Below are 72,089 nucleotides of genomic sequence, written 5' to 3'. Positions count from 1 at the left end.
CCAGAAGCCATCGGGTCTACTACAATAATCGTCAATCCTGAAATGGAAATAGGAACAGATAACCATGTACTTTATAAGGAAGTTGCCAATAACTTCAAACGGTTATGACTGATGGGTTTTGAGCATAACAAACAATCCTATGTGTGCATACAACCCTAAATAAGATCTACGTTTTCTCTAATTGAACATACAATATGAGCAACAATGTATAAACCCTATATCTCTATTACATAATCAAAAATACACAATTAGGGTTATGAAACATACCTTTGATTGATATATAGCAATAACAATCCAAATCCTTAGTATTGTAGAAGCTTTGAGGCAAGCGTCCCAATTGTCACTCCTCTAATGGCTTACACCCAATACTAGCTATGAAGAACGATTAAGGAGAAGGAATGAGACTTCAATTTTTGGTTGACTCTCTCTCTCTCTCTGTTGGAACAAGTGGCCGAAAATTGTAGGGTTGTGTCCTTATTTATAGTGTAGATAAGAAACCCCGGATAAGCCCAAGTCCAAGATTATCTTAAACCGGGTAATTATCTACTTCCCTAAATATCCATTAGGTATTATTCTAGAACCCTTAATCCCCAAGAAACCGTCCATGACTCTATGGAGGGTTCTAGATTGCCTCTTGCTTAACTATTGAACTATTACAATTTAGCCTTGCACTTTTAATTAATTATTTTAATCCCAAAATTAATTCTAATTAAATACTGATTAAATATTAATTAAATATTACTATTTCAAATTAATATATTATTCTCATACTATATTAACAAACTATTTATTTCAATTTATTAATCAAATAATAAATTAACCTCCTTTCTCCAAAATCATCCTTTCCAGTTGCTAGCCTTGAGGGCAACCCAAAAGGAGTGTGTTGCTATCAATTCAAGTACATACCAATTATAGTTATGGACTTAGACACCTAATCCAACAGTCTCCCACTCGGATAAGTCTAATAACTATAGTTGCCAGTATATCCTTCAAGAATTGATTAGCAAATTGTAGCTCTCAAAGCCGTTATTGAACTCTGGCCTACTTAGTTGTGTGTCCTAAGATAAGTGATCATATAATCCTCCATTCTACAAGATATCATGTAGACAAACAACATGGAGCAAAATCAATTTCATTGTCCAATATTTTGTTTCTCGATTTTCGATTTGTAATGAAAAAGAACTACTAATCGAACACATCAATTTAGACCTGGATGGGCCTGTCACTTTAAGTCAATACCATATCATCGAGGTGCCCAAGATATCACTTTTCCCGTTAGGGCAAAAGGAACAGATAAACTTTGACTTATATTCTTGTACTATTTACTCATCAAATCACGCACAACAATTTGTTTTATAACATCAAGTTACTGATGTGTTTACGTATCGTCAATGCATAACCAACTTGTAAACAACAAGTCTTATATCCCCATTTAAAGATTATAAGATATTATCATCTCATAATTTCTCATGATAAATTCCATGAAGTAGTTCTCTGAGCGTGGGTTAATCCAATACTTAAATTCTCCATTTCAAAAGTACTCGTGAATATTGTAGCAAACTTTTGCTATGTCTAAACCCTTAGACAATCTACAGTTTGATTCATGACAGTCTTAATTCACTACTTACTTCCAAAAGTATGATCGACTGTGGATGTTTGAATGGTCCAATCATTCGGTAAATAAAATATGCAAAATGAAACACAATAAAAAAAAATCGATAAAATATAGTAAACAATACTCATAAATAAATCTCCATTATTTAATCATCAAATGCCAATTACATTTACTTTGTTACAAGTTTCTAAATATCTATCTAACTACTAAAACAAACATCATCTTTCACGCCAATGCTCCTCGCATTTTGAACATGCTTAACCCTACTCAGACCCTTTGTGAAGGGATCTATAGGATTCTCTTCAGATGATACGCTCTTTACGACGAGGTATCCTTCTTCTACTCTATGTTTGATAAAATGGTATTTTCTGTCGATATGTCTCGATCTGCTATGATCTCTTAGTTCCTTTGTCAAGGCAACCACTCTTTCATTATCACAAAAAATCTTCATTGGCTCCTTTATGGCTGGCACAACTCCAAGATCTCCGATGAAGTTCTTCAACCATGTAGCCTCTTTTGTGCTTTGCTTGCCGCTATGTACTCTGATTCACAGGTAGAATCAGCCACCATTTCCTATTTGGAACTTTTCCAAGTTATCGCTCCTCCATTAAGGGTAAACACCCAGCCATATTGAGAATGGAAGTTGTCTTTGTCTGTCTGAAAGTTGGCGTCACTATACCCTATTACTCTCAAGTCATCATTACCACCAAGCACAAGGACCCAGTCCTTAGTCCTTCGTAGATACTTAAGAATATTCTTGACCACTATCTAATGAGCTCTACCTAGATTTCCATGCTCAAATCAAAAGCCACATCAGGGAGAGTACATGTCATAGCATACATGATCGATACAATGGCGGAAACATATGGAACTCGAGTCATTTCTACTATCTCTGCATCAGTACTCGGACTATGAATCTTACTCAATTTGGTATTACTTTGGATAGGTAACTCTCCTTTCTTGGAATTCGCCATGCTAAAACATTTTAACATTTTATCCAAATATGTACCTTGACTAACTCCAATTAGTCTTTTGCTCCTATTTCTTAAAATCCTTATCCATAGAATATAAGCAGCCTCTCCCAGATCCTTCATAGCAAAACACCTTCCAAGCCAAGATTTAACTTCTTGCAAGGTTGCAATGTTGTTTCCTATAAGAAGTATTTCATCAACATACAATACCAGGAAGTTCACTATACTCCCACTAGCTTTGACATATATAAAAGATTCATCTTCACTTCTAGAAAAGCCAAACTCTTTAACTTTCTCGTCAAAGCAAAGATTCCATCTGTGAGAAGCTTGTCTCAATCCATAGATTGATTTCTCAAGCTTACACACCCTATTATGGTACTTAGCATCCACAAAACCCTCTGACTGACTCATGTAAACATATTCAACTAACTTCCCATTAAGGAAAGTGGTTTTAACATCCATCTGCCAGATTTCATAGACATGAAACGCAGCTATGGCTAGCATTACCCTAGTAGATTTAATCTTAGCTACTGGTGAGAAGGTCTCGTCATAACTAGCTAGAAGTTATCGCTTCAGGTCAAAGCACTAAAAGAAAAGGACCGAGAAAGGCGGCGGCATAGGAACCACGGGAGCCTTACTAGTCAAGGGAAAACGAAAGTGCACTACTGCACACCAGCTGAAAAAGCCCTTTCTCTTTTTAATAAAAAGAAGGTAAGCTTAATAGCTCCAATCTAGTAAAGGGGCTTTGATGGATGCCCTCAACCCCTGAGATTTGAGTAAACCCCTTTGCAACCATTCGAACTTTGAAGGTGTGTACCTTTCCATCCACGTTAGTCCTCTTTTTAAAGATCCATTTGCACCCAACTATCTTACGACCTGATACATTTTCAACCAAATTCCAAACTTAGTTGTCATACATGGACTTGATCTCGCTGTTCATTGCCTCTTTCCACTTGGTAGACTCCGGGCCCGCCATTGCTTCCCGGTAGTTAGAAGGCTCATCCAAATTTACCAGTGTACTATCACTGATAAATGTATCATCATCTGTAGTAATATGGAAACAATAAAACATACGTGGCATTCAAATTCTACTGGAACGCCTAAGAGGTACTGACTCGTCAATTGGTTCAACTGGAATTTCTTCCACAGGTTAAGTCCTAGCATTTTCATAGGTTCCTTTTTCATTTGACACTTGAATTTCTTCAAGATCAATTGTACTCCCACTATCCTCTTTGAATATGAGCTCTCTCTCGTAAAAGACTCCTCTTTGTGCTACGAAGGCCACGTTCTTACTAGATCTATTGAACAAATATCCAAAGGACTTCTGTGGATAGCCGATGAAAATACATCTCTCACTTCGTGGTTCAAGCTTGTCAAGATTCTCTCGTCTAACAAAAGCTTCACAACCCCAAACCTTGATATGTGCTAACGAGGGAACCTTACTTGTCCACATCTCGTGAGGTGTTTTGGCGACCTTCTTAGTTGGGATAAGATTAAGAATGTGGGTGGCAGTCTCTAGAGCATACCCCCAAAATGAGATTGGAAGTGAAGCTCGACTCATCATGGAGCGAACCATGTTTAACAAGGTTTGATTACGCCTCTCAACCATACCATTAACTTGTGGTGTCATAGGAGGTGTTAATTGTGAATCTATTCCACATTCCTTGAGGTAGTCATGGAATTAGATACTAAGATACTCATCACCTCTATCATTTCTGAGCATCTTTATCTTCCTACCCAATTTATTCTCGACTTCTTGTTTGAACTCTTTAAACTTTTCAGAGGTTTCTGACTTATGCTTGATTAAGTAGATATATCCACATCTGATATAATCATTAGTAAAAGTCACATTGAATCGATTTGCATCCCGTGTGGTGGATCTGAAGGGCCCACACACATATATGTGTATAAGATCCAACAAACCTTCACCTCTTTCATAATAACCAGGGAAAGGTGATTTTGTCATCTTTCCAGGTAAACAAGCCTCGCACGTATCATCTGACCTTAAGTCAAATGATTCCAATACTCCATCATTTTGGAGTTGGGCGATGCGTTTCTTGTTAACATGCCCAAGATGACAATCCCACAAGCATGCTTTGTCTAAACCATTAGACGAATCAATTTGTAAAACAATATTACCTAAATTGTCTACAACCATCATAGTTTCATACTCGCCATCACAAGGTAAAGCTTCAAAATAAAATACACCATTTTTAAAAGTAGAAATAGATCCATCCATATTATCAAAAGAATATCTAAAAATTTGTTTATATAAAGTATGAAATGAAATGATGTTTCGTGTCATCTCTAACGAGTAGCAACAATTATTCAAATCCAAACACAACCCACTACTAAGCATTAAGTTATAAACTCCAATCTTGGTAACAGATGACGATCTCCAATTGCCCATGATCAAGTTCATTATCTCATGCTCCACACCCTCACTTCTTCTTAGCCCCTACAAATCAGAACAAATGTGAAAACCACATCATGTATCAAGGACCCAAGAATGAGAATATGATGAGTTTTTAGATAAGATAGTGTAAATACCTGTCTAGGTTGGCTTCACTTTTCCATCCTTTATGTCTTGCAAGTACTTTGGGAAACTTTGTTTCCAATGCCCTTTCTCGTGGTAGTAACAGCATGTAGCCTCTTTCGGATCAGAGGCGGGGGGGACTTCAGAACTGGCTTTTCCTTTGGATCCATTGCTTAAGGACCCAACTTGGGACTTTCCCTTCCAATTCTGTTTAGGAGGACCTTTCTTCTTCTTCCCTTTTCCTTGCACAATGTCCAAGACAGGAGCAACAGCAGTGGTGGAGGCAATACTTTTTCCCTTCATTCCTGCTTCAGCAGTTGGCGAGTGGTTCTGAAGTTAAGCCAATGTGATCTCTTGGTTGTTCATCTGATAAGTTAAGACAAACTGGTCATAACAACCAGGCAATGAGTGCAAGACTATGCCAATAGCCAATTCCTCATCAAAGTTCACATTTAGCTTTAGCATGCGCTCCATGTATTATTGCATTCTTTGCTTGTGGCTACTGACAGACTCTCCATCTTTCATCCTGCTAGTGATGAGGGACTTTACTACATCATATTACTCTTGATGAGCTCGTTGATGGTAGTTTTCCATCAAGTTCATCTTGTATGGCCAGTAATCCTCGTAGAACCTTTGGAGCTCAGGGGTCATAGTAGCCACCACGATGCATGTAACTTTAGTTGCATTATTACAGTGTTTGTTATACTCAGCTAGTTCTGCTACAGTCGCTTTAGTTTCATCAATCTCGAGAAGTTTCTTTCCGAGCACATACTCTTTGTCCTCGAAACGTAGAGCCATTTTGATGTTATGTATCCAATCATTATAATTGGTTCCATAAAAAGTAACTCTTGAGCTGATGTTCAAGAGCGAGAAGTTTTTGTTGGAGGAGGAGGAACCAGAAGCATCGTTGGGAGTTGACATTTGAAAGAGAAGAAAGACAAGATTTAGGTTAGATAGAAGTAGTCCTCAATACAAAACCCAATTGAAATATTAAGGATATAATCCAACTATATAATTCACAACTTAGAAAAGGGATGTCGTAATCTAATTGTGAAATAAATAAAGGTAGGTAAATTACGATTTACCAATTTCACCACGAAAAACAAAATTTTAACGAATTAGGTTTTTTTAATGAAATTCCTAGATCTTTTGAGATTCATTGTGAAACATCCCAAAAACACGACCCAAAAAAAATTTACATATAATAAAAGTCATAACACTAAATGTCATATAAAAAAACCGTACGTAGGGTATCCCAAAAGACATACTAAAAATGTCATATCAAAAACTGTATCAAATCATGTCTAAGTATCTGAACAAAACTCCTAGGAATAAAGTTGAATTGTGGTATGTGCGATGCCATCATCCCGAGCTCTTCCCTTTACTTGCGGAAGTACCTGAAACCAAAACTAAAACTGTAAGCACAAAGCTTAGTGGGCTCCCCCAAACTACCTCATACCAAACAAACATATAAACAACTACTAGGCCCCCGCCCACTGCATCGGACCGAAGCTCGAAACTGCATCGGACCAAAGTCCGGAACCAACCAGGGCCCTGCCCTCTACATCGGAACGAAGTCCAGAACTAACTGCCTCGGACCGAAGTCCGAAACTAACTGCATCGGACCGAAGTCCGAAACTAACTGCATCAGGCCTAAGCCCGGAACTGACTGCATCGAACCCGAAACACATAACACGCAAAACTTGTCTGAGCCACGAAGGCATCAAACATTCTAACTACTGCATCGGACTGAAGTCCGAAAACTACTACTAATTAAGCGGGCCGGCATTGTGGCCTTAGACCCGTTCCTACTTGAACGAAACTCACCTCGTAGCCTAGCTGCTGAAGGAACTGCTCCGGAATCTGTCTGTTGCGGCTCCGGCTTCACCCCGGCTACAATTCCCATGAGTACCCTCAATCAAATACTGATAATAATACTGAGGGTAAAAAGACTATCTTACCCTTGGTCAAAGTCAACCTATCGGTCAAAGTCAACATTCAGTTGAGCTGACTCGTCGAGTTGGGTCACCAAATCGTCGAGTCCTTACTCTCACTTTCTTGCTTCAGCCCGTTACTACTCGTCGAGTTTGGCATAGACTCGACGAGTTCCTCTTCAAAACTAACACTCAGTCAATCTGCATCCGACTCACCGAGTTGTATGAACAACTCGTCGAATTCTCCTTCAACATATGAACACTCTGACTGTGACTCGCCGAGTTATATGAACAACTCGTTGAGTCTGTTCTTGAGGCATGAAGATTGCCTTGGACTCGCCGAGTCAGGGCATTGACTCGCCGAGTTCTTCCACAAATAAGTCTAACCTCTAGCTCACTGAGTCCATCTGTCACTCACTGGTTCCACTCGGCATAAAGCGAAAAGGGGAAAACAAGGGACTCGCGACTCGACTCGTCGAGTCTGAAGAACGACTCGCCGATTCGTATACATGCAATCACTATATACTCAATTCTGCTTGAAACCAGTTCATTCCATTCATAGATCTGGGTTCTTGCTTGATTAACATGTAAAGTTTCCAACTTTATGTGTAAATAATATAAAATGAAGGTTTTAAGGCCCAAAGCACACTATAAGAGTAGATCTAGAGATTTCATGCAAAATGGCTCCATAAAGGTACCAGATCTAAGCTTCTGGAACTCAATCCTAGTTAGATCTGAAGGCTATTCATCTCAATGAGTCCCCTATGCTACTACCAAGCCAAGAAATGGTTCAAGAATAGCTTTAATGGCTTTCCAAAGGGGATTAAAGCATAGAAACAGAAAAGAGTCGAGTTATACCTCACTATATTCTAAAATACCACAAAGATCTTGGATCTCCTTCTTCTCCTCTTGATCTACCTTCCTTCTTCTCTCAAGATCTTCAAAGAATCACACCAAAACACACAAAAAGCTAAGAGAGTTCTAGGGTTTCGAGAAGGATGCTCTGGGGGTGATGGGGGCTAACTTGGGGTCCCAAAAAGCTGTTTAAACAGGGTGCAAACCCTTGAAATTAGGGTTTCATCCAGACCGGCGGAATCGCCGAGTCTAGAATATGGACTCGCCGAGTAGCCAACTTAAACGTGCTCAAAATCCCGACTCTACTCGACGAGTCTGGCTACTGACTCGTCGAGTTCCTCTTGGAACTTGAAAAATAAATATTTAAATAACATACCAAAATTTGGGGTGTTACAACTCTCCCCCACTTGACTTAGACTTCATCCTCGAAGTCTGTTGTCGCTGAATCTGGAAACAACTCTGGGTAATGCCCCTGCGTCTCCTCCTCGGACTCCCATGTCCACTCTGAACCCTTCCGGTGCTGCCACTGCACCTTCACTAACTGAATTATCTTGTTCCTCAAGGTTTTTACCTTCCGATGTAAGATCGCAACTGGTCTCTCGACATAATTCAGGCTGCTATCAACCTGAATATCCTCCATGGGTACTACTGCCGACTCGTCCACCAAACACTTCCTCAACTGAGAAACATGGAAAGTGTTGTGGATCTGGCTAAGCTCTGCCGGAAGATCTAATCGGTAGGCGAGCCGACCCACCCAGGCCAAGACCCTAAAAGGACCAATGAACCTGGGGCCCAGCTTGCCCCTCTTTCGGAATCTGATAACACCCTTCCAGGGTGATACCTTCAGGAGGACCATGCCACCCACCTGAAACTCCAAGTCTAAATGCCTCCTATCGGCGTAACTCTTCTGCCGACTCTGCGCAGTCTGCAGTCTACTACGAACATGTTGGATCAACTCCGTCGTCTTGAGCACCACTTCGGTGCTCCCAATGACATGCTGACCGACCTCGCCCCAGCAGATCGGGGTCCTGCACTTCCTCTCGTATAACATCTTGAAAGGAGGGCGGTCAATACTCGCATGGTAGCTGTTGTTATACGAAAATTCTGCTAACGGAAGATATGTATCCCAACTACCACCGAAATCTAGAACACATGCACGGAGCATGTCCTCGAGAGTCTGGATCGTCCTCTCGCTCTGCCCGTCCGTCTGAGGGTGGAAAGTGGTGCTGAAATGGAGACGAATCCCCATCTCGTCGTGAAACCGCTTCCAGAATCTGGAAGGAAAACGGGCATCTCGGTCTGACACCACCAAGACAGGCACTCCATGCCGTGCCACCACCTCTCGCACATAAATATTGGCTAGCTTCTCCGCCGATATACTCTCCTGAATCGATATAAAATGAGCACTCTTCGTCAACCGATCCACAACGACCCAAATCGAATCCACTCCACGTGTAGTCCTGGGAAGCTTTGTGATGAAATCCATGGTGATGTCTTCCTATTTCCACACTGGAATGTCTAACGGTTGCATCTTGTCGTGAGGCCTCTGGTGTTCTACCTTGACCTTTGTAACGCCCGCAGATCCGGGCTAGTCAATTTAGAGGCGATAAGTGTCGAAAACGACTTTTTGGCAAAAGATTATTTACAATAAATAGTCTTAACCAAGTTTTATAATATGTCTCAAGGTTTCCGTACATATAAAGAACGCCGAAATCCGAGTTATAACGAAGAAGTTATGACACGCCGAAGTTTTACGGCAAAACCGGCACGGCACCGGGAGACGCAAATAGTGAATTTATGATGGAGAAATTTTTAGCCTTAGTGATCTAAATGAAAGTCGTATAATATGTTAAACCGAGAAAATCCATAAAAAGAACGCCCAAATCTGACTTCGTATGAAGAAGTTATGGTTTTTCTAAGATTCGGCTTAGCAGTGCACGGCCCGAAACTCAAATTTTAGTTCGAGGGGCTTTTGGCTTACACGACCTAAATGAGAGTTGAAGATCTCATTAATAGGAACTCAACGGTAAAAAGACAGACGAAAACGGAGTCCGTATGAAGGAGTTACGAATTCTTCGCGGTCATTTAACAGTCTAAACGCCTCCTACTATTAAATTTGAGATTGGTCGAGAATTAGCCGACGGAGTCTAAATGAAAGTTGTAGATCTTGATTTTACCTACGCGTTGAAAAAAAGAACGTTGAAAACAGAGCTCGTATGCGAGAGTTATGATTTTTCTAAGTTTGGAGGCTGATACGGGATAGGGGTGACGTGGCACCACCAGAATTGGACACATGGCACCACCAGAAGGCCACCACATGCACCAACTCGGCGAGTAGGTCCCCCTACTCGGCGAGTCCATCAGATATTTTCACTATAAATAGAGGTGTCGGGTCTAGCCTCTTCTTCACACCTCCCAAACTCACTTTCTCTCTCTAGTTTCTCTCTCTAGCCTCCCAACCCCCCCCCCCCCTAAAGCCTAGGTAAACCCCCTAGCACCCGAAGGAAGCCCCGAGGCTCCCGGAGTCCCGAGAAAAGAGCCTTTCGGCTCGAGAACGCTGCTCCAGTGAAGCCCGGTTTTCGTGAAAACCCGCTGTAAGTGAGCTATGCCTACCCTATCTTTAGTATAACTTATGTTTTAATATAGTAACGTTATTAGGAACTTATAATGAGTATTTGGGCTATTATTATGAGTTATATTGAGTGTTATTTAATGCTTATATAATAATAATAATAGCTATACTATTAATTTGTCGTGATTATCGTTAGATTAAACCCTAGTGGTATTGATACTAGGTTTCGTCAAGGGATAATTGTTTTGAGAGTATCGAAGCGTTGTCCGAGTGCTGAGTCACCACCTTTCAGGTGAGTGCATGGTCCCCTTCAACCTACACATAGATATGAAGTATTTACTACGTGCTATGTGTGCATATTGTCTGTTTACTTGTTGTCTATGCTCGGTGAAAGATTTTATACATGTTTTAAATGATTTAAACTATATATGTATTTTATATCTACAATAATGTTGGGGAAAAAACATGGGTAGATGTAATAGATGGAATATGAGTTGGATGATGAGTTGAGAGGTGTTATAGACCACGAGTTGAGGGTAAGAGGTGGATGATGTGAGAAGCCTTTCCCAAATGATGACCCCGTCATTCAGCAGAGTATGGATGACAACCACGGACTATTCTAGACAGTCTAGTGGAACACTAGCAGGCTCACAACCTGTAGGTGTTGTGAACGATGTGTTCACCCGGTGTACTCTAAATCTTGGTGACCATGCAGACTTGGTGCCTAAACCTTGGTGATCATGCAGACTTGATGCCTAAACCCTGGCGACTATGCAAACTTAGTGCCTAAACCCTGGCGACTATGCAGACTTAGTGCCCGTTGTGTAAACCATGCCAATGATGAACTTCGTGCCGATTCCTTTGGATGATCCTTAGGAACGAATGAACGAGGAATAAGCTGATTCTTAGGGTAGATCCTTAAGAATAGAGAATATAATGGGGATGGGTAATGGGGTTTAATTGCTTGATTGTTTAAACATAATAATTATATTATTGTGGGTTGAAAACCCTGTGTACTCACCAGGTTTCTCAACCTGACCCACTCAGTTTATTTATATCACAAGTGTTGATATGAAGTCACATTACACTGAGAGATTTAAAGAGATGTAGATCACTAGTGTGAATAAATGTAAGTTCCGCTTATGCTTATGTTCCTGTATTGACGATGACATCCCAAACGTTTTAAAATGAATAAAATACGTTTCTTTGAAAATGTTTTGATAATGTATTTATCGTATTTTTCTGGGAACAAATTCCGCAACATTTTTATTAAAAGTGGCACTCTGATTTTTATAAAGCATAAACAAAATCAGTCTTTTCTGGCCGTGAAAATGGGGATGTCACAACCTTCCTGCAGGTCAGGCACCTCTCCACATACCAGGCGACATCTCGTTTCATGCAGGGCCACCAATAATAGGGTCGAAGATCCCTATACATCTTCGTCGCCCCTGGATGGATAGAAAATCGAGACTTGTGGGCCTCATCCATCAGCACCAGCCGTACCCCTCCCCAGTACGGCACCCAAACTCTCCCATGAAGGATCAACAATCCTTGACTATCATAGTCGAAGGAAGCTACTCGGCCCACGATCCTTTCACACTTCTGCCTCTCCTCCTTGCGGCCCTCGACCTGTGCCTCTCTGATCTGCTCCAATAATGGAGTAATCACTGTCATTCTCAGACATATATCCCTGATTGGGGCTGCTGCCGCCTTGCGGCTTAGGGCGTCGGTCACCACGTTGGCCTTTCCTGGGTGATAAAGGATCTCACAATCATAATCCTTCAATACATCTAACCATCGCCTCTGCCTCATGTTCAGATTCAGCTGATCCATGAGGTACCTCAAGCTCTTGTGATCCGTGTAAATGGTACAACGGACCCCATAGAGGTAATGTCTCCAAATCTTGAGGGCAAACACCACTGCCCCCAACTCTAAATCATGCGTAGGATAGTTAGCCTCGTGAGGCTTCAACTGTCTCGAGGCGTAAGCTATCACACGGCCTCGCTGCATCAACACCGCTCCCATACCTGTGATCGAAGCATCACAGTAGACCACAAAATCCTCTACTCCCTCTGGCAGGGCAAGAATCGGTGCCTCGCACAATCTCTGTCTAAGGGTCTCGAATGTTGCCTGCTGATCAGGCCCCCAGCGAAACACCACTGACTTCCTAGTCAGTCGGGTGAGCGGTACAGCTATCTTGGAGAAATCCTGGATGAATCTCTTGTAGTACCCTGCCAAACCTAGGAAGCTCCGAATCTCAGATGGAGACTTCAGGACCTCCCACTACATCACGGCCTCTATCTTGGCCGGATCTACTAGAATACCCTTCTGGTTGACGAGGTGACCAAGGAATTTCACCTCGCGCAACTAGAACTCGCAATTGGAGAACTTCACAAAAAGTCTCTCCCTCCTCAAGATCTCTAGCACCTCCCTCAGGTGCTCCTCGTGCTGCTCCTGGGTCTTGGAATAAACCAAGATATCATCAATGGACACTATCACAGACCGATACAGCATCGCTCTGCACACGCGATTCAGGAGATCCATGAATGCGGCTGGAGCGTTGGTGAGCCCAAACGGCATCACCACGAACTCATAATGACCATAACGGGTCCTGAAAGTAGTCTTCTGCACATCCTCATCCCTGACTCGCATCTGATGATACCCGGAGTGTAAATCGATCTTGGAAAACCAAGACGCTCACTGAAGCTGATCAAACAAATCATCTATCCTCGGAAGTGGGTAACAGTTCTTCACTGTTACCTTGTTCAACTCCCGGTAATCTATACACATACGATGTGACCCGTCCTTCTTCTTCACAAACAAAATCGGTGCTCCCCAGGGCGAATTGCTTGATCTGATAAAACCCTTGTCTAGCAACTCTTGCAGCTGCATAGACAACTCATGCATCTCTGGGGGAGCCAACCGATATGGTGCCTTGGCTATCGGAGCCGCACCAGGGACCAGGTCAATCCTGAACTCGACCTGCCTCTCGGGAGGTATTCCAGGCAAATCCTATGGAAATACATTCGGGTAATCTCGCACAACCGGAACATCATCAACCGATAACTTGCCCTTCTCCCGGGCATCTACAACATAGGCAATATAACCGGCGCAACCCTGCTGGAAGTAGCGCCTCGCTCTCGCTGCTGAACACAGAACTGGTCCGCGCTGTGGCTTCTCGCTCTGAATCACTAACTCTCCCCCACTGAGGGTGCGAACCCTCACCAACTGTAGATCACAATCTATCACCGCCCCATTGGGGCTCAGCCAATCCATGTCTACTATAACCTTATTCCCTCGCAGGGGAATAGAGACCAAGTCCAACGGAAACTGTTCATCGAATAACTGCAGGGAACATCCTCTATGTACCCTTGCAACCCTAATGGTCCTATCAGCTGCTATCTCAACCTCAAGTGGACAATCTAGCTCCCCTGGAGCTCTGCTAAACCTCTTGCTAAGCGCAAGAGAGATGAATGATCGGGTAGCCCCCGAATCAAACAGTACTGTAGCCGAAATGCCATTCACTGAGAACGACCCTATACAAAACATATAACCATAAGAAACAATCAATCATAAATGCATAGATAAGGAGGAAATACATACCCGTCACCACATCAGGAGTCGCTCGTGCCTCCTCTGTCGTCAGCTGAAAAGCCCTACTCTTCGCCATCGGTGTCTCAACTCGGCCCTGACGGCCATCCGCAATCCTCAAGGTAGCAGGAGCAGGTGTTGACACCTTCCCTGCAGCGGCTAAACTCGGACACTGGGACTTTTTATGTCCCCTCTGATTGCACTGAAAGCAAATCAGATCTGATGCCGCAATGGTGATAGTAGTGGATGTACAATCTCTGCTCATATGCCCAGTACAGCCGCACTTGTAACAGCCGGCACTCCCTGCCTTGCACGCCCCATCGTGCAATCTCCCACACTTGCCACACCGACCGTGGCTCTGCTGACTCCTAGCTCTGTGATTTGAACCCTTGGGCTTTTTCCTAAACTCCCTGAATCTGGAGCCACCTCCGGCTTCCTTTTTCTCTCCATCTCAAGGTCTATCACTCTCTCTCTCTCTCTCTTGCCCTAGCAATTATGTCATCCAACGTTTTACAGCTGGACCGACTCACAAACTGGCGGATATCACTCCGCAACATCTCATGATACCGAGCCTTCTTCATTTCCTCATCAGCTGCATACTGAGGAACGAGAAGTGCTCTCTCCCTAAACTTGGCGGTGATCTCCGTCACTGTCTCTGTCGTCTGGGTGAGGTCCTGAAACTCTCTGGCCAACTGTTGCACCTCAATAACCGGTGCAAACTCAGCCCTGAACCTGGCAGCAAAGTCAGCCCAGGTCATAGCATCCAAAGTTGCGTCATATCCAATGGCATGTCCGACCTCCTCCCACCAATCCCGTGCCCTGTCCTTCAGAAGACAGGACGCCAATCTGATCTTGTCCCCCTCGAGACATCTGCTCGTGCAGAAAGCATTGGCCGCATTTGCCAACCATCTAGTACTCGCTATAGGGTCCCGCGCCCCGTGGTAATCTGGAGCTCAACATGCACGGAACTCCCTGAAGTTAAGCGTGCGCGACCCCATCATGGCCGCTACCTCAGCATGGAAAGTGCTCAATCTCTCGTCCATCAACTCTAAGATACCCTCCTTGATCGAACCAAAGATCATAGGAGTCTGCTCAAGTATGGTGCGAGTAATCTCTGAAGGGAGAAACTCCCTAGTATGCTCATCCAACTGCCCGACCTCCGGGCCTGATCCTGATCCCCCTCCGGCATCTGAACTGCCGACTGCTGGCCTAGGGCGTAGTACCACCATTTTGAAAACACACCATAATAAACTTCAGAAACATAGTTACATCTATAGGGATCACTACCACCACAAGTTTCCTGGTCGCATCTCAGCTTTCCTCGATTCGAGTACGGATCCTCTGCTTTCAATAGTACGGGCCCATACTACCTTCCACATCTATCCGTACTTTCCTCAAGTATCGCCTTGACTCCGCCAAGTCACTACTACTGCTACTAATATCTGCTACTCCCATCCTAGGCTTGCCCTAGGGAATCTCTGACTCTACCAAAACCAGTCCTCAGCTGCTGAAAGGCCCCTTGTAATGCCAATTAGCCATCACCTGAATACCATCACATGTGGCGAGGCTCAGATAATCCTTCGAGTAAAAGGCCCGTCCCCACAACGGTTAACTCATACAAGAGTTGCGCAATAGGGCCAGATCTAGCACTCTGAGATTATTCAACCCTGTTCACATGTGATGTGACGTATTCACCTAATGGTTAACTCACATCACTCAGAGCCCCACAAAGCACATAGCAAACAGCATTCAGACATAGGAACTACTCAAGCAATTCTATCCTCATTACAAGGAACTGTACTGGCATACAATTCTAAGCTTATACTATCAGGCATAACCTAAACAGGCTATCCTACTGTTGTCAACTCAAAACTAGCATGCAATTCTCATAAAGCTGAAACACATATAGCAGTCACGTAAGGAATCCTCCTAGATCCTCAGTCCTATTCTAGCATGTTGTTCTACTGAAACTAAAACTGAATATCATAACGTAAACTTGTATGGGTAATTTGGGGGTACTTACTTGAGCTCGGCTGATCGCATGCACCACACCCTTTTCCTCTTCTCAAAACTCTTTCCCTTTTTAGGTTTTTCTTTTTAAAAATCTTTTTGAATATACTTTTGCAAATCTTTCTACCATTTCCTCAGTTTGAGTCCAGTCACACCCGAGAGTTTGCCTGAACCCCTCAAACCAAGGCTCTGATACCAACTTGAAACATCCCAAAAACACAACCCAAAATTTTTTTTTACATATAATAAAAGTCATAACACTAAATGTCATATAATAAATCCGTACGTAGGGTATCCCAAAAGACATACTAAAAATGTCATATCAAAACCTGTATCAAATCATGTCTAAGTATCTGAACAAAACTCCCAGGAATAAAGCTAAACTGTGGTGTGTGCGATGCCATCATCCCGAGCTCTTCCCTTTACTTGCGGAAGTACCTGAAACCAAAACTGAAACTGTAAGCACAAAGCTTAGTGAGCTCCCCCAAACTACCTCATACCAAACAAACATATAAACAACTACTAGGCCCCCGCCCACTGCATCAGACCGAAGCCCGGAAACTGCATCAGACCAAAGTCCGGAACTAACCAGGGCCCTGCCCTCTGCATCAGACCGAAGTCCGGAACTAACTGCCTCGGACCGAAGTCTGGAAGTAGCTGCATCAGGCCTAAGCCCGGAACTGACTGCATTGGACCAAAGTCCGGAACTACTGAACATAACAAAGCATACACATATCCACTAGCATAACAACATAGACTGCATACTGAGTCGGGCCATACCTGAAACACATAACACGCAAAACTTGTCTGAGCCACGAAGGCATCAAACATTCTAACTACTGCATCGGACCGAAGTCTGGAAACTACTACTAATTAAACGGGCCGACATTGTGGCCTTAGACCAGTTCTTACTGGAAGGAAACTCACCTCGTAGCCTAGCTGCTGAAGGAACTGTTCCGGAATCTGTCTGCTGTGGCTACGGCTTCACCCCGGCTACAATTCCCATGAGTACCCTCAATCAAATACTGATAATAATACTGAGGGTAAAAAGACTATCTTACCCTTGGTCAAAGTCAACCTATCGGTCAAAGTCAACATTCAGTTGAGCTGACTCGTCGAGTTGGGTCACAAACTCGTCGAGTCCTTACTCTCACTTTCTTACTTCAGCCCGTTACTACTCGTCGAGTTTGGCATAGACTCGACGAGTTCCTCTTCGAAACTAACACTCAGTCAATCTGCATCCGACTCGCCGAGTTGTATGAATAACTCATCGAGTTCTCCTTCAACATATGAACACTCTGACTATGACTCGCCGAGTTATATGAACAACTCGTCGAGTCTGTTCTTGAGGCATGAAGATTGCCTTGGACTCACCGAGTCAGGGCATTGACTCGCTGAGTTCTTCCACGAATGAGTCTAACCTCTAGCTCACTGAGTCCATCTGTCACTCACTGGTTCCACTCGGCATAACTCGAAAAGGGGAAAACAGGGGACTCGCGACTCGACTCGCCGAGTCTAAAGAACGACTCGCCTATTCGTATACATGCAATCACTATATACTCGATTCTGCTTGAAACCAGATCATTCCATTCATAGATCTGGGTTCTTGCTTGATTAACATGTAAAGTTTCCAACTTTACGTGTAAATAATATCAAATGAAGGTTTTAAGGCCCAAAGCACACTATAAGAGTAGATCTAGAGCTTTCATGCAAAATGGCTCCATAAAGGTACCAGATTTAAGCTTCTGGAACTCAATCCTAGTTAGATCTGAAGGCTATTCATCTCAATGAGTCCCCTATGCTACTACCAAGCCAAGAAATGGTTCAAGAATTGCTTTAATGGCTTTCCAATGGGGATTAAAGCATAGAAACAGAAAAGGGTCGAGTTATACCTCACTATATTCTGAAATACCACAAAGATCTTGGATCTCCTTCTTCTCCTCTTGATCTACCTTCCTTCTTCTCTCAAGATCTTCAAAGAATCACACCAAAACACACAAAAAGCTAAGAGAGTTCTAGGGTTTCGAGAAGGATGCTCTGGGGGTGATGGGGGCTGACTTGGGGTCCCAAAAAGCTGTTTAAATAGGGTGCAAACCCTTGAAATTAGGGTTTCATCCAGACTGGCGGACTCGCCGAGTCCAGAATATGGACTCGCCGAGTAGCCATCTTAAACGTGCTCAAAATCCCGACTCTACTCGACGACTCTGGCTACTGACTCGTCGAGTTCCTCTTGGAACTTGAAAAATAAATATTTAAATAACATACCAGAATTTGGGGTGTTACACATTGAACTATTGATGTTAAATCTCGATTTTGCTCTTCCATTTGTGACTGAGATACAGAGGATCACAAACAAGATGTGAATAACCATGCAAATTAGCTTGGTACTCTCGATGTCATTTATCATTTAATCAATGCGTCGGTTAGCCACACGCGCTCCATTAATCAATGATAATTTCAAGATACCCATTGCCACCCTTTATTAGTCCATATTAGTGTGTTGGTTAACCACACACGCTCCACTAACGACTTATATAAAGTGAAATGTGAAATTTCATGGATTAGCATCAAATTCACATTTTTTCTAAAGTAAATAAGATTGGAATTTTATAAAAACATGTAGTTACTTTAAAATTTCATTATACTTATTAATGAGATATATTTATCATATCAAACCCGTTCGGCTAACGACCTTCCACCAATCAAAGAAGCAGTGGGTGAGAGTGGACACTCATTTAATTGTCATTTTATAGGCAATTTCCTTATACCCCCTTATAGACCGACTTCATGAATGAGGCGTACTAGCGGTTCGACTGACTTGTCTTATATATATATATATATATATATATATATATATATATATATATATATATATATATATATATATATATATATATATATATATAGATATAGATATAGATATATATATATATATATATATATATATATATATATATATATATTTATATTAGACTTTTAATGTTATATATAATATAAGGGTGTATTTTTTAAAACTTTTCAAAAATACTAAGGTTATATTTTAAATTTTCAAAATTAAATTTTAATTAATTAAAAATGAAAAATAAAACCAATTATGAATTTAAGATAAGGATATCAAATTACATTTCAAAATATTCAAATTTATACAATTAAACAATATAATAAAAGGTAATTTTCCTAATCAATTCATAATATATCTTTAAAAATGATATTTTTGGATCTAACAGCTCAACACGCCATGTTCAAAGAGCACCATGATGTGTTTGATGAATAGAATGATGATTCTGTTCACTCCTTGTTCAAATTCATATGTGTATCAATTCAACAGAAAACTAAACCTAGGCTCTAATGCCACTGATGGGTTTTGAGCATAACAAACAATCATATGTGTGCATGTAACCCTAAATAAGATCTATGTTTTCTCTAATTGAACATACAATATGAACAACAATGTATAAACCCTATATCTCTAGTACATAATCAAAAATACACAATTAGGGTTATGAAACATACCTTTGATTTTTATATAGCAATAACAATCCAAATCCTTAGTATTGTAGAAACTTTAAGGCAAGCGTCACAATTGTCATGCCTCTAATGGCTCGCACCCAATACTAGCTATGAAGAATGATTAAGGAGAAGTAAGGAGACTTCAATTTTCAGTTGGCTCTCTCTCTCTTGGAACAAGTGGACGAAAATTATAGGGTTGTGTCCGTATTTATAGTGCAAAAGAAACCCTAGATAAGCTCAAGTCCAAGATTCTCTTAAATCGGGTAATTATCCACTTCCTTGAATATCCATTAGGGATTATTCTAGAACCCTTAACCCCCAAGAAACCGTACATGACTCTATGGAGGGTTCTAGATTGCCTCTTGCTCAACTATTAAACAATTACAGTTAAGTCCTTGTACTTTTAATTAATTTTTTTTAATCCCAAAATTAATTCTAATTAATTTCTGATTAAATATTACTATTTCAAATTAATATATTATTCTCATAATATATTAACAAATTATTTATTTCAACCTATTAATCAAGTAATAAATTAAACTCCTTTCTCCAAAATCATCCTTTCCGGTTGCTAGTCTTGAGGGCAACCCAAAAGGACTGTGCTACTATCAATTCAAGTAAATATCAATTATAGTTATGGACTTAAACACCTAAGGGATATATGACACCATTTGAGTGGTGGTAGACCGTTTGATCAAATCCACCCACTTCTTAGCCATCAAAGAAACTGACAAAATGGAGAAACTCACCATGAACTATCTCAAGTAAATAGTCAGACTACACAGTGTGCCAATATCTATCAAGAGGCCTTGTACGGATGCAGATGTCGTTCTCTGATATATTGGGCAAAAGTTGGAGATACTCAATTAGCTAGAAATCATGTTGAGGATACTCTGCTTACTGGTCCTGAGATCATTCATGAAGCACTGGAAAAGATTATTCGGATAAAGGAACGATTAAAGGCCACACGTAGTCGTCAAAAAAAATATGTTGACGTGAGTCGTAAACCCCTAGAATTACAAGTAGGAGACCGTATCCTGCTAATGGTCGCAACATGGAAATGTGTCATTAGATTTAGAAAATGAGGTAAACTAAATCCCCGATACATCGGACCTTTTGAAATCCTAGCAAGGATTGGTCTAGTGGCTTACAAACGTAAGTTACCTCAAGAACTCAACAAAGTTCATGATACCTTCCACATGTGTAATCTCAAGAAGTGTCTCTTTGATGAGAACCTTTTTATTCCTCTCAATGAGATCCAGGTCAACACTAAACTTCACTTCTTGGAAGAACTAGTGAAGATCATGGATCGAGAAATCAAAAGCCTCAAATAAAGTTGCATACCTATAGTAAAAGTCCGATGGAACTCTCGTAGAGGGTGGGAGTTTATTTCGGAACGTGAAGATCAGATGAAACAGAAGTACCTACAAATGTTCAGCGGTGCTCCCTCTACTAGTGGAATGAAATAATTTAGATACGGAATTCCTTTAACGGGGAGGTAATGTGACATCCCGAAATTTAGGTCTAAAACTACAGATGGCCAATTCACCGCAAACCTTTTTGTAACCTGACCTATTGAGCTTTAATGCATATTTTGGAAAATAAATATTGTAATTACAATTAAAGTAAGATACGAGATCATATCTTACTTCCATTGGTGAAAATCTCAAACGAATCATAAAGCACAAACTATAACCCTAATTAATACGTCTAAAAACTAAAATTTCGAATTGAGCATTTGTGAGCGAAGCAAAAGCTCTAGTCTTGTAGTATATGTTCGCTTGAGTTCGGAAATATAAAGAACATCCAAATATTTGTTTCGAGAATGTTTTTGGACTCAGACTATGGTCTTTTATTTGATTCAATACTTGGGATATTTTTAGCAAAAATATTTGTAGAAGTCGAAAAATCGGAAAAACTGGATCAATTGAACGCAAATCTTTAAATGCGATTTCCTGGAGTTCTACAACTCGAAAAATGATCCTTTCAGGTTTCTGGAATCAGTGCACTCAAATCTTTCATTTTCCACTTTCAAAAAATATATTAGACGTCGGGATCTTACACATAAATCTAGAAAGGTTTTAAGGGCCTTTTAATAAATATGACATCACCATGTACTACCATGTATGCATGGAAGAGTGTATGACCATTCCTTCCCTTCTTTTTCTCTTTTCCAACATCCACCATCCCTTTCTCACCTCCCTCTTCACTTCATGGTACAAAGCATGGGCTAGTTTGTGTGTCTGACTAACCAAATAAGTATGAGTGCTTGAGGCTTGCATGGGGCTATACAAGAAGCCTCTTGCCTCCTAAGTTGAGCACAACAAATCATCAATAAGTATCTCTTTATTTTTCCTCTCCCTTTCTCTCCCTCTCAGTAAAAAAACCACCATCGACGATGGTGTCATCGACCACTGAGAACCATCGAGGTCACCACCACCCTCCACCCTTTTGGCCCATATTATGTCGACCATCCACCACCCAGGATCACCATTTGATATTGACCCCTTCACTCTCATCGTTCGCTATCGGAACAGAAGAAGAAGCAGCGAAGAAGCTACCGGAGCAACCCCCAAGCCACCTTGTTGTCGTCGCTAATCCACCATTCGGCCACCACCACTGCCCATCTCGTGATTGCTATTTTTCTTTGGTGTTTCCAAGTCCAAGTATCAAGTTTTTATTGTTTGTTTCATGGGTTATTTCAAGTCCAAGTACCATGTTTAAGTTAATTGTTATTCGTGCTCTCTCGAAGTTCTTCTAAAAAACGATCAAACTCTTGAATCTAGATCACAAATCACACATCAAGGATGAGTGTTTATGAACCCTCTTTTAAAGCTTATATATATATATATATATATATATATATATATATATATATATATATATATAGGTCTAGGTTCATGTGTTTCTTACATTTATTTTGTGCTAGAATGTAACAATAGGAATTTAGTAAAATTAAATAATTATTTAATTAAATAAAGATAGATATTAAATGATTTCTATAATTATATGTATATTAAATGATATCCATAATTATAATTGCAAACTAATTAAATTCGTCATTAATGTCAGCAATAACATTCTTTCAGGATCAATTCACCTCTAGGTTTTCATGTATGGATTCGTGATTTGTTTATGGACCCACTCACTTAGAATACAACAAAGCTGCAAGGAATATGAAAAACGAGAGTGTATTCTACTAGAATACACTCTCATTCTGTTAGAATATATACTTTTATTCTACTACAATACACTCTCGTTTTCCATGTTTTAGGCAACTTTGTTGTATTTTAAGTGAGTTAGTCATGAAACAAAATACAAACCCATACATGAAAAACTAGATTCGAATTTATTCTGAAAAAATATTATTCCTGATATTAATGACAAATTTAATTAGTTACCATAAAAAAGAATTATAATTATGGATATCATTTAATATACATATAATTATGGAAATCATTTAATATCTATCTTTATTTGATTAAATAATAATTTAATTTTTACTAAATTCTTATTTGTGTATTCTAGCACACGATAGATGTGATAAACATTTGAACCTCTATATATATATATATATATATATATATATATATATATATATATATATATTATGGGGCAGATACATGTGCTTACTTATTTCATTTATACAAAACACTCTTGATAACACATCTTGTTTACGAAAACTAGTTGTTAAATAATACATTGTTTACTAAAAACTAGTTATAAAGTTGATATATATATATATATATATATATATATATATATATGCATGTATGTGTGTATTTATGTATGTATGTATATGTATGTATGTTATTGTTGTTTAACATATTACAACTATTCAAAATAACATAAGCTACTTACTACAACAAGTTATGATTTTATGTGAAAATGAATGTCATAAATTGTATGTCATGAAAAGTTAATCTTTGTAACATTTCAAAGTTCATATATATATATATATATATATATATATATATATATATATATATATATATATATATATATATATATATATATATATATATATATATATGTATGTATGTATGTATATATAAGTTATAAATATTATAACTTGGATTTATACATATACCTGTGTACACTACCATGAGATTTACCACTTTATTAAAGCGATTATCTTAAGACTTACACCTTTACATATATACTTATCAAACATACTTGGCTTTTATAGTAAATACATTATTCATCATAAATCATTTGCCTAATGACTTATCCACGTATAAGTTAGGGCTATTCACTGTCTCGGATGCTTATCCATGTATAAGATAGGGTGGGTATTTATTCATATACATTAGTTAATGGATTTTATAGTAAGGCACTATTCATTAAGTAAGTACAACACTTAGTAGACCCACACCTCTATAATTCCTTTATAATTTTTAATCATCGGAGCGAGATACATATGTATAGATCTATACGGGTTGACACCCCCGCCTACGGTTGCTAGCTACAACCATGATAGTCAAGTCGAAGCACGTGATAAATATCTTAACTCATTTCTACGACATTCAATGAAGCGTTGTAGGGGTACTCTAATCACATAGCTCGTTTATAGGACTCACTATAAACATTAACTTGTTTAACTCTCTCTCTCTCTCTCTCTCTCTCTCTCTCTCTTTCTACAAACCATTGAGGTGGGTTCTCTTTATAAAACATTTAGTAAATATGGTTTTACTTACAAATCCAATACTTTTTTGTCATTTTAAAAGTATCATTTCTACATTATCAGAAAACTTATAACTCTCACCAATTTTTTGTTGGCCCTCAAAACTACATGTATTCTCAGGAAATCACTAAACATGCATGTCGACGAAGGAATCGTCATGGATTCCAGGGGACCTAGTTTTTCTAGTTTTTGTTAGATTTGCCTACGTTTTTAAGGCAATTCTTGTACTCTATTATTATTTGTAAAAACCTTGTATTTAAACTTCAAGATGGAATACAACTATTTTTTTTATCGTTGTACTTGTGTTATATATCCAAATTGCTTGAGATCCATGAACTACGTCGCATAGCCCGACATGTTTCTCCGCCTCGACAGGGTGTGACAGTTGAAGAATCGTCTAGCAAGGTTTTTTCCACTCCAAGACTCGCGTACCTTCGCATGAGATTTAGCGTCACAGCTACTAGGCTCGTTTGGTACGAGTGGATCAATAATTGCATGACCTTCTTGACAGGATTGCTGAAGACGTGGAAGATGGAGCTGAAAGGTTTAGATCATAAAATGGGAAAAAAGTGTGTCTTCTGGTTTCAAGACATTCATCTCTTAAATAGAGGGTGATGTGTCGCCCAAGTCAACAAAATGTGTCTATGTGGCATGAATTTTTTCAACCTGACATTTTTCTAAACGCGAGTTGTAACAACAATTAACATAATACTTTTTTAAAACATTATTAAGCTACTTAAATTACATCATAGGGTCAAAAAAAATTGATGACCAATTAAGGGCGGAAGCCAAACTTCGTAGGGTTTTCATGCCAATAAGCCTTTTTATTTCGGCCCCCTACTTCTAATACTCGTGTTTCGCCCGTGACTATTATAGCAATTTAGTGTAAAAAGTATTATTTCATAGTTAATATTAATAGTATAATTATTTTCAACAACATATTTGTCAAAAAAAATTAATATATAATTTAACCCGTATAATACACAAATATTTGACTAATAGGTATGTTTGCTTTTTGTAGTACTTATTAGTTATTACCTGTGATGATTTTCTTATATCGTGATAAGATTGTATTCTTTGGACTCGGGTGCGCAATGAATCAATTTTTGAAGTGATTGTGACTAAATCTTACTCTTGAATTCCTAATAGATATATATATATATATATATATATATATATATATATATATATATATATATATATATATATATATATATATATATATATATTAAAAATAGAGACAATTGCTAATATAGCCAAATTCCTTAATGACTCCTCACTTTTTAGCCAAAATTTAGGACTTAACCCAAAATAGCCATCAAAACCGTAGGTGATTAAAATGGTCTACCCGTTTTGCCCATTTGCCTATGGTTTCGGCTTTAGTAGATAAGCAATTTTTTTTTTCATAATTCAATACAAAACCGTAAACCTTAAAATGGTCTACTGTTTCCTCTAAATGAATGGTCTACTGTATCCCAATAGTAGATCTAAAATTGTCTATTGTTTCGTCAAAAAAACCTAAGGTTTTGAGAATCTTTTTGGCTACTCAATGATAAACTCATACTATGATTTTTGAGAGAAACAAGATCAAGAAAAAAAACACTAACTTTTAATCTAAAAAATATCATTTTTGTAAGATATACTAAGTATAATATAGTAGTCAAAATGCATGAAGTAGCAGTCAACTTCTAGCAAATAATAGTCAAATACCCAAAAAAAATTCCAAAACCGTATGTTTTTTGACGAAACAGTAAACCATTCAGAGGAAATAGTAGACCATTTTAAGGTCTATGGTTTCGTATTAAATTATGAAAAAAAAAATTTCCTTATGTACTAAAGCCGAAACCGTAGGTAAAGGGGCGAAACAGTAAATCATTTTAATTACATACGGTTTTAGGGCTATTTTGGGCTAAGTCCTAAATTTTGGCTAAAAAGTGAGAAGTCATTAAAATTTTGATTAGATAGTAATTGTCTCTAAAAAAAATAACACTTTGTAGGTTGATTGGGTTAAAAGACCATGCTTAATTCCTTACGATTATCTTACTAGTTTCATTTTGGTTGGAAAAAAAACTTAAAATTAGAATATTTATTTTGTTGTTTTGAGCAAAACTAAAATATATTTGTGATGGAAAATTGACTCATCAGAGTAATTACCTTTTTCGTTTTGTTCATATGTGGGTAACTTCCTTTTTTTACACATTTAGGTAACAAACTTATAGGAAGTGTTCACATATGACAATTATGACCAATGGTAGCAAGTTATAACAGGTCATAAACGGTCATATATGAACTCTTCTAACAAGTGCGTTACCTGGATGTATAAAAAAAAGAAGTTACTCAAATGTGAACAAAACGAAAAGGTAATTACCCTAATAATTCAATTTTCATTCTTTTTATTCTACTTTCTAATTTTGATGTTTGTATAAAATTTAACCTATATGGTAAATATTTTTAAAATCGCACCATTTTGGCAAATATCTTTTTAAAATACACTACTTTGGTAGGAAAAAAAACTTCATAATTGACCGGGAATAATGACATCGTTAATTTATAAAATTTTATTGTTTAAGATATCAAATATAAAAATTAAAATGTGTTAGAGACTAAAAATACTAGAGATGGAGACCAGTAACATGAAATAGAACACAGTCTTCGATGAAGTTTGCTTCATGTATTACAAGAATCTAAAATACAAAAAATTGAAGTAGCTTTTATCTACATCAATAATATTGCTCTTATATATATATATATATATATATATATATATATATATATATATATATATATATATATATATATATATAGGGCTAGGTTATTTTGTTTCTTACATTTATTGTGTGCTAGAATGCACCAATAAGAATTTAGTAAATTAAATAATTATTTAATCAAATAAATATAGATATTAAATAATTTCCATAATTATATGTATATTAAATGATATCCATAATTATAATTCTCTTTTTATGGAAACTAACTAAATCTGTCATTAATGTTAGCAATAACATTCTTTCAGAATGAATTCGCATCTAGGTTTTTATATATGAGTTCGTATTTTGTTTCAGAACTCACCCACTTAAAATACAATAAAGTTGTATGGAATATGAAGAACGAGAGTGTATTCTACTAGAATACACTCTCATTTAGCTGGAATACACTCTCATTCTTCTAGATATGAATTCATTCTGAAATAATATTATTGTTGACACTAATGACGAATTTAATTAGTTTCCATAAAAATGAGTTATATGTATGGATAGCATTTAATATACGTATAATTAATACTAAATTCCTATTGGTGCATTCTAGCACATAATAGATGTGAGAAACATTTGAACCTCTCTCTCTCTCTTTCTCTCTCTCTCTCTCTCTATATATATATATATATATATATATATATATATATATATATATATATATATATATATATATATATATATAGAGAGAGAGAGAGAGAGAGAGTGGTTCAAATGAGAACCATAAAAGATTAAGAACCTAAGAACCCCATTAGTTAATAAATATTTACATGATATTCTTGTTAAACATGTGAAAATCCTTTTTTTTTCTCTCTTTTCGATACAAAAAGGGCAAAATTGTAATTTTTACAGGATAATATTTTCATTCTTATATGCTCTCATATTTGAACACAAAATTTATATAAATTACAAGTTTATACAGTCCATTCGTAATTTAATTCACAAAATTCACAATTTAATACAAACCATTTTATACTAATTCACAAACTTAAAGAAATCAAAATTTCAATCCCTACTACTACCACCACCACACGCTGCCACCAACCACCTATACCAGCATCGCAACCATTATTTTCTTCTAAATTAGATCTGTAAACAAAGACATGCATTAATAACATAAATACTGCATTCAGAGTCTAATAAAACCATTTATTTCACTCATTTTGAATTTAATGCAAAATTATTATTAAAACTAATGTATTCTTATATACTTATACAACACAACAAATAAATATATTCAGAAAAAAATTAACAAAAAAATTTATACATAAATCATTCATATTTTAAATTATGAATTTGATATATTAAGTCGTGAATAAAATTTACATTATTTCAAAAGCAAACAAAAAAATTATAAAATAATCACAGCTTAATGTCAATTCATTCACAACTTTATACAATTAACTCATAATTTAATACACAAATTTTACAGTTTAATATAGTCAATTCATAGTCTAGGAAGAAAATATACAGTTTAATGCAGTCAATTCACAGTTTAAAACACAAAAGTCATAGTTTAATACACAAAATTCAAATTTTAATACACAAAAAGTATGCATCCATAACCATATTTTCAGCTTAACACTCTTTATATAGTCAATACAAAGTTTATACACAAAATTCATAGCTTAATACAAGTAACTTCATAGTTTCATACACATAATTCACAACTTAATCTAGTCAATTTACAGTTCAAACAGAAAATTCACAACTTAATACAGTCAATTCGTAGTTTAAAAAGAAAATTCAAAGCTTAATGTAATCAATTCACAGTTTAAAACACAAAAATGACAGCTTAGTAGACTAAATTAACATTTTAATACAAAAAAAGTAGTATTCACATCCATATTATCAACTTAAAACACTTATTACAATTAATACACAATTTAATATATAAAATTCACAAACTATTATAATAAATTTAAAGTTTAATTCAAAAAAATTATACATTCACAAGTTAATAGCAGTAAAAACTAAGATTAACAAAATTATATGACAAATGAGAGATTAAATTATCAAATTCACACATTAACAGAAAAAAAACCAAAATATAATAGATATCTACAACAAATGCAAGTAGAAAAACATAATATCAACTTAAAACTTTTAATTCATAGTTAAATACATAAAATTCACTGTTTAATACCCAAAAAAAATATGCATTCAAAAGCATATTTTCAACTAAAAAATTTAATACAATCAATTCACAGTTTAATACAACTAATTCATAGTTAAATATACAAAACTCACAGCTTAATATAGTCAATTTACAGTTTAAACAACAAATTCACAGCTTAATGCATTCAATTCGCAATTTTAAACACAAATATCACAGCTAAATACACAAACTTCATAATTTAATATACAAAAAATATGCATTCACAACTTAATTCACTGCTTAATGACTTACCAAATTTCATTGAGGCATTTCATCAAACACCTTGTGTGCATCTTTTTATCAGAACTCCCTTTGTAAACACAATCAATGTAAACATCATACACACACCAGATCTAACCTGAAAATGGACAAAAACATCATATCAGATGTCGATTTGGTGGTGTTTTGACCAAAAATAAGAGAGACAGAGATGAAAACGAGTAATAGAAGGGAAGGAGGTGACACATAACAGATCTGGAGGTGTAAATCATAGATTTCTAAGCGAAAATCAGAGATATGTCGTCAAAGATCATAGATCTACAGCTGGAGATCATAGATTTATAAAGAATCAACACAAATCTGATGAATACGAAAGCTTTTGGAGGTCGAAGACACGTATCAATGGTAGGCGGAGGTGGTGGTGCACCAGATCTGAACAATTTTGGTGGTGTTTCAAGGAGATTGAGAAAAAAAAAAGGCGGATGGAGATGTGTCACCAGAGCAACGTCGTAAGAGTGGTACGCTTGCGGTGGTTGACGTTGTTTCCGCCGGAGGTAGATCGTGGTGGTTGGTGGCGACACCGGAGGTGGTGGTGGCGTGGGAAAGCCACCAGAGGTGTGATGGAAAGGAAGAAATCTTTGGTGAGAGAGAGAAATAAAGTTTTGTAGATATAATGGTTTGATCTGGTATTTTAAGTTTCAGATGTAATAATAATGTTTGTGAAAATGGGCTTAGACTTCATATTATTTACAACCTTGCCATTCTGTGTTTTGACAAGACTTTCCCCTAATTACTTGGTTCTTAGGTTCTTAATCTTTTTTGATTCTCATTTGAACTTTTACATATATATATATATATATATATATATATATATATATATATATATATATATATATATATATATATATATATATATATATATATATATATATGATAATTATGCCACCAAAAACGGCTGATAACATGTTGTAATCAATTTAAATGCTCATAAATGGTTATAAATATTGTTTTAAAAAAACTTAACTGAATCTATTAATATTACAAATATTATGATTGATTATGTTAATAAAAACAAAAATTAACTTATCAAGGTAGTTACATTTTCGTTTTGTTTAAATCTGAGTAACTTCGTTTTTTCTCTACACATCTAATAACGAATTTATTGGAAATGTTACATATGATTAGTATGACTTGTAATTTGCTACGGTCCATCATAATTATTATATATAAATACTTCCAAAAATTTGGTTAAAAATGAATTTACCAAAAAGGCTAACAAAATGAAAAAATAAACTCTTTTTAGAGGTAGCGTCTAAAAGATGAAGCCACCATATATTTCTGTTAAAAGGCCATTTTCAGTTGCCCATTTAAAATTCTGATATTCAAGTACTATTGTCTGCCACCACTCCCTCACTTCCGTGTGCCCATCCACCCACGCCTTCACCATTGACTTCCAAAATTCATACCATTTTACACACATCAAACCCACCCAACAAACTCTCCCTTTCCACTTTCCAAGCTTCTCTAAGCAACATATGCGGTTTTAATGGCGGTGTCCTTAGGGACCTTCAGTTATAATAACAGGCTATGGGACTCTGTCCTTGATTTAACGAAGAAATCTCAGGATAAAGGCAGTGATCCGTTGATATGGGCGATTCACCTTTCATCCCAATTAAACTCGGCTGGTGTCTCTCTTCCTTCCACAGATTTAGCAGACCTTTTAGTTTCTCACATTTGTTGGGAGAACAACAATCCGATTTCATGGAAGTTTCTGGAAAAGGCGTTGATCTTCAACATCGTTCCTCCTTTACTTGTTCTCGCTCTTCTATCTACCAGGTTTCTTCATATTGACTTAATTCCCTTCACAACCTGATTTCTAAAACAGAATTTCGATTCTCCAAAGGTTTATCGATGATGGTGTTTTGAATCTCTTCTCATCATTCATGGTTTTCTAGTTTGATTTTGGTTGCTTGATTTCAACTTTCAACATTGTGATTATCATCAGCTTGATCCTGATTTGTTCGAATTTAGTAGTGTGGGTCCCTCATGGAATCAATCCAACTGGCTGACTGATTCCACGAATCCAAAATTTCAGTATTTTTTAAATCATTTTCACGCGTTCTTGAGATCATTTGAAGTTGAAGTTGATTTCACACTCACAATGGCCTCACATATATTTTTTTGACCAGAATTTCTGGGATTCTTTATTGAATTAGACAAAATTAATAAAGGATCTGTGTCGTTTTGTCTGTTTTTTACATGTGGGGTTCTTATGTTCATCAAGTATAATTAATTGCACTTTGAAATTTTGCTTACTTCACTTTCCCAAATTGGAAAAAGCAAATCATAGTACGATTATATTTGTAATAAATATGGACTAAATTTTCACATGCCATTAGCTTTATCCTGTTTTGTTAATTTGATCCATTTATGCGAGAATTAGGGCTCAATGTTCTTGATACATCAGATTGAACTACTTGACTAAATACTGTTTAAATTGAACAGGGTTATTCCTATGCGACGTGATCAACCAGCAGCATTTCGACTGTATATGGAACTCCTTAAACGACATGCTTTTAAGCTCAAATCACATGTAGAATTTCAAAATTATGAAGTGTAAGCTTTCTCCCTTAATTCCCTCTATATCTCATCATCTCTTTTACAATATGTGTTCTACTTGTCATTATTGAGAATTTATGTTTTAAATATTAGTCTAAATGCATGAAATAGCAATATCATTGAGTAGATTTTTCAAAATACAATGATATAACAAACAAATCAAGTAAATTACATTACTATGTAATAACCTACTAACTTGTTGATGCAGGATCATGAATTCAATAGACAATGTTCTCCATCTTTCTCAGATATTTGGTATGCAAGTGAAAGTGAATGATTCTGGGAGTTTGCTACTTGAGTTCATCTTTTCGGTTGTTTGGCAGTTAGTAGAGGCAGCATTAGGAGATGAAGGGTTGTTGGAGGAAAGAAAATTTAGATGGAATGTAGCTCAAGATATGGAATTAGAAGTAGGTTATGATGGAAAGAGGAATGAGTATCATGAGATGTTACAAAGTAGAAATACTATAATGGCTATTGAACTCATTGGACTTTTCCTTCAAAACAAAGTAACTTCAAGGATTCTTCTTTTGGCACGCCGAAACATGTTAGAACATATTTCCTTCAACACTTTTTATTTAAACATTTTTTTTTAAAAGAAAAACTCGAAACAAGTCGAAAGATTTAGGCCTTGTTTATCACAACTGACATGATATGACATTGAGAGTTTGAGACTGATGTGAATGAGACAAAATTTCTACTCTTTTGCCCAACCCAAAAAGATGGGACATGGACTTGTCCTTTGTTATCTTATCTGTGCAAAAGACAAGAATACCCTCCTCTCTTCATTATTGAAAATAGCCCTAGAAAGCTTGTTTAGTCACATCAAGTCCCAAGATTCATTTGATTGATGGTATTGATTTGGGTCCACAAGTTTCATTCGATTTGTGATTTTTGAAGGGTATTTTAGGTATTTGATGAATAGTTAAACATTTTTCTTAAAACCATGAATGTTTTACTCAGGCCAACACATTGGAGAAGTTTTATCCAAGATATAGAGGTTCTTGTTGTAAATTCTTCATCACTAAGAAATTCAAAGGTGATTACACCAGAAATTCTTCTTCAATTAATATCAGATGATCGAAAAGTTGTGTCAGAGGAAAATAAATCAAGTTACTTGCAAGAAATCCACACAGTAATGTCTTCATCTGCTGGTCTTTCTCATAAAATCAGTGGTTCTTCTTTATGGATTCCTCTTGATCTTGTTCTTGAAGATGCAATGGATGGATCACAAGTTGACACAACAAGTTCCATTGAAATCGTTACACGTAATTCCCTTTTTTTTAGTTTTTTTTTTCCACTCCCTTTACACAGGACATGACACAATAGGTTGTACTGTGTTTGATATGCATTGGACTGGGAGTGAGACAGGTGTCAATGGGACAAAAATTGCAATTATTTGTTCCACTCAAAAAAGTTAAACAAGGTGTGACAATGACTTGTTATAGTTCTCTTGTTAATAGCCCTAAAAAGCTTGTACGATGTAAAAGATGTAAATGCCCTTCTTATCTGTATCTTCTCTTGTAGGTATTGTAAAAGCTCTTCACGCCTTAAATGGCAACACTTGGCATGAGATTTTTCTTGGTCTTTGGATGGCAGCTCTTCGTCTTGTTCAAAGGGTTTGGATTCTCATCAATTTAGTCTATAATAATATAATTAATTTCTTTTTCATCATGAAAACTCAAAAATATTAATTGATTTTGTACATTATCTTATTTTATTTCAGGAAAGAGATCCCATTGAGGGTCCTATGCCTCGTCTGGATACTCGCTTATGCATGTTATTGTCAATTACAACTCTAGTGGTTTCTGATCTAATTGAGGATGATGAAACCCCATTACAACACAAGTTAAATAATCAAACAATAGAAAATAATAAAGAAACACGTCGTAGGGACTTGGTATCATGCTTACAGAGTTTGGGTGATTATCAGAGCTTGTTGACACCACCTCCTTTGGTTGTTTCTGATGCCAATCAGGCTGCTGCAAAAGCAATGATGTTTACTTCAGGCATTAATATTGGTAGCAGTGCATATCTTGACTTCATTGACATAAAAGATATGCCAATCAACTTCTGTAAGTCACATAAATCACTATTAGAGCCAAAAAAAAAAACTATACTCCATATTTGTTTTCTTTTTTCATCACGCTTACAGAGTCTGGATAGATTATGTTTTGAAAAATATTCAAGAAAATGACACCCCACTTGGCGAAATGTAAGGAAAAAGTAAACGGGGGTAAATTTGTAAAAAGTTAGGATTTAACGAGGAAAGCCTTCTTCTTTTGACTTTTTCTACTAAGTTGTTCTTTTTCCATTAAGATAAAAAAGTAACACACATATATAGCTTAGTGGATTTAGTCTCCATCACAATTAAGGTAAAAGGAAACAACACCCTATGGTGTTGTTTTTTTTAACTTAATGGGGATAGTAATTAATCTAGTAAGCTATATATGAGTGTTTCTTTTTGACTTAATGGAAAAAAGAACAACTTAGTAGAAAAAAGTCAAAAGAAGAAGGCTTTCCCCGTAAAATCCTATCTTTTTACAAATTTGCCCCCGTTTACTTTTTCCTTACATTTCGCCAAGTGGCCATCATTATGATGCTATTAATCATACATGATCATAACCAATCTTCATTGTTCTTAATATGCAGCTGGAAACTTGCACCATTTGATAGTGGAAGCTTGTATTGCAAGAAATCTGTTGGACACGTCAGCGTATTTCTGGCCAGGTTATGTGACAGGTCACATGAACCAAATACCTCGTGGGGTCCCTACTCAAGTGCCTGGTTGGTCATCATTTATGAAAGGAGCACCTCTTACTCCAATAATGATGAATGCTCTTGTTTCTGAACCCGCATCAAGGTATACAAATAAAATGCCATAAATGCCTAGTCATCATTTTGTTTTGGAAGCCATGATATGAGATGCACTTTTGTTTAGATTTAGTGAACGAAAAAAAAAAAAGCAACTGAATTTAAGCTAATGGATTTGATGGAAGCTTAGCAGAGCTTGAAAAGGTGTTTGAGATTGCAGTCAAAGGATCAGATGATGAGAAAATAGCTGCTGCTACTATTCTCTGTGGTGCCTCTTTGATTCGAGGTTGGAATGTCCAGGTAAATTTATTTGATATTCTACATTCAAAAACAATACAATGCAATAATTTGTTGATTGATTTAAAGAGTCATGGTAATTGCAGGAGCACAGTGCTTATTTCATTACAAGATTGTTGTCACCTCCACTACCTGTAAACTATCCAGAAAATGACAGCCATCTCATAGCTTATGCTCCTATGCTTAATGTCCTTCTAGTTGGTATAGCACCCATCGACTGTGTTCAGATTTTCTCTCTACACGGACTCGTAAGTTCAACTTTTAAAATTATACCATATGCCTTGATACATACTCAATCAGACACACATAGTGTTTAGTGCCTGATGCAGATCAGGCACGACAGCACAATGTGTGCCTAATACATACTATATCACACGGTATGTATTAGGCACATTGATACATAATGTATCACATAATGTGTTTGTTGTAGTTAGATGACTGACTACATCAGGCACAATAGTGCCTGAAACATTATGTATTACGCACAATACTATGTGTGTTGGTACATAATGTATGTTGTGGTTTCTCACTTCTCAGGTTCCACAACTGGCTGGTTCTTTGATGCCACTCTGTGAAGTATTCGGATCATGTGTACCAAACATATCATGGACTCTCACCTCAGGAGAAGAAATTTCTGCACACGCGGTGTTTTCAAACGCATTTGCACTTCTCTTAAAGCTATGGAGGTTCAATCATCCGCCTCTGGAATACGGAGTAGGAGACGTACCTCCAGTAGGCTCCCAACTCACTCCCGAATACCTTTTACTAATGCGAAATTCCCAATTAGTCTCTTCTGGATACGAGGATCGAAACAGAAGACGATTATCTGCAGTGGCAAAAACGTCATGTCCGAATCCTATATTCCTTGACTCTTTCCCAAAATTAAAAGCATGGTATCGACAACATCAAGCGTGTTTGGCTTCTACACTTTCTGGGCTTGTTCATTCTCCTGTTCATCAGATTGTTGATGGCCTTTTGAATATGATGTTTAGAAAGATAAATAGGGGCCAGCCATTGAATTCTGTTTCGGGAAGTAGTACTTCGTCTGGACCTGGTAGTGAAGATTTGTCTTTAAGACCTAAATTTCCTGCTTGGGATATTCTAGAAGCTGTCCCTTTTGTGGTTGATGCTGCTTTGACAGCTTGCGACCATGGCAGACTGTCTCCACGTGAGCTTTGTACAGGTCAGATAAAGTGTTGTCTGGATAAATGATGTTTAAAATGTATTTGAAAAAGTGAAAAGAAAAAATTGAGTTCCTTCCTTTTGTATTTTTTATTTTTTTTGCAGGGCTTAAAGATTTGGCGGATTTTCTTCCTGCATCTTTGGCGATCATTGTGAGCTACTTCTCAGCTGAAGTGTCGCGTGGTGTTTGGAAACCGGTTTTTATGAATGGGACAGATTGGCCGAGTCCAGCTGCAAATCTTTCAAAGGTTGAAGAACATATCAAAAATATATTGGCTGCCACCCGTGTTAATGTTCCTAGCCTTCTTGCAGGTTTTTTCTCTAACTTACATATATGCCCCTCATTTATTTTGAGTTCTCACTAAAATCACCAAATATTCCAAACTACTTCTCGATTCACTAAAATCACCATATATTAAAAAAAAAATCGCAAAGAAATATATCCAAAAATGATATTTTGTAATTCGTTATTGTGATTATATTTATCTATTTATTTTCTCTTAGTTGACAATGAGTCATTATTAACTATCTTTTTCAGGAATAAGTTCCCCAGCTACCCTTCCACTTCCCTTAGCCGCCTTCGTCAGCCTAACAATAACCTACAAACTCGACAAAGCATCACAACGCTTCCTCAACCTCGCCGGCCCCGCCCTAGAGTCACTAGCCGCCGGTTGTCCATGGCCATGTATGCCGATCGTCGCCTCCTTATGGACCCAAAAAGCCAAAAAATGGAGCGACTTTTTAGTCTTCTCATCTTCCCGTACAGTTTTCCTCCACAACAACAGCGCCGTCGCTCAACTCCTCAAAAGCTGCTTCACCGCCGCCCTCAGCCACAGCGGCGTCGGAGCACTTCTCGGACACGGCTTCGGCTCCAATTTCTACGGCGAAATATCTCCGGTAGCCCCCGGATTCCTTTACCTACGCGTCTATCGCTCCATCAGAGACATCATGTTCCTCAGAGATGATATCATCTCGTTGTTAATCGAATCCGTGAAAGATATAGCTTCGAATAGCAAAACTAAAGGTAGATATGGACAAGTTTCATTAGCGGCGAGTTTGACCAAGGTCAAACTCGCAGCCCAATTAGGTGCTTCGATTTTGTATATCTCCGGAGGTCAAGGTTTAGTTCAATCTTTAATAAACGAAACCCTACCTTCTTGGTTTATCTCTGTTCATAAAACCGAGGTAGAAGAAAGCTCAAATGGGGCGATGTCGATGCTACGGGGATACGCTTTGGCGCATTTCACGGTGCTGTGTGGGGCGTTTGCGTGGGGGATTGACTCGCGGCTATCGGCGTCGAAGTGGCGGCCGAGGTTTTTAGAATCGCATATGGAGTTTTTGGGAAGCGCGGTTAACGGGAAGATAACGCTTGGGTGTGATTCTGTTACGTGGCGGTGTTATGTGACGGGGTTTGTGAGGTTGATGGTGGGTTGTGTGCCGAATTGGGTGGTGGAAGTTGATCGGGAGGTTTTGATGAGGCTGAGTAAAGGGTTGAGGTTATGTAATGAGGAAGAGCTTGCGGTTGGGTTGTTGGAGGCTGGTGGTGTTGGGACGATGGGTGCGGCGGCTGAACTTATCTGTCAGATTGATTCGTAGTTTTTGATTTTGTAGAGTTTGATTTTTTTGATTTTGTTGTTTGGAAGTTTTGTAAATTGTTGGATGTAGATGTATATTGGGTTTTTGTTAATGTAGTGTATTTATGAGAATCTAGGAATGCTAATGCTTGGATCAAGTTAATTCTTTGTCTTTGATTTATGAGAATCTAGACCTTTACAAATCAAGGCTATTGGATGAATTTGATCCAAGGGCATGATGAGACACAAATAGTTGAGTACTCATTTGAACTAGATTCATGACCTCGTACATATTTTTTTGTTTCTAAACATGTTCATACTACCGACTTTGTGAAGTATACTTTTGTTGAATTCATTTGTTTGTGATAAAACAAAGTTGGATAACATTAAGCTAGAGGGATTTTCGACTTCAAAATCTTGTTGTATCCGCGATAGCAAGCTAAGGAAGGCATTGCAAAATCGTTTATCCATGACCTGGACAAACAACTTGAACAAAAGGTAAGTGTACTTTTATGTCAAGGGAACATGCAGTTTTTGTTACTTCGTTACGTATTTCTTGAGTTCCATGAATGTTTGTCGATTAGTAAATATTCATATTGTGTGTAAGGTACACAATCTAACATGCACACACTATATAAGATCTATGTGGGGTCATACGGTGAGAGTGATTGTGCTACGTCAAAGAGCAAATTTAGAAGATTTATATTGAGTTCGTATTAATACAAGTCTTATCAATAAATAAATAAGTATGATTAGTTACTTTGTTATTAAATTATTAGTACATCATGTAATAATCATGAAACAATAATATATAAAGAAAAGAAATAACGTGGAAATAATGTTATTAAAACCAAGGTTGTCAAGATTGAGATATTAACTAATACTGTTTTACCTTTTGCAAGATCATGATTGTAATATTGGATTAAGATTGTAAGATCTTTTTAAAATGAAATAGTGTCCAAATTTGTTTGCAAGGCCTTGTTTGTATTGAACCAATTATATATTGCTTGATGTTGATTAATGCATCGATGTCGGAACTAATTTTAACTTCCTAAGCATAAAATATAATAAATTATAATTTATATTGCTGCAAACCATAAAAATTATAAAGAAAACATCTTAAGAAGAAAAGAAATAAGATCACCACAATTATGTACAACTAAATGCATAATATCATAAAAGGAAGTGGTGATGTTTTGTCTAATTTGAGATAAATAGATGAAGTGGTGATGTTCTGTGAGATTTCTTTTAGCATGAAATGTTCATTTTAGGGTGATTGTGATTGTTTATTGCTTGTAGTATCTTGTTTTAGATATATTATAGTGTGATGTGATAAATAAATAAATAAAAGGAAGAAATGGAAAATGTTAAGGATGGGACCCATGCAAAATAACATGAAAAAAAAAACAACAAAAAACCTATCATCTTAGGGTTGAGCCCCCTCACCCCTCCTAACCCACATGCCACCTATCATCTTAGGGTTGTGGTATATTAGTTTTCTCTGTCTTCTAACTTCTATTTCTACCAACTCATAACATAAGAAAATTCGCCCCTCCAAATCCATACTTTTCGGTACAAGTCCTAATACATATGGTACAACTTGAGAGGAGATAAAGGAGGAGGAACTCGAGTTCATCAACCTCTTACCCGCTCAACCACCATCTTTCACTCTATCTCTCATGCTCGGATGTTGTTGCCACTGGTACCACCCATAACCCGCATGACATGTGTCTTGATTGCGTACACTCTTATAAAGATGGAGATATATAGGAGAACCCAAATTAAAGTTGTGGATATGTTATTAAAACCCCATTTTTTATTACTCTGTCCCTTAATTATTACATGTTTGGTGTAGCAGCCTTTTCAGAATTTTAACCAATAAACAAAAAACATATTCTTTTAATGTTTCGAAAGATGTGTCACTGTTTTAATCAAAATTTGACAAAGCTTAGGAAACTGTGTTACATTGAAAATTACTCATAATGTAATGCTTCGGTTAACTACTAAATTATTTTTTAATAAAATACATTAAGTTTTTAACACAATAATCAAAACAATCAATTAATTTAATACGTTGCTTAATCCCCAACAAAAACTCATATCCAGGCACCAACCACAACAATTAACCACCGTCGTCAGTCATTACGACCGTCGACGGCAAGGCGGTGACTAAGAATAATCAGAAGAGATATTAAAAGAGAGAGGGAGAGAGAGAGAGAGAGAGAGAGAGAGAGAGACGTCGGAAAACGTCGTGAAAGCCACTATGACCGTTGACGGCCACCTGCCTTCGTCGGACTAACTTGAAACCAACTGTGAAACAACGCCGGTCGATCTAATTCATTGGATAAGAGTTGGACAGTCCGAAAAAACATTGTAATAAGAACAGAGTAAGAAAGAAATAGTCGTCGGAGCGTTGGATAGACGGCTGAAACGTCGCCAGAAAACTGAAAACCTCACCGGAAACACATGAAGCTTGACTGAAGGATCGTCGGAAAACATGTGAAGCTCACCTGCAGCCATCACCGTCGGAGATAAAATGAGAAAGAAAGAAAAGTGTGAAGGCCACAGTTAAACCTCGCCGGAAACACGTGAAACTCACCGAAAATCACCCAACTCTTTCTTTTGGCGGCTGCATCGTTTTTTTAGGATTAAAAGAAAAGTAATCGATTTATACTCTAAAACTTTGCATTAACAACCCATTTATTTTAAAAATATGATATTTTATAGACAAAATTGCAAGAATGGTCCATGTGGTATGTCAAAACTAGCATGTTTGGGCCAAAACGGTTTGGGCTAGCATCAATGGTCCAAAAGTTTCATTTTCTTGCAAGTTTGGTCTAATTTGGTTTGAATTTTTTTGTAAAGACGATTTTGCCTTTATTATTTAATTTTTCATTTTTGTTTTATTACCAACAATGAAATAAAATAAAATACCCTCTCTCTCTCTCTCTTTATCACTATCTCTCTCTCTCTCGTTTCTTGCTTACCACTGTCCAAAGAAGAAGAACGGGTGGTTGTCGCCGGCCTAGGCTGCCCCTCCGCCTCCCTCCAGTCAGGTAGCACCACCCCAAACACCCGATTCGATCGTTGCTACCCTCCCTTTGAACCTAGACAGATGCAAACGAGAGAAAGGAGATCGAGATCTGAAGTTTGGGTTTCTTGACGATTAGGGTTTCTTAGCGGCTAGGTTTTTCAGATGGAGGGTTTCACGACTGGAAATCGAGGGGAAGACACCTCAGATCAATTTTCCTCGGTTGTTAAGCCTCCAAAGTGGTGGTTGTCATTGATCAAGGGGGTCATCGATCTGGGTTACATCTCAACACCACAGCCGGATCCTCTAGCTACAGACTGAACATATATGAAGGTGACGAGCATGGTGATGGGGTGTAGCAGTGACGAAAGTGAGGGGTGTAGTAGTGTTTCCAACACCCCTCGTGTTTCCAACACCATCGGTGAAGCGAGAACGAAGCTCAAAGGGTGAAGCCAAAACGACGATTACGTCTATTCACCCTCAATGGGAAGGGTTCCACAAGAACGACATTGAAAGGGTGAAGTATGTGGCTCGATTTTACATCGTTTTCGCTTTCTCCGACGATGACTTTGAGCTTCGAGATACAAACACCATGACGTTGGGGGTACATTCGTCGGAGACGCCTCTTTCCCTCTCTCTCAGATTTGCAAATTTTTTCTCCAGTGGGGTCATCATCAAAGATCCGGAACACCGTCTCCATTCTTCATCATTGGAAAATTGAGTCACAGTTGGAGGCAATGACCCTTGATCTGAATTTTGGCAATGAAATGGATGGCACAACGAATTCGTCGCCGGAAAATGCTAGAGTTCCGGCAAGAGGTGATGGTCCAACTAGTGGTGGTGGTCTGACTGGCGGTGGTCGTTGGCTACTGTGGTGGTCCGATAACTTTGAAAAGAGAGAAAGAGAAAGAGAGAAAGAGAAAGAGAGAAAGAGAGAGGGAGAGAGAGAGAGAGAGAGTGTGTGTGTGTGTGTGTGTGTATTTTATTTTGTTTTATTTTTAATGGTTGGTAATAAAACAAAAATGAAAGATTAAATAATAAGGGCAAAATCGTCTTTACAAAAAAATTCAAACCAAACTGAACCAAACTTGCAAGAAAATGAAACTTTTGGACCATTGATGCTAACCCAAACCGTTTTGGCCCAAACATGCTAGTTTTAACATACAACAGGGACCATTTTTGCAATTTTATCTATTTTATAACTTTATAGTTATTTCTTTATCGTTTCTATATATGTTTATTTATTTTAACTAAAAACATCAATTCTTTTATCAAAACATTATTTAATATTGTTTATGTAGTCTTTTTCTAATAAAATATCAATTTTAATAATAGCTTTTTAATAGATTAATGTTATGTCGTGTTTTATTTTTATTTTTTAAAAATGAATACAAATATTTACACATCTTCTATAAATTAGTATTAATAAATTATCTATAGAATAAATAAAATAAATAATATTTTAGTAAATAAATTTATAAATGTTTATATTAAAAAAAACTATTAATTATAAATATGTTAGTAAAAAAATGTGGAGATAATGTAGGAATAAATGATAAATTAATTATTAAAAAAAAACTATTAATCATAAATTAATTATTAAAACTATTAATGATTAGTAAAAATATGTAATCATTAAATTAATTATAAAAAACAATGATTAGAGGGTATGGATAAGTGGAGATGGGTAGGAATAAATGAAGCTAAAATTGTTTACATCTCTTTAAAACTTGAAAGTAATAATTTTATAAATACAAATATTATTTTAATGGTAGAAATCTAGGAGAGTTGGGGTTTGGGGTCAATGGTTATTTTTACATATTTTTAAACTTTTAAGTTGTTTATATGGTAGGTGTTTGCTAATTTTGCGTGACAAATGAATTGGTTTTTGCACATTAAGTACGTTTAACTCAGTTAAGGTATTTATCGTTGGTTCGAAGGTTTAGTACCTAGTATATTTAAATAAAGTCAAAAGCAAATGTGTGTTGGATTTATTGTGTAAAATAGCCGTTAAGAGCTATTAATTATGGTTTAGGATTCATAGACTTTTTATTTTTAATTTTTTAAATGGTAGAAAATATAAGGGATTTCTTAACACTTGCTTTTAAACATATAAGAAATTAGGCCCGGTTGCTATGGCCTAGTAGCCTTCGTACCACATGATGCAAACCGCAAAGTGTGATTCGTGATATTTGATGAGTACCAAACCTTATAATACTTTGGCCCTGTTTCAATCAACATTAGAAACTAAACCCAATCGTATTTGGTTATACTCTGATTTCTACTATTCAACGAGATTTTGGATGATATTTTAATAATGTTTTACTTGAAATGAGTATGTTAGTATATTAGGGTTGATTTACCAAGATAAATTCCTCATGTTTGAGGAAGTTGTAATCCAGACCCTCCAGCTAACTGAAAATAGCACCCACCCCCTTCTTAGTTCTTATGTATTGTTTCTAACATCATACATTTTGAATCCAAATTCGATGTTTTGTTTTATTTTAGTCAAAATCCTTTTCTCAAGTATAACTATCAGATATGTTACAAGTATGTGTTTACATAAAGGATCACAAAATGCTTACCTATGATGACAAGTAGCAAGATATTGAGTTAGAGCCAACAACATAAGATAGAATGTCCTGGATCAAAGGTTGTGTGTTACAAGACAACATAATGGGACCAAAGTAGATTAGATTAGATGTGACATGCAAACTTTGAAGGCTATTTATAACAATGAGGATGAGATAAGAGATCAAGAGCGATCAACCTCATTCTACCTTTAGGATGGGATTAAAAGAGTATGATTTTGGTCTAACTGATATTGGTCTTGGTTTCGTCAAGCTTAATACAAGGTTGTTGTCTTCTCTCGTGATTTGTTGAGTTATGGAGTCTTGATTGCTCATTGACTTTATTTCCCGCTATTAAGACTTAGCTAAGCTTGTATGTAGCTTTAGAGTAAAATCGAATACCTAGCAATTTTAGGGTCGAAATCGAATTCCTAGCTCCATATATAGATCAAGATGAGATTGTAGACCCCACTACGAAATCAATAATCATTTTTAGTTTGCATGTGGACATAACACGATTACCTTAATCGTGTGGACCACCTAAATCTTGTATCATGTTTATTCTTATTAACACATTTAATTATGTTCTTGTTGTTGAAAATCCTAACACTTAAAGAATGGTGACTAAAGATCTTAGTAACGGCCATGCTTCAAACGATCATAACACACAACCAGATGTTAATTTGTCTATTCGTTGAAGCAACATATGTCAAGAGCTCACAATAAAATGAAGCATCTTACTCATTGTCATAACTCACAAGGTTTTGACGTAATTTGGAACAAGAGGTCGTGTCTAATTAGAATAACAACCTTATTGTTAATTTTTGGTATATTTAACTATTTATACACCAAGTAAAATCTTATTTATAGGATGAATGATGTGTTTGGTATCTTATAACCTTGCTTATTTTTTTGAGTATTTTTAAGTTGTCATATTTGGCTTAGCCAAAGAATATACTATATACTAGTTTTTTAAAAGACTATTTAGATTAATTTTTTGGAAACTTTTTAATAATATTCCAAGTATACCTCTTAATTTAATTATAGAAAACTCATTATCCTAAATGTTTTTTTTTTATGTAACTTTATATCTTTCAACTAATTTATTAGTTATTGGCTAACTTATAAATTAAGAGTTAGTTTTTCAGCAAACATAGCAAAAATTCTAGAATACCTAAGATTTCTTAAAAGTAACCTTGGTAACTATTTCCTATACTATAGTAGTGTGCTTCGAGCAAACAATATGATAAATTAATATGTTAGAATGTTTCTTAACAATTACCTATCAACGTGCTTTAGTTTCCCAATTTGAACCGAAATCAATGGAACAAAAATTACAATTTTCCCCCAATTCGAACTAAAATCAATGGAACAAAATTTACCATTTTGCCCCACCCAAAAAGTTGGAACTAGATAGGATACATACTCACAATCTCTCGTCTAGGAAAAAGACATAAATACCCTCTCTCAACCTCATATAACCAAAATAGCGCTAAAAAACTTGTGCCATGATAACAGATGAAAGCCTTATGGCCAAGATTAGGTTTAAAAGTAACAAACATTAACCAAAATGTTTTAGATATTTATTCATATTTAATCAAGTATATTACCCTTGATATACCAATCAAATATGGTTTACAATGGAGGGTCTTTTCTGTAAATATTTCAAGAGTTTCAAGTCATCCATAAAACTAAATAAACCCAAATTCTTGAGGGTAATACTAATAATAATAGACAAACAAGAAACACAGATGAAATTGAAACCCACAGCAACTGCATTCTCAAGTATCAGCCATGATTTCCTCCATTCAGACTCAAATTCCTGCCAAATATACAAATTTTGTATGTTATTATGGTACAAAATATAGAAAATAAATGAACCATATTCAAAGGAATTGGAATTTGAAGGATCTGGAATCTGAAGAAATTGGATTAAAAGGGGAGTTGAGTATTTACTATTTATAAGGAGAAAGTGTTGCAAAGATGATGCAGGATTAGAATGGAATCGAATTCCAGTTCCAATCCCAATTCCAATTCCGGCCAAATCACACAGAATACGACATAAAGATGACTTAGACCACAAAGTGACAAAACATCATAACTCAAGTTTAAAAGAAATCCAGATAATTTAGGGTTCTGTGACTTCTGTATCAAATTTGATTCAAAATTACTTCTAATCAGATTTGTCTAAAATCTATATCACTGATTGAAGATGCCCAAAAACTATGGTCATGTTCAATAAGTTTACAAAGAATCCAGACATTTTTATCTATATTTGCATCAAAGTCTTATTGAGAAGAGGGAAAACAATACTCTTCAATCAAAAAACCATTTCTCGATCTATTAACACTTGATCTAGAACAGGCAAACATGTGAAAACCATCAATCTAACTTCAACTGGCCAATTTGTTAAAGCTTCTTTCTTTCAAGTTTTTCATCAACTAATGTAACCCTGATCATCAATGCGACAAAAGAACTTAAACCATGTTGCCAATAAGTTGTTCTTGTAGTAAAGATTCACAAACAACTAAATATGAATTCATAATAAGCTAATCATACATAATATCCTCGGTTAAATCATTAAAATGAAGTCTACAGAGAATCAAACTTACTTCTTGTTTCTCCTCCCACGTTTAGGTCCCCATCCTTCAAGCTTTGCAACAGGACAACCACACTTGGATCTAAACAGCAACACTGCTCTTCCATTCATCGGTGCCATTTTCCTCAACTCAGTCCTCAAACACTCATAATCAGGATTTGTCTCACTCCCTCCTTTCCATGGCAACTCATCCATCTCCTTCATTCCTTTGACACCCGATCTCAATACCTCCTCCGTCTGCAGCTGCAGATCGAACTCCATCGCCTTCTTCAACCCTTTACATCCTTTCTTCCCACACTTCCTTGACCTGTTGCCACAACAGATCTCCAAACCGATTATCGAAAGCACGAAGAACAGGAAGAAGCCGATGAGGTAAAGAGAGGAGATATCTATAAGGATAGAGAGAGAAATAGGCGGGAGGATAAGGGAGAGAGAATGGAAGATGTAGGAGAAGTAGGAAGAGACTAAAAATGCGCCGGAAAACAGGACTAGGATGAGGATTAAGATATCGAGAGTCGCGGAGGGGGAATGATGAGAGCAAGTGCCTGTACAATTGTTAGGGTTAGGGTTTGAAGAAGAAGATGAAGAGGGCTTTTTGTTGAGGTGGTGGTGGTGGGTGGTTGTGGTAGAAGAGGAAAAGGAGGAAGGTGCCATTGGGAAGAAGGAGGTGGATAGGAGGTTATGGCGCATGTTAGTGAAAGCACGGCGGTGGAGCGCCCTCAGAAGCGACGCAGAGGGGGATAATACGGAGGTGAAAGGGTTTTCTCAGGTGGCGATGTCACGTGCCGCACGACTTGGAAGAAAGGTGGAAGGAGAGGGATGGGTGCGTATGTTAGACGGTTTTTCAAGGCCGGTTTGGCAACGGGTTTCTATGAGTTTTTATTGGTTTCTACTTTATTATTATTTCACTTTTTCTAAAAAATTATTAATATTTATAAATGTTTTAGAAAACAATTTATACCAATAAGTACTTTTTAAAAAATAAAATTTTGATTGAGATAAAATCAATTAACATCTTTTTTATAAACTTACACATATAAACGTTATTGATGTTATATCTATATAACAAATATGTCTACATAAACCAAAATTAATGTATTAATTAGGTATATAATGAGCTATTATAAGTTTCAAACAAATTATTTGGGAAGCAACATTATCCCTATTTTTTTCAGATTGAGGTCGTTATAACTTTTATTTAAGATAAAACAAAGAAAATAATGATGACCGACACTATCAACACATATGTGATTTTTTAGGGTTTCAACATAATTGATGATGAACGTCATCGATAAAAAGGAATAAGTTTATCTATCCACGTTTGATTTTGTTTGTTCTTCCTTTTCAAGAAAGTAAAGACAAATACAATGTATATAATCATCTTTTTTGCGTTTGAAACAAAATAAGAAGGAATATAAACTTGATTGTGTGTCGTTCGTTTTTATAATTTGGTGTGTTTATCTATCCAAGATTAGGGAATGGAGACTCGATGAAATGGAGTGGAAAGAAAATAGAGCAGAAGTTGTGATGGAGGTAGTTGTCTAATAACAAAAAAAAAACTTATGATTAGGTATGACAATTAGGTTGGACTCGGGTTGGTAGGTCCCAGATTGATGGATTGACGGATCATAATACATTGATCCAATCTAACTCATATAATATATGAGTTGGCAGGTTGGAGTCATCAACTCAACCCAACCCAATCCAACCCATATAGATTGTTTAAGTATATGAGTATGCGGGTTAGTGAGTCGATTTTGGGTCAAAGAGTCGACAAGTCATTTTCGGGTAACTTTTCACATGTTAAATTTACTATGTGTAAAACTCGTGTATTACACGGGTTGATTAAAAAAAATAAAATATTAAAATGTAAATAATAAATATTTTTTAAAATAAAATTTTGAAATAAGAAATGAAGAAACATATTAATTGCAATTTAGTATAATATTTATTACATTTCATACTTTACATATATAATAAGTATAAGTATTATGTGGTTTTTTAATTTAAATTTTTTTTTAAAAAAAAAAAATCATAAATTGACATATGGATATTATTTATATGAACGCTCTCGGTTTAACAACTACTACGACTTTTGATTGTATCACTAAGGCTAAAAGTAATTTATCAAAAATTTACTTTTTACGTTACGTAGAGTCGTGTCGGTTTAAATCGCAAAACTTCAACGAGTCATAATTTCTTCGTTATAAATCGGATTTCAGCATTTTTTATATGTACGAAATTTTTGTGACATATAATAGAACTTTGGTTAATATTATTTATCCTAAATAATTATCTATCGAAAAATCATTTTTAACACTTAGGGTGTGTTTGGTTATGGAAAATTGTGTTCATTTTTTAAGAAAATATTTTCAAAATATAGAGTTGAGTTTTCATTTTCAATTTTCAATGTAAATTTTAGAAAACACGGTTGGTTAGAACTGGTGGAGTTTTCATTTTTCATATTAGAAATTTGGAAAACTTTGGAAAACTATAAAAAACACTTTAGTACTTTACATACAATTTGGAAAACTGAAAATTTTCATTTTCTAAGAAAACTTTGAAAAACTGAATGAATCAAACGTGTTTTCAAAATTTCCGTTTTTTTGGAAAATTTTCTTAGAAAACTAGAAAATTTTCCACAGCCAAACGTACCATTATTATTTTTAAATTGACTAGCTTGAATCTGCGGGCGTTACAAAATCCCAGTGGCACCGGAAGGCCAAGAAAAGACAACCTTTACAAGTCTATTTGGCACTTTTGCATACCGAAGAATGTCATTCGGATTGTGTAATGCCCTGGCCACTTTCTAATGTTGTATGGTTAGTATTTTCTCGAAATATGTCGAAAACATAATTGAAGTTTTTTATGGATGATTTTACGGTATACGAAAACTCATTCCAAGAGTGTTTGACTAACCTAACAAAGATTTTGAAAATATATATTGAAATGTCATTTTATGGTGAGTCAATGTCTTATTTTAGGTCACATTATGTCAAAGAAAGGAATCAAAGTAGATAAAGCTAAAATTGATGCTATTCAAAGCTTACCTTACCCAACTTGTGTTCGGGAAGTTCATTCTTTTTTAGGTTATGCAGGTTTCAACATAAGGTTCATCAAAGACTTGTCAAAGATAACAAGACCAATGTGGATACTCATGCAAAAGGAAGTTGATTTCGACTTCAATGAGGTGTGCAAAGAGGCTTTTGACAAGCTCAAAGAGTTGCTTACATCTACCCCCATCATACAAGCACCAAATTGGGATTTCCCTTTGAGATTGTGTGTGATGCAAGCAACTATGATACAGGCTCTGTTTTGGGGTCAAAAGAATTGAAGAGCCTCGCATGTGATCTATTATGCGTCAAGGACACTACACAATGCTCAAAGCAACCCGTCTACCACGGAGAAGGAGCTATTAGCCATAATGTTCACTTTGGAGAAGTTTAGGCAATATCTACTTGGTACCAAAGTCATTGTGTATTCGGATCATGCGACTCTCAAGTACTTGATGACAAAGAAACATGCAAAGCCAAGACTCATTCGGTGGATCTTATTATTTCAAGAATTTGATTTGGAGATTCGGGACAAGAGCGGGTGTGAAAATCTTGTTGCCGACCATTTAAGTCGGATCATGTAACGCCCGTAGATTCGGGCTAGTCAATTTAGAGATAATAGGGGTCGAAAATGACTTTTCGACAAAAGATTATTTAGAATAAATAATCTTAACCAAGTTGTAGAATATGTCTCAAGGGTTCCGTACATATAAAGAGCGCCGAAATCCGAGTTATAACGAAGAAGTTATGGCCCGTCGAAGTTTTACGGCAAAACCGGCACGGCACCGGGAGACGTAAATAGTCAATTTACGATGGAGGAATTTTTAGCCTTAGTGATCTAAACCAAAGTTGTAGTATACGTTAAACCGAGAAAATCCATAAAAAGAACGCCCAAATCTGACTTCGTATGAGGAAGTTATGATTTTTCTAAGATTCAGCTTAGAAGTGCACGACCCGAAACTCGAATTTTAGTTCGAGCGGTTTTTTGCTTACGCGACCTAAATGAGAGTTTAAGATCTCATTTATAGGAACTCAACGGTAAAAATACAGACGAAAACGGAGTCCGTATGAAGGAATTACGAATTCTTCACGGTCATTTAACAGTCTAAACTCCTCCTACTGTTAAATTTAAGATCGGTCGAGAATTAGCCGACGGAGTCAAAATGAAAGTTGTAGATCCTATTTTTACCTACGCGTGGATATAAAGAACGTCGAAAACAGAGCTCGTATGCGAAAGTTATGAATTTTTGAAAGCAGCTGATTTCCACCTTGTGTGCGATTCCACGTGTCAGCACCAGGTGAAAACTTGGAGCATACGCAACACCACGGTGTGGTGACGCCCCTGGAGGCCTATAAATAGAGGCTCGAAGCTGCCTCTTTTTCTCACACCTTTCCCCACTTCTTTCTCTCTCTAGAACATCTCTCTAAGCCCTAAAACCCCCCAAAAAAGCCTAGGGAACCTCCCTAGCACGAGGCAAAAGCCCGGAGCGCCCGTCGGCTCCGAAAAGAAGAGCCTTTCAACTCGGGAACGCTGCTCCAGCGAAGCCCAGTTTTCGAGAAAACCCGTTGTAAGTGATCTATGCCTACCCTATCTTTAGTATGACTTATGTTTCAATATAGTAATGTTATTAGGACCTTATAAGGAGTATTTGGGCTATTATTATGGGTTATATAAGTATTGTTTAACGCTTATATAATATTAATAATAGCTAGACTATTAAATTAGTCTCGTCAAACGTTAGACTAAACTCTAGTGGTAATGATACTAGGTTTCATCAAGGGATAATTTTTTTAAGAGTAACGAAGTGCTGTCCGAGTGCCGACTCACCACCTTACCAAGTGAGTGCATAGTTACTTTCATCTTACACATAGATATTAATATAAATTACGTGCTATGTGTGTAGATTGTTTGAATACTTGCTATCTATGCTGGGTGAGAGATTTTTATACATGTTTTAAATGTTTTAAACTGTATACGTATTTTTATATCTACAAAATATGTTGGGTAAAACATGGGTAGATGAAGGACGAGGGGTGAAAGCTGAAATAGAGGAATATTAGTGGTATGGACCTAGTGCCCTATAGGTGAACATTGGCAGCAATGGACCTAGTACCCTATAGATGAGCACTGGTAGCTGCGCCACAACCTGTAGATGTTGTTGATCTAAGATAAACATCCTAGCAGTTGCGCTCTAAGGATAATATCAGCAGTTGCGCCTAATAGGGAACATTATAACCTTGACAGTAGCGTCTAAAGGACAATACCGGCAGAAGCGCCTCATATAGAATGTCACAACTATGGCAGCTGCGCCTAAGTGATAGAACTAGCAGCTGTGCTTGACAGCTGTGTCATTGACAACGATGGACTTCGTACATATTCCTTAGGAAAATCCTTAGGAATGAATGAACGAGAAATAGCTGATTCTTAGGGTAGATCCTTAAGATTAAAGAAGATAATGGGGATGGGTAATTGGGTTAACTGTTTGATGATTAAACATAATGTAGCACCCGGTTCCTGGTACGTAAATGTTATCTGAGTATTTCCTTTCTTTTAGCCTTGGACTCGGCGAGTCATAGGTCCGACTCGCCGAGTGGATGTGGGACCCAGGACACGTTTAAGTTGGCGACTCGGCGAGTCCATATCCTGGACTCGGCGAGTCATAGCTGTTGGATGAAACCCTAAGTTTCAGGGGTTTGCACCCTATTTAAAGGACTTATCAGCCCCAAGCCGGCCCCCATTGACCCTTAAAGCCCTGTATCTCTCGTTCTAAGCTATTCTTTGAGAGTTTGAGGTTAGTGTGTGTGTTTTTGAAGGGTTGGAAGGAGGAAGGAAGTAGATCCAGAAGACGGGAAGCCATCCAGGCATTATTTGTGTTCTTCCAGCAGTTCCTTTGAGGTATAACCCGTTTTCCCCATGATTCTATGCTTAAAACTTCATTTGGGTCCTTCTTGGTCAAATCCCCAAGCTTGTATGTGCATTATATGTCGTAATAAGATGTTTGGCCTCTGGATCTAGGCAAGATTGAGCTCCAGGAGCTCAGATCTGTTAGCTTTATGGACCCATGTTGCTTGTTAGCCCTAGATCTACCCTTTTGAGACATTTTGAGCCCTAAAATCCATATTGGTGAATATCCACACGTAAAGTTGGAAACTTTACGTGTGATTAGTGTCCTAGAAGTCCAGATCTATGGATGGCATGGACTGGAATCGAGCAAATCCGTGTATTCAGTAGGTGCATGGCAACGACTCGGCGAGTCGTTCATATGACTCGGCGAGTCTGTTCGCGAGTCTCCGAGTTTGTCCCCTTTTCGTAGTGTCGAGTGAGCAGTGAGTCACGGGGTGTGACTCAGTGGGTCGAAAGCTTAACTCATCTATGGAGGTACTCGGCGAGTCAATGCCCTGACTCGGCGAGTTCAAGGCAATCTCCTTAGATCAAGAACAGACTCGGCGAGTTGTTCATACAACTCGGCGAGTCTTAGCATAAGAGTTCATCGGATGAAGATGAACTCGACGAGTTGTTCATATAACTCGGCGAGTAGGATGAAGGACTTGAATATTGGTTAAGAAGGTGAACCCGTCGAGTCGTCGCCTAACTCGACGGGTAGGATCGGGATTCAGGGCAGTCGTTTGGATAGGGACTCGGCGAGTCGGGTCAACTGAAGGTTGACTCTGACTTTGACTTAGGGCATGGTCAGGGGTAAAATGGTCATTTTACCCAAAGGTCAGTGAGCAGTGTTTGATTGGGTATATTGTGGGAATTGCAGCCGGAGGATTTCTGGAGCAGCAGCAGCAGCAGTAGGCAGTCAGTTTCCGATCAGATCAGCAGCTACTTCGAGGTGAGTTACCTTCCAGTAGCGGTGGTCCTAAGGCCACAACGCCGACCCACCAGTAGGAGATGTATGATAGATGATTGTCTTTGTGATATCATCTAGGATAGCTACTACCTGATATGTTATATGCTAGCGTGATATGTTGTATGTGATAGTAGTCGAGTTCGGTCGCTAGGACCGAAGGGTAGTCAGACACCCCAGATACGTCTGACAGAATATGATGATATGTTTGCATGCTGGCTTGTTATGTTATATGCGATAGAGGTAGTACGAGGGGACTAGTCCCTGTGGTCGGTTGTTAGGACCGATGGGTAGTCAGCACCCCAGAATGGCTTGACATGGGTAGTCAGCACCCCAGAATGGCTTGACACGGGTCGGACGGCACCCCAGAACGGCCGTACCGGGTAGTCAGGCACCCCAGAACAGCCTGGCAGTATGTATGTTACGTGTTTGTATGGTATGTGGTACGATGGGGGAACTCACTAAGCTTTGTGCTTATAGTTTTCAGTTTTGGTTTCAGGTACCTCCTCAGCTAGGGGAAAGGAGCCGGCGCGGTAGCAGCATGTCACACACACACTCTCTGGTTTCCGCATTTACTAGCTTCACTGGGATTTGTACTCTGATATTTTGATTGAATGTAGGAATTGGCTTTTAGACATGGTTCACTTGTGTTATGATTTGATTAGACAATGTTTTTAGTTTTTAATATTTTCTAAAGTAATGTTTTTAAAACGAAATTTTTGGTCATGAAAATTGGGTCGTTACACATAATAATTATATTATTGTGGGTTGAAAACCCTATGTACTCACCAGGTTTCCCAACCGGACCCACTCAGTTTATTTATATCACAGGTGTCGATATGAAATCAAATTACACTGAGAGATTAAGGAGATATAGATCATTGGTGATAACGAATGTAAGTTCTGTTTATGCTTATGTTTCTGTATTGACGATAACATCCCAATGTTTTAAATGAATAAAAATACATTTCTTCGGAAATGCTTTGTAACGAATTTATCATGTTTCACTAGGAACAAATTCCACAACATTTTTATTAAAAGAGGTACTCTGATTTTCATAAAGCATAAACAAAATCTGTCTTTTCTGGCCATGAAAATGGGGATGTCACAGTTGGTATCAGATCATTAGTTTAAGCGAACTAGGAATATGGATTTATTTGTAGACTTAAACTTAGAATGCTAAGCGATGATTGTGAGGTGTGAGCACTAGCTTAATTAGGGAAGATGCCTAAAATGCTTTTATGTGTTAAATGATTTGTGATGCTTTATGCTATCGTTTGATCGGATCTATGGTCTGTTGCCGACCAGATCTTGAAATTTTATGTGCTCAGGTTTCTAAACGTTTAATTACGATATTAGAACTGGCATGTAACTTTTTGGAGTAATAAGGAGGAATACGCGTCTAATTCTTCCTCTATCTATATTCTCGTCTCGATACACCAAACGCATGCTTTGGAGAATAGAATGTCATGATAAGGACTCATAGAGAATTGAGTAAATAGAGGAAATGAAAAGACTTATGATAGTGAATGACACCTATCGAGAGATATCATAAGTGTGACAACCCAAGTTGTTCCGTTACATTTCCCCGTTACCGTTAACGGAATATTCCAGTTTATAAAAGTTCCGTTAATTAGAGGTCGTCAGTTAAATAAACATTCCATTTGTTTACATTTAACATGCCGTTAAGTTGTGATAAAAAGAAATAAAAACACATAACACCCATTTCCATTTATTTGGAAAATGTTAAGTTTTATTGTTACGACCACTAAATCGGGTGCGACCAAAAGCCCCGTTTAACGGCAATATCGGGTAAAATTCCACTGAGCCCCGACTATGAACCTTATATAAGGGTGAGTGGAGTCCATTGGAGACTTTTTACACTCTCTCTCTAGACCCGTTTTCGCCCCGAATCCGCAACCAAACGCTTCCAAATTGTAAGCCCGCTTACCCTAGCTTGTTCTAAACATTACTAGCTATAGTTATAGCTCAAAAACCATCCAAGAAGGCATGGGATAAGGAGTTTACGGCCCAGGAACACTCTAGGGCCGTAAACCCCTAAAATGGTGCCAAACATGCCTTTAAACTTGCCCTTAAGCTTGGAAGCTAATTGGGGATCTAGCCTAGGAGTTTTTAAACATCAAAACACAATGATTTAGGGGATAAATGAGAGTTTACGGCCCAAGCACATGCTTAGGCCGTAAACCCCTCAAAACCTTGTCAAAATGCCTCCAAAACACTCCCAAACCACACTAGGGCTTATCACATAAATTAGGGGCTTATTCTCTTGGGTTTAGATCACTTAAACAATTAGAATTGGAGGATTAATAGGAGTTTACGGCCCAAACATGTGTCAAGGCCGTAAACTCCCAAAACCAAGCCAAAATGTTGGTTTTTGTCCCCCAAATGACCTTAGACTATTTCCATAAAATGCTAGGAAGGATTTAAGGACTTAAACACATGAAATGGAGGGGTAAAAAGGAGTTTACGGCCCAAGCAATTGTCTAGGCCGTAAACTCCCCAAAACACATCCAAATGATAGTTTTAATTCCCCAAAATAGCATCACACTCCATTAGAAATTGCTAGAAAGGTAATAAGGGCTTGAAACTTCACAAAACTCTAAGGGTGAGAGTTTACGGCCGTAAAATCCCTTAGGAGTGTCCCTAGGCCATAAACTCCAATATAAATCCCTTAGGAGCCTTGAACCCACTCATGCCTTTTAGGAAAAGTGCTTAGAATAATTCCATGATGCAAGTAGAAGCCTTAAACACCCTAGAACCCATCACCATGAGTTTACGGCCGTAAACTCATGGTGAGATGTCCCTAGGCCGTAAACACAACATTGGGAGTGTACTCTTGGATAGTAAGCTCCATTACTTAGCCATTGACACCCTTAAACGCTACCCGGGACATCCAAACACTTAACCAAAGTGGTTTCCGCTCCTGTGAGCGCGTATATTTGTTTCATTAGTATTAAATATGCTAATTGTATGTAAACATATGTTATCATATGTTAAATAGGTCATTGTGTGTGTTCAAGTCCTTGCGTGACACCGAACGCCCAAACGACACCTTCGTTGGACCTACTTACACCAGGTGATTTCATACCCCTGAATGAACCTTTTAAATGTTTTTACATGTTTTATAGGGGGGGAATACAAGTTAAACATGCCAGTTATCATATCAATCACATGTGATTGATAACCCGCATGCACAAGATTTTACCACTATACACTATTTAATCGAGTAGGACACTATATTGGTTTTCAAAAAGGTTTTCATTTGTTTCAAAACTCTTACTTACACTGTTTTGTCTAAATTCATTTTAAACTGGTTTATGAAAGATTTCCAAAAGTTTTCAAACTTATTTTACAAAAGAATACAAATCGTGATTTTCCCGAGTATAAAGGTTTTTCATCAAAGTTCACTTTCACGACGTATGCTTTTACTTGTTAGTTACTGCTGCTTCACTTATACTTATTTTTAAACTCCTACTCGATAACGCTTTCACTTTGTGATGCGTTTATACTTGGTAATGTCTCTATTTCGCTTATACTTGTAGTCGCTTCACTTGATAGACGCTCTTACTTCGCTTATCGTCGTTTCCACTTCGTGATACACTTACACTCGGTACACTTATACTTCACGATTCGATTATCCCACTCTGTACGCTTATACTTCACGACTCGGATGTTCCACTGTACGCTTATACTTCACGACTCGGATGTTCCACTGTACGCTTATACTTCACGACTCGGATGTTCCACTGTACACTTATACTTCACTGTATGATACCACTTGATACACACTCAAGCGTAGTTAGATGTATGTTTGTGCTTGTGTAGATGCATATAAATAATGATTGAAGGACTTAGGAAGGCTTGTCCGTCCTATTTCCTTTTCTTCGTTGAGATGTGGTCTGGTGGGATCGGATGTCCATCCGAAGGTCGTTTGATTCATTAGTTATATAGTATGTACACAAGCATAGACATACGGGTTTACTTCAGTCAATTCAGTTAAGAGTCTCTACCTCTAGTTCAGCACTTACATTAGAAACCCACTAGTTGGAAGTCTCTACCCACTATTTGGGATGCATCTTCAGGACACGGCCTTCTCCGTCGTCTAGTTGGTAACCAGAGTCTCCTGTAGGGAGAGCGGACATTGTGTGTATAGATCTATACGGGATTGAAACCCCGCACCCAGACTGCTAGCTACAGTCCCGGCCTACCAAGCCAACAGGTGACAAATGTCACATTATATAGACGATTGTAGGGCGTCTGGTACTCTAGTGTCGGTTAGTATGGTTACGAGTATCCCGGGTTACCTTATAATTCGTTGGATTTAAGGTAACGGTATTTCGCCAGCAATTTACACTGTATGCTGGAAATTCATTTTCAGAGTCACACTGTTTTGACCTTACAAGACGTATCTTTCATTTGATACTGTCTGGGGTCTGTCTCCTCTGTTTTGACCTTACAAGACGTATCTCTCATTTGATGCTGTCTGGGGTCTGTATCCACTGTATTCACTGTTTTAGACCTCGCTAGACGTATCTTTCATTTGATATTGTCTGCGGTCTGTATTCACTGTTTTGGACCTTACCAGCTGTACCTTTCATTTGGTACCTTCTGGGGTCTGTGTCTCTATTTGTTAGTCTGAACCACACGTGTCGTTCGTTCGATACATCTCCTGGAGTCTATGATTCCTTGCCTTAGTCAGCAATCCTCACTGCTGAGGCATATGTTTTTCCCTGATGTCATTTGCTTTCCTCGATAATCAAATTCAGTATTTTGATAATGATAGCAATTTAGGGAAAATAACTTTTTACCACATAACACTGACCAGTCTTGGTAGAAGGCTGCTTTTATTAAAGAAAATATAGGATTTTATGGAAAGGACTCTAATACACTGAAATCTCTTAAACTACTACTTTTATTAAAGTTGTTTGAATGAAAACGTCACTAAATGCTTATGAACTCACCAACATTTGTAAAAATGCTGATACTCGCTTTTCAAATAACTTGTATTCTCAGGTTAGCATTAGACAGGTACATCCCCGGAGCTGTTGATGAAGATAGCTTAGTACCGCGCTGTATTTATTCTATTACTTGTATTACTTTGATGTATTAATGTAACCATGTAAAAATATTACTATTAATTCAATGTTTTGTGTACTTTGATTACTATAATGCATGTGTTGTGATACTTGACATGACGTCATCCACCCCAGAACGTTTCCGCCGTTCCGGTTTTGGGGTGTGACAATAAGAGTGGTATCTTGCCTTTAGAATATGTCATGCAGTACGTTTAGAGGAGTACAGTACGTCCGAAGTACACCTTCGAATGGCAGGATGTTGGATTGATTGGTGTAATTCATGAAGTTGACCCATCGTATGGCATTTCCACCGAGCTGAAGCAGAATTGATGATTGAAGATACGCATGGAAGAAGTCCTAGTAGAATCTAGCGAAAATTTTGTGATTGTTTGGACACATTTTTATGTGTTAAAATTGTTTTTGTGACGATAACTTGGAAAACTGCGAGACAATACTTGGGACGAGTATGAGTAGGTGTGAAAGGTAGTAGAGGCCTAGACTCTCGGAAGCACAGGACTCATACTTGGATCAGGGAAAGTCACAAGGTTACCAAGGAGCTATTAATTGATTCCGTTTTATTCAAGTATGTCGTTACCATCGTTTCAGTAATGACTAAGAAGATGATTGTTATTCCAACCCTAGTGGTCATATCAAATCGAGTCCGACTGAGATGAATATGCTACGTGGTTCAGAGAACCAAGTTTGATGTAGCATTTGACTTAAGCTAGAAGCTTGAAGTAAAAGACAATCAAAGCGATCAGTAGACGTATCACGATAGTTGCCTGTAGCTAGGAATGCTACCTTTTAAGATGTGATTATATCACAATAGAACATGAAGGAAGGTATAGTCTGTTATGGAAGACTCTAAGAGACCTGAGTCTAAGCGTTGCAACATACGATGATAGGTCATTAGAATATGACACATCGTTCCATTGTAGTAATAAAAGAACTTATCTTAAGTTCGTATCCAGTGAGGATTGAGATTGTGACTTGAAGCTCATAATTTGGAGTCTAACGTGAGATAGGGAGCAAGTGCAAGATCGAGCACCACCTGCAGTCAAGGATTCCAAGAGTTAGATACTCATTTGAAGAAACAAGGAAGTTACGATTATTACCTAGGATGAAGAGATAACGTATGGAGTCATTATACTGCCCTATTTTGTTCATGATTCCGGGACGTAATCATCCTAAGGGGGAGATAATTGTAACGCCCGTAGATTCGGGCTAGTCAAATTAGAGATAATAGGGGTCGAAAACGACTTTTCGACAAAAGATTATTTAGAATAAATAATCTTAACCAAGTTGTAGAATATGTCTCAAGGGTTCCATACATATAAAGAGCGCCGAAATCCGAGTTATAACGAAGAAGTTATGGCCCGTCGAAGTTTTACGGCAAAACCGGCACGGCACCGGGAGACGTAAATAGTCAATTTACGATGGAGGAATTTTTAGCCTTAGTGATCTAAACCAAAGTTGTAGTATACGTTAAACCGAGAAAATCCATAAAAAGAACGCCCAAATCTGACTTCGTATGAGGAAGTTATGATTTTTCTAAGATTCAGCTTAGAAGTGCACGACCCGAAACTCGAATTTTAGTTCGAGCGGTTTTTTGCTTACGCGACCTAAATGAGAGTTTAAGATCTCATTTATAGGAACTCAACGGTAAAAATACAGACGAAAACGGAGTCCGTATGAAGGAATTACGAATTCTTCACGGTCATTTAACAGTCTAAACTCCTCCTACTGTTAAATTTAAGATCGGTCGAGAATTAGCCGACGGAGTCAAAATGAAAGTTGTAGATCCTATTTTTACCTACGCGTGGATATAAAGAACGTCGAAAACAGAGCTCGTATGCGAAAGTTATGAATTTTTGAAAGCAGCTGATTTCCACCTTGTGTGCGATTCCACGTGTCAGCACCAGGTGAAAACTTGGAGCATACGCAACACCACGGTGTGGTGACGCCCCTGGAGGCCTATAAATAGAGGCTCGAAGCTGCCTCTTTTTCTCACACCTTTCCCCACTTCTTTCTCTCTCTAGAACATCTCTCTAAGCCCTAAAACCCCCCAAAAAAGCCTAGGGAACCTCCCTAGCACGAGGAAGAAGCCCGGAGCGCCCGTCGGCTCCGAAAAGAAGAGCCTTTCGACTCGGGAACGCTGCTCCAGCGAAGCCCAGTTTTCGAGAAAACCCGTTGTAAGTGATCTATGCCTACCCTATCTTTAGTATGACTTATGTTTCAATATAGTAATGTTATTAGGACCTTATAAGGAGTATTTGGGCTATTATTATGGGTTATATAAGTATTGTTTAACGCTTATATAATATTAATAATAGCTAGACTATTAAATTAGTCTCGTCAAACGTTAGACTAAACTCTAGTGGTAATGATACTAGGTTTCATCAAGGGATAATTTTTTTAAGAGTAACGAAGTGCTGTCCGAGTGCCGACTCACCACCTTACCAAGTGAGTGCATAGTTACTTTCATCTTACACATAGATATTAATATAAATTACGTGCTATGTGTGTAGATTGTTTGAATACTTGCTATCTATGCTGGGTGAGAGATTTTTATACATGTTTTAAATGTTTTAAACTGTATACGTATTTTTATATCTACAACATATGTTGGGTAAAACATGGGTAGATGAAGGACGAGGGGTGAAAGCTGAAATAGAGGAATATTAGTGGTATGGACCTAGTGCCCTATAGGTGAACATTGGCAGCAATGGACCTAGTACCCTATAGATGAGCACTGGTAGCTGCGCCACAACCTGTAGATGTTGTTGATCTAAGATAAACATCCTAGCAGTTGCGCTCTAAGGATAATATCAGCAGTTGCGCCTAATAGGGAACATTATAACCTTGACAGTAGCGTCTAAAGGACAATACCGACAGAAGCGCCTCATATAGAATGTCACAACTATGGCAGCTGCACCTAAGTGATAGAACTAGCAGCTGTGCTTGACAGCTGTGTCATTGACAACGATGGACTTCGTACATATTCCTTAGGAAAATCCTTAGGAATGAATGAACGAGAAATAGCTGATTCTTAGGGTAGATCCTTATGATTAAAGAAGATAATGGGGATGGGTAATTAGGTTAACTGTTTGATGATTAAACATAATAATTATATTATTGTGGGTTGAAAACCCTATGTACTTGGTGGGATGTCAAGTCCACCAAGTAAATAACATCCTTTGTTTTGCAAATAAAACGTAATATAATGGTAAAAAGGGGTATCGATCCTCGGGGAAATGGTTGTATTCAATCACTAATGCAATCTAAAAGAACTATTGTAAATAAACTAACTAATTACAATTAAACTAAAAGAGGGGGGGGGGGGTTGTTTGATTACTTGAATAACTAGAAACTTGTAATGAAGCAAGATAGTGAGATGCTCAAATATTGGAGAGAGTTGGTTAACTAAGGCAATTCAACACAATGAACATTTGTGTGTTTATCATTAGGATCTAATACAAAGCTTATCCTTCATCCCAAATTGGTTATAGCAATCATGAAGCATGAGATGCCAAGATTCCTCATAGGTAGTATCGAGGTTGGGGAAGCCCACAACACACCTTCTTAATTAAGATCAAGGTCAATTGAAGCAATTGATCCCAAGAAATCAATTAGCCTTAAGAATGAAGGAATCCCCAATTCCTAGAGGATGTCAAATGCTTACACATCCATAAAGGAGTTAAGATTCATAAGCTAGAGATGATTTCTACCATCATAAAGCTTTTGTTCTAGATAAATTCAATGATCCAATGCAAAATCAAAGAAATTAATCAAGAATTGCTCATTTAATTACTAAGCTCATGATCAAAGCATCAAATAAGCATAAGAATTGCAAACTAGAATCATAAACATGGAATAAATTGATAATCAACATAAATCCTTCAAAACCCACAAACATTCATTGGGTTTCAGCCAAAGTCAACCAAATAAGAGTATTAGCCACTCATGGCAACAAAGTAACAAGAACAATAATCTAATTGCATAAAGAAACTACCTAAGATTTGGAAAGATGAAAGGAAATGGTTTCTAGCTCCCAAAATCGCCTCTTGCAGGTCTCCAATGGTGAAAAATCATCTATGAGCCTCCAGATCTGATCCCCCCAGGTTATGGTGTGCCAAATGACCAAAATGCTCAAACTGGGCAGTTGTGCGGGTACCTGCACAACTGAAATTCCACCCGCGCAAACGCTGCTGTGTTGCCATTGGTCCATCATTCCACTACTCCTCCCTTCCACTACCAAAGATTCCTTTGGTCCCCCCCTTGTCCATGTAATTTGAATCCACTAATCATCATTTAGCTACCAAATGGATGCTCCAAACCCAAAATTAGAAATTTATGATCCATCTTCATAAGCCCAAATAATCCAAGCCATCAACTTTAAAAGCCCAATTCTTCTTCTTTGATTCCGCCAAGCCCAACAATGCCTCGGGAGCCCACTAAGTTGTCTTCACTCTAATCCACAATCACAAAAAGCTCCAAAACCCTGCAAAATTCCTCATGCAATATAACAAGTCCCCGATACGATCCATGATAAAGAAATTAATTAAAATACAATGCAATACTAATAAAAAAACTAAAAATCTAAAATAAACTAATAAAAAGAAAGAAATAAAATAAGCTATCAGTACTCACCAGGTTTCCCAACCTGACCCACTCAGTTTATTTATATCACAGGTGTCGATATGAAATCAAATTACACTGAGAGATTAATGAGATATAGATCAATAGTGATAACGAATGTAAGTTCTGTTTATGCTTATGTTTCTGTATTGACGATGACATCCCAATGTTTTAAATGAATAAAAATACATTTCTTCGGAAATGCTTTGATAACGAATTTATCATGTTTCACTGGGAACAAATTCCACAACATTTTTATTAAAAGAGGTACTCTGATTTTCATAAAGCATAAACAAAATCGGCATTTTCTAGCCGTGAAAATGGAGATGTCACAGATCATTTCAAATGAAACTCCTCTCCCATTGCAAGACGTGGCCAAGGGCTTGCCACGTCATGGTGGTGACCTGATGATTGATTGTTTTGTCCTTAGCTAGTCACGACATGGCCAAGCGCTTTCCACGACGTAAGGGTCGTCAACTTGTTGATCGTTAACTTTTTGACTAGTCTAACATTGGGTCAAACTTAAGGAATTGGGGTATTGATTTAGATTCCTCCTTGTTTTGGTGTAGTTGATTTGTGGGAGCGATCAAATACAAAGAGTGAGCGTGTTGTTGTTTTTCCTTGGGTCTTCGATTCAAGTGAGTTTCCTCAATATACTATGTATTATAGTGTATATCCTTATATGTTAAGATATAGGAGTAGTAGTGTACTGGTTTGAGTACCAGTAGGATGGTGATCGTCTAGTGTAGTAGGGGTTGTAGGTAGTCACATAGGATAGTCTAACTCTTGATCTAGGATTTTTAGTTTGTTCCGTGTTTGGTTGTGGCTCTAGAGTGGGATCTCCTTTTCGGATGCTTATCTCACATCTGGTTACATATGGCTATGCATTCCTTAAATATCTACCAACAGTGACGTAGTGTACTGTATGGGGCCTTGTATGCGGTAGTAAGTTGTCAAACAAGTAGACTAAGGTAGAGAGTTGTTTGTGATTATGTGTTTACTTGATTGCTTGTTTGTTTCATACGTCGACATATTAAGGTGGGGTGGGTTGAGGAGGTCCTGCTTGTGCTAAAGGCCAACATACCCAGGCGGCCAGCAGTGTGCTATAGGCCAATTGTGGGTCAGCTGTATGATGAGAGGGAGAACAGTCCAAGTGACTGTAGGACTTGCAAGGCAAGCCAGTTAGACTGTAGGCTCATGAGCATTTCAGACATCATATAAGCCTTGCGAGGTAGTATAGGCAGACTGTAGGCTCATGTGTGTGCATGCATTGTATGTATACTGTGGTGTGTGGTATTTTGGGGGAACTCACTAAGCTTTGGCTTACAGTTGTGAATTAAATATTTTTTTAGGTATCAATGTTGATCGTGGAAATACGAACACGTAACTGTACACATTCATCAGCAAACATGAAGATTCAACGTTTATTATATTACTTTGATTTTTAAACAAATGTATTTTGGAACAATTCTTAACTTGGATTTTGTAAATGTGAAGTCTTACCTTAATTAAAAATGAAAATTTTGTTATGAAAATGAGACGTTACAACAACAGAGAGAAAGGAGGTGGTTTTCTTGAAGAATGGCAAGTGTCATAGAGGTGGAGTAAAATTATTAGACTAAAAGGCAGTGGAAGAAATGTAAACCGAAGCGATCAATCCCAACAACTGAGGGATCAAAATTGGCAAAGGCGATAAAATAGCCGAGGGACCAAATTTGTCAATCTCTAAAAATTTTGTGGCTAAATTGTGAAAGACACAAACTTCACTATTTATAAGTGTCATAGGAATTTAAGTAGTATATTAATGGATTGGAAATACACTATGTATGATATTTCCTGTTTTATGGTAATTAATAGTTTTTTTTTGTACTATTCTATTAAATGTACCATTGTTTATGTATAAATCAACAATATTTTTCTCTCGTCCTTCATATTTTTACACCTCATATTAATCTACGAATATTGACCCTTGACCAATTTGACCAAATCACTGAAATGTAACTTCCAAAACACTTTCCATAAGTTGAATGAAATGTAAATATTAAATCTTTAAAAATCAAGAAAACGGTAAATAAATTATTAGAAATAGGAAATAAAAAAGTTAGGAGATGGAATACTGTTAGCTTGCATGTTGAAGAGTCATTAATATAAAATATCAAAAGTGAAAAAGCTTATGAACAGTACCTAACCAATACCTGTGTTCATCGGGTTACTTTCCTTCACCTTAGTTACTTGAATCTCTCATCCACAGCTTCGATGTCCCTCTCAATCCTCAAAACTTTCAATTATCAAAGATAAAAGAATATTTTCTATATTTTAGGTTATTGGGTATAGGCAATATGTTAAGATATGTTATTATATTTAAATTTGTCAACTCACATGTCATGTCATCTTTAATACCATTTGATTTATATAGAAAATTGTGTGCAAATGTTATAATATGTTATAACATGTTAAGAGATACAAAGAGAGTTAGAGTGAGAATGAGATAATAGCGTTTGATTGGTTAATTCTTACGTTATTTATGTGGCCGTGATAACATCTCTTAACATAACACCAAATGGGGGCGATGTACATGGCGTTATGATGTCTTTTTTTGATTGCCACGTCTGAAAAACGCTCAAACGCGTTGCCCACTCCTAACAGTCTTAAAATGTAGGTTTTGTGGGTCCACTTACTTACATAACGTTTCTTACTTATCTTGATTGTCAATTATTAATTTCAGTTCCACCATTAAGATGCCTTTTTCTTGAACGTCCTTCATTTTTTTTGGTGGGCTCAAAACATCATGTGCTTCTTGTATTGCCTAGCTAGATAAAATGGGACGTTTTCCATAAATGTCACTAGCATTGCCACTTGGTAATCCACTATCACATTGTTACATGCGACAACAACTTGGAAGGCATAAACAAAAAAAAGATGCATATATAGCATCATATTTTGAAAGAACAAATTCTTAAAAGAATCAAAGGAGATAAAAGATTGTTGTTAATTGCCTTTGGAGATTGGAAATTGACCAAGTTATCTATATCTATTCTTATTGTTTCTCTTTTATAGAAAATATGTGAGGAAATATTACAGACTAATATCATAAATCTTAAATTTTTAACGTGTAATTGAAAAAAGTCATAATATTTTTTTTATTATTGCAACGGCCACAACTTTCTCGCATAATTATCACTTTAGACCATTTAACGAGTTTCATGGTTAACTTTGTTATCTTTTTTGCAAAATCAGTCCTAAAATTGATTTTAAAGTTCAAATTTGCTCCTTGTAGTTTGCAAAGAATTACACAACATGATTTTTTAACTTTATTTTTGTAACACCCAGATCCTGGTATGTATTTTAAATCAAATTAGTCATTTTTGCAAAGGGACTCGACGAGTTGGAGACCCTAAACTCGTCGAGTAGGAATAGATTTTTGGACGCGGGACTTGAAGTCTACTCGACGAGTTGAGAGCATCAACTCGATGAGTAGGGCTGCCAGAGTGAAACCTTAATTTTCGGGGTTTGCACCTTATTTAAACACCTTAACCTCCAAAAGGTGGCCTCATTTGTAGCCTCTATCACTCCAAACCCTAGCCACGAAACCCTAATCCACCTTTGAGTGTTCTTGAGCCATTTTTGTGTGTACTTGGTGATTTTGAAGCTTGAGAAGGAAGGAGAAGCTTGAGGATTCAAGAGGAGGCCAGTAGATCTAGAAGTTGAGCTACATTTCTGACTTATTTGAGGTATAAAGTTGATACCTTGGCTTTCCTTTGCTTAGATCTTCATTTATGGTTGTATTTTGTTACTTTTGGGCCATATTGAAGTCATTTTTGGGATTTGAGTGTATCATGAGGCTTTGACTTCAGATCTAGGCACTCATGAGCTTATGATGCTTAAAGTTGCCAGCTTTATCAAGCCTTGGCCCTTCCCCATAGCTTATTTTTGGTGTTTCTAGCTTCATGGCACCATGCATGAACGTAAAGTTAGCAACTTTACGTGGTAACTTAGTCCTAGGGGATCAAATCTATGGTTTGGAAGCATTGAACTCGATTGGAAACGAATGAATGAGTTTAGCCTATGGGGGACTTGACAAGTTGTTCATGCAACTCGGCGAGTTGGGTCGTGTCCCCCAACCTTTTCTGTTCCTGGGCAAACTCGTTGAGTCTAGGAGATGACTCAGCGAATTGGCCATGATTTTGGGTTTAGAAGATTGAAGAACTCGACGAGTTCAAGGATGAACTCGGAGAAGTTGAGAAGGAAATGTCCCGACTCTATTATGAGGAGGAGCTCAACGAGTTCATGAAAGAACTCGACGAGTTGGATCGAGATTTCCAGGGCTTTATGGATCATGGAACCCGAAGAGTTGATGGACCAACTCGGCGAGTTGAGGTCAACCAGGATGTTGAATTTGACTTTGACCATTGACCAGAGTTGACCCTTAAAGGGGTTATGAGTATGAAAGGGTAATTAAAGGGGATATTTATGTGTAGGAGTTTGAGAGGAGTTAATCCCAGAGCCGATGACAGTTTAGCTACTACATGACATTTGAGGTGAGTTACCTTCCAGTAGAAGCGGGTCGAAGGCACCAATGTCGGCCCACTAGTAAGAGTTATAATAGAGATGATTGTCTTTGTGATAATTATCGAGTAAGTCAGTATCTATTATGCTTTATGTGCTAGTATGCTATGATATTATGTGATAGTGGTAAAAGGGGTAGGATAGACCCCGATACCAGTCGATAGGGCCGAAGGGGTATGCCAACACCCGGATAAGCTAGGCAATATATGACTTGTGTGTTTATGAGCTAGAATGTTATATGGTAAAAGTAGGGGGTGAAATAGTCCCTGGTACTGGTCGAAAGGACCGAAGGGGTAAGCCAGCACCCTGATATGCTAGGCGAGGTACCAGTCGAAAGGACCGAAGGGGTGGGCCAACACCCTGATATGCTAAGCAAGTTACCAGTTGAAAGAGACCGAAGGGGTAGGCCAACACCCTGATATGCTAAACAGTTATCAGTTGAAAGAGACCGAAGGGGTAGTCCAGTACCTGGACATGTTATACAATACGTTATTGTATGGTATGCAGTATGATGGGGGAACTCACTAAGCTGTGTGCTTACAATTTTTAGTTTTTTGTTTCAGGTCCTTCTTCTTCGAAGGGAAAGGAGACGACACGATAGCAGCGCATCACACACATAATTTTCCGCACATGAGATTCTTGGGATTTGTACTCTGACATTATTTTCCTATGATATGTTTTTGAGATGGTTGACTTATGGATTTCATGATATGAGATAACATTGATGGCATTTTCAGTAATCCGTTTTTATGAATCTTTAAACTAAACATGAAATTTTTGGTCTTGAAATTTAGGATGTTACAATTTTTCGTTTTCATGATAAATCAAATAAATGTATCATGTTCAGGTCTATTGCTCAAAGCATGTTGCTTAGGACTAGGACCTTTAAGTGTATACAATTTCACATCTCTGATGAGATTGTCTCTCAAGACATGAACCCATTAATTAAATTTGTATATATTAAATGTTATTGTTCCATTAAGTCATTAAAGAAAATGACAACTCGTGGTAATGATAATGGATTATTTGTCTACAAAATTTTAACAAAATTCATTTAATATTTTCAATATTTAAACTCTTTAATAATTAATACCCTTTTAGTTTTCAAAAACATTAATTATCAAAGTCTAGGATCCAAGTTGCAAAACAAATAAATGGTTAGGTATTCTTTATCTCATCCATTTGAATCTAACTCGGTAGATATCGATTATCAATTATATCTTGCTATATAATTCCTTAATTTATAGGATCGCTAATAACAAATTTAATTAGACATGGTTGATCTCATCTATGCCTCAAAACTCTCTTGCTTAGGTATCTTTTATCACAAAAGATTTCCGATCAAATCATCTAATTTGAAAAACTTGTATAATCAACCTATAACTCGGTTATAGAAATCCCAAAAACACCCAACCATCAAAAGATAACACTAAGCGGTTAGGTATCCTTTACCCCACTAGTGCATACAAGAGATGTGTGAGTGTTCTTCAAAATGGATTGCCTAGATTTGAGGTTTGAATGGCCTTTTATGTTTTATAATTCTAGTTTCAAAAATGTAATGTCCCAAAAATTAAGATTAAAAATTCCGATTTTTAAATTAATAAAACCACTATCCAAAACAATACCATGAAAATCATAGTGAATCAGAGTGTATCAATAAACATCCAAGTACATCAGAGTCATGTAATATGCAGAACAATATGGTGTGTGCAATGCGGTCATCCCGAGCTCTTCCTTTTCGAAACAGAAGTACCTGAAAAATAAACTGAAAATTGTAATCACAAAGCTTGAGTTCCGAATTGATTTGATGCCTGGTGCGGCTCCGATAGCCAAGGCGTCGTATCGCCTAGCTCCGCCTAAGATGCAGGAGTTGTCTACGAAAATGTGGGAGCTACAAGACAAGGGTTTTATTCATCTGATCAGTTCCCCGTGGGGAGCACCGATCTTGTTCATGAAAAATAAGGATGAGTCAAATAGGATGTGTATTAATTATCGGGAACTTAACAAGCTGACAGTGAAGAACCGTTACCCGCTTCCGAGGACCGACGACTTATTTGACCAGCTTCATGGTGCATCTTGGTTTTCCAAGATCGATCTTCAGTCAGGATATCATCAGATGAGGATCAGTGATGAGGATATTCAGAAGAAGGCCTTCAGAACTCGTTATGATCATTACGAGTTTGTGGAGTTTATTGGGCCTCGCAAGGTATTATCGAAGGTTTATTCAGGACTTCTCCAAGATTGCAGTGCATTTGACTTGCCTAACCAAGAAGAATGTGATCTTTCGGTGGGGTTCAGATCAGTAGTTGGACTTTAATAATTTGAGATAGAAATTGTGTGAGGCCCCAATTCTTGCGTTACCCAAGGGATTGGATGATTTTGTGGTTTATTGTCATGCTTCTATTTTGGGATTGGGAGCTGTCCTTATGCAGAGGGGGCATGTGATTGCTTACACCTCGAGACAACTAAATTCTCATGAGGCAAATTACCCCACTCATTATTTGGAGTTGGGAGTGGTGGTGTTTGCCCTAAAGAGCTGGAAGCATTACTTGTATAGGGTTTGATGCACTATTTACACCAATCATAAGAGTTTGAAGTATTTGATGGATCAGCCGAACTTGAATATGCGGTAAAGGAGGTAGTTAGACGTGGTAAAAGATTATGACTATGAGACTTTGTACCACCCCGGGAAGGCCAATGTGGTGGCCGATGCTGTGAACCGTAAGGCGGGCGTGTTCTCAGGTAGAAGGGCTAAAAAAGGAAAATTAGAAGACTGAGTGGATAAGGGGGCAGATACTATTGTTTGTTAGAGATAGTTGGGGATTATTGACTCAGTGTTGTAGGGTTTGGGTACCGACATTTTTTTGGGTAAGGCAGGAGATTATGTCACACCCCAAAACCAAGAACGGCGGAAACGTTCTGGGGCGGAGGACGTCATGTACAGTATCACAACAATGAAAAGTAGTAAACAAGCAACAACATCATCCATTGCATTAATAATATAATTATTATACAAGTGTGTTCTGTCAAATTTTGATAAACACTAAAGCATAAATCAAAATGAAAGATGAGTCTTCAACGAGCTCCATCTTCCCTAATCCTTGCATCGGCACCTGTCTATGATGACCTGAGGATACAAGTAATTTTGAAAGCGAGTATCAGCTTTGAAGCTGGTGAGATCATAAGTATTTTAGTGTCTTAATTTGTATGTAAGAAATTGTTTGTAAATGAATTGTAAGTATGAAAAAATGTAGATGAACTGTAAGTAAATGTTTGTAAAACAACTGTAAACGTTTGAAAAAACCTAGAAATCCCTATGATTCCTATTATAATAGGGAGTCTTCTACCAAGACTTAACTGATCTTTATGTAGCCTTCTACCAAAGCATCTAGTGTCTGTGTGTGTCTCTTGTAAGAGTGAGTATTTCCCAAGTTTGACTATCATTAACCAAAAATATAGTTTTCTACATTACCATGCGTCGTGTGAATATTCACAAAGTGAATGTAATGGGAAAATGAAATAGCACTATGGTGTAGTACCGAACTACAACTGTACCAATTACCTTAAGTCTAGGGTAATACTTCTAAGTACTCTAGCATTTGTAATAAATAACTACATCGGTACTCAACTGCCTTATTTGAGGGATAAGGTATAATGTGATGTCTAGATCCCAGGCTATATGCTCCCCTATCAAAGGGATTTTGGGACCTACCCATGACCCCTGCATGTATGCAAGCCATGAGCATCCACATTACTATGATCATGTATACTCGATATAACGATCACAACTGCGTTGTGATTCATCAGTATAGTTAGATCCTGAATTGGTTCCATGCTATAGCACTTAGTGATGTCTGTTCTATGTATATGTAAGCGTACTCATGTAAGTGTGATCATGTAATAGTACAGTAATGTACTGTAATGTTCTAGCTGTAATGTACGTGCTCTCTTCCTAGCAAGTATAGTAATGTACTCGTTCTAGTATCGTTGTATATGTTCTCTTTCTAGTATAGTTGTATATGTTCTCTTCCTAGTATAGTTGTATATGTTCTCTTTCTAGTATAGTTGTATATGTTCTTCTCTAGTATAGTTGTATATGTTCTTCTCTAGTATAGTTGTATATGTTCTCATAGTAGTAAGTATTGACCCATGAATGAACTGACTCATAGTATGATATTGTGTTCTAGTAATAGTTCTAGTATCTTCCTAAACTACCCATATGGTAGTGTACTAGTAATCTAACCGGTACGTATGGACATGGATGTATACCCTTGCTACCCAAGGGCATGGGATGAACTAGAAGGACCTTTATGACTATATATGTACATATGTTATATAACTAATATTTAAACAACCTTCGGACGAGTACCCGATATCCCACCAGACCACATCTCAAGCGCGAAAAGGAAATAGGGTGGATAGCCTTCCTAAGTCTTTTAAACATTTCTTATATAACTATACATATAGAGGCATGCAATTTATAATATAAAAACATAAATAAGTTTTATAAAACCTTTGAACATAGTTATTATCTTAAGAAAAGATCGACTTGATGTCAATCTATAAAACGCTTTGAAGGCATGGGTTTGATAAAGCATTTTAGTATAAAGAACATTTGTTTGAAACACAATTGTAAATAAGTTTGAAATGTAATATACAGAGTAAAATGTACAGTGTAATAAGGAGTTTTAAAACATATAAAATGTTTATGAAAAACATTTGAAGGAAACTGTTTGGTAAAACGGCTAATGAGTAGCCAATCATTTGATTGCTGCTTATTAATCACATGTGATT

General features: G+C 37.3%; 2 protein-coding genes and 1 long non-coding RNA gene across 3 annotated transcripts; 1 reads left to right on the top strand and 2 right to left on the bottom strand.

The window, feature by feature from the left end:
• Positions 1-27,958: 27,958 nt before the first annotated feature.
• On the bottom strand, positions 27,959-30,049 carry LOC111876610 (uncharacterized). The gene is made up of 3 exons (XR_002845062.3): positions 29,660-30,049; positions 29,442-29,547; positions 27,959-28,120 (listed from the first exon to the last, which is right to left on the bottom strand). It is a non-coding gene; the product is annotated as an uncharacterized LOC111876610 (long non-coding RNA).
• A 715-nt stretch (positions 30,050-30,764) lies between these two features.
• Positions 30,765-38,023, top strand: LOC111876581 (mediator of RNA polymerase II transcription subunit 33A). Its single transcript, XM_023873133.3, has 12 exons — positions 30,765-31,244; positions 31,914-32,024; positions 32,236-32,571; positions 32,988-33,292; positions 33,552-33,643; positions 33,751-34,099; positions 34,677-34,887; positions 35,024-35,138; positions 35,222-35,383; positions 35,673-36,318; positions 36,423-36,629; positions 36,856-38,023. Exons 1-12 carry the CDS (start codon positions 30,955-30,957, stop codon positions 37,911-37,913), a joined length of 3,882 nt encoding a protein of 1,293 aa, XP_023728901.1. The 5' UTR covers positions 30,765-30,954; the 3' UTR covers positions 37,914-38,023.
• Positions 38,024-45,053: 7,030 nt separating this feature from the next.
• Positions 45,054-46,960, bottom strand: LOC111876582 (uncharacterized protein At5g19025). Its single transcript, XM_023873134.3, has 2 exons — positions 46,105-46,960; positions 45,054-45,314 (listed from the first exon to the last, which is right to left on the bottom strand). Exons 1-2 carry the CDS (start codon positions 46,779-46,781, stop codon positions 45,281-45,283), a joined length of 711 nt encoding a protein of 236 aa, XP_023728902.1. The 5' UTR covers positions 46,782-46,960; the 3' UTR covers positions 45,054-45,280.
• Positions 46,961-72,089: the final 25,129 nt, after the last annotated feature.

This window comes from Lactuca sativa, chromosome 5 (genome assembly GCF_002870075.4).
Source record: "Lactuca sativa cultivar Salinas chromosome 5, Lsat_Salinas_v11, whole genome shotgun sequence".
In the NCBI taxonomy this organism is placed as follows: Eukaryota; Viridiplantae; Streptophyta; class Magnoliopsida; order Asterales; family Asteraceae; genus Lactuca; species Lactuca sativa.
This window is presented reverse-complemented; position numbering and strand designations above follow the sequence as displayed.

Excerpts from the sequence above, each read along its gene's own strand:
- LOC111876581 (XM_023873133.3), top strand. The coding sequence starts at position 30,955 with ATGGCGGTGTCCTTAGGGACCTTCAGTTATAATAACAGGCTATGGGAC. Across the intron at positions 35,384-35,672 it reads TTTTCTCTCTACACGGACTC|GTTCCACAACTGGCTGGTTC; the intron begins GTAAGTTCAACT and ends CTCACTTCTCAG. Across the intron at positions 36,319-36,422 it reads TCCACGTGAGCTTTGTACAG|GGCTTAAAGATTTGGCGGAT; the intron begins GTCAGATAAAGT and ends TTTTTTTTGCAG.
- LOC111876582 (XM_023873134.3), bottom strand. The coding sequence starts at position 46,781 with ATGCGCCATAACCTCCTATCCACCTCCTTCTTCCCAATGGCACCTTCC. Across the intron at positions 45,315-46,104 it reads CGTGGGAGGAGAAACAAGAA|GAATTTGAGTCTGAATGGAG; the intron begins GTAAGTTTGATT and ends TATATTTGGCAG.